The sequence below is a fragment of the Lathamus discolor genome, chromosome 14, assembly GCF_037157495.1.
Source record: "Lathamus discolor isolate bLatDis1 chromosome 14, bLatDis1.hap1, whole genome shotgun sequence".
Lineage (NCBI taxonomy): Eukaryota > Metazoa > Chordata > Aves > Psittaciformes > Psittacidae > Lathamus > Lathamus discolor.
Window position 1 is genome coordinate 11,938,422 of NC_088897.1, and position 60,005 is coordinate 11,998,426.

General features: G+C 46.4%; 1 protein-coding gene across 1 annotated transcript; it reads left to right on the forward strand.

Annotated features, from left to right (window-relative positions):
- Positions 1-6,186: 6,186 nt before the first annotated feature.
- On the forward strand, positions 6,187-58,802 carry KSR1 (kinase suppressor of ras 1). The gene is made up of 20 exons (XM_065694293.1): positions 6,187-6,609; positions 34,971-35,111; positions 44,347-44,494; positions 46,427-46,898; positions 47,872-47,876; positions 49,368-49,428; positions 49,618-49,701; positions 50,276-50,337; positions 50,447-50,553; positions 50,712-50,880; positions 52,106-52,147; positions 52,828-52,882; positions 53,441-53,486; positions 53,700-54,079; positions 54,748-54,844; positions 55,387-55,520; positions 55,926-56,057; positions 56,345-56,480; positions 56,808-56,941; positions 58,537-58,802. Exons 1-20 carry the CDS (start codon positions 6,352-6,354, stop codon positions 58,613-58,615), a joined length of 2,742 nt encoding a protein of 913 aa, XP_065550365.1. The 5' UTR covers positions 6,187-6,351; the 3' UTR covers positions 58,616-58,802.
- The last annotated feature ends 1,203 nt before the right edge of the window (positions 58,803-60,005 follow it).

Genomic DNA, 60,005 nt, shown 5'->3' on the forward strand with positions numbered 1-60,005 from the left:
TGAGCAGAGCCCCGCACACAGCTTGTGTTGCAGCCCTGTGTCTCTGCTGCATTCTGCAACACTGAATGGAAGGAAAGGGTTAAGGTTTTTAGCTAGTTCTGAAAAATAGGGTGTCACTGTAAGACAGAATTAAAATAAGAATGAATCCAGACTGCACTTCTTTAGGATACATACTATTTTCTATATATCTTCCCTTCAAAATCCCACTCTGTCTTTGACATATATTACAACTATGATACTGTTTTACAGAATCTAATTAATACTTAAATAATGTCATGAAATCTGCTAGAACAGAAAGTAAGATTCTTCTTTTCATTATGTTTCTCTACCGAACAACATAGCACTACAAAACTCATTGTGAACAAAGGAAAAATGCCAGACCCTAATCAGCACGCAGCAGGGATGGGTCACGAGCACATTTATCTTTCTTCTCACAAGCCTCCCCTGGATAAAGGAAATGCCCTAATACTCAAGGCATCTTGGACACCAGATGGCTGATTATTAGACATTTTATGAAGAGGAAGGAAGTCAAGAGAAACAGCCTGAATTTTCATGGTACTGTAGGGACAGAGGAAAGGAAGGCGGAAGAAGGACCTAATCCAAAATTTACTGACTGGGAAGACACTGATTTCAAAGGACTTAGAATCGGAAGGAACAAAAGATCTGTGTATGCTTTTCCTCCTGCAGATTAATTGTCAAGTCATCAAGAGCTAGAATGACTGACAGGTGAATAAAGTGCCCTTTCTACTACCATCATTGCAGTGAGCTACAGCTGAGCTGGGTTTTTGCAGAGGAGAGGTTTGAGTTTCTAAATATTAACAATAATGTTGCAAGTTTCCTTTAGACTACCTGCAGGCTTTCCATAGACCTGGTCTCAGTAGAGCAGGAGCAGGCTGCAAGCCAAGGAAGAATACCAGGACTCCCAGGCAGTTACTTGCAGAATTCCACCTCCTATGAACTCAACAGGTGATGCCAATCAGATGCATTTGGGTTGATGCTGCACTAATGCAATGGAGGGACACAGCTACATCAGATGTGCGAAGGAATCTTGGGAAGAATGCGGATATTGGATCTAGCGGAGTTCGTGGTCCTGCTCCTCCCATGGAAAGGGATGTGGATTATCCAGCAGGCCCTGCTGAGACCAGAACAGCCTTCCTGCTAAGTATGTGATGAGAGACATCATAAATTGCTTGATAAATGTACGCAGTCAGCCCACTTCTGAGGCACGACACATAAATATGTGGAAGAAGGGTTGCAGAACTGGAAACAAGGACTCCCACAGAACAATATGAGAACTAGTGGTAAAATCTCTTTCCACACAGAAGAGGCTGCATCAGAAGTTTGGGTCTTTTTCCTTTTTGCCAGAAGAACTGGCACTGAGTCAGGGTTTTGCTGACAGAAGTACGGCACACCGGGCTGTGAGGAGTATTTTCTCATTTTGCTACTCAACATAACTACATTACCAAAACCCCGAGCACAGGATGAGCCTTACACAGGGCGTGCACAGCAGAATCTGGACTCATGTCCTCTCCACAGGCCTGTCACATCAAAGAAATTCAGGAGCACAGGGTATAATGTGAACAGATGATTAACCTGTCCAACTCCTTTCCCTTTATTTAAAACAACAACAAGAAAGAGCTTAAGGAATGAAGCTAATAGCCATGTGCAGTAACAGCGCTGGAAAATGTAATGATGGACCTTGAGCCTTGTTCACAGAGATGAAAGAGGGCTGTTGTGATGCAGCTCAGCAGAGTGCTAATGACAGAGGTAGCGGCAACTCAAACCTTCAGCTGCATTTCAGTCTCAGGGCTGTAATCTCCTTATGCAATACACTTGACAAAGCTCTCTTGTGGAACATGAGCCTCCTTTTTCCACCACAGTGTATACCCCCTCCCTTGCCAGACTGAGGGCTCCAGGACTTTGTTTACTTACTTATTTATTCATTTATTTATTTATTATTTTTACCCTAATAACATTTAACCAAATGAACTGGTTGTCTTGCTGCAGATAAACCAAGCACAAGGAAGCTCTGCTTACAGGGAGGGGTGTGCCTGTCTGAGGGGATGAGCAAAACCCCACCTGTTGCAGTGTTTTCAGAGGTGAAACTGCCTAATTATTTTTTATTATCCCTGTGTTGTTTTATTAACCAAATATTTGTCTTTTTGCCTCACACACATCTAATGCCAGTATACAAATTGCACAAGGGGATTATGCCAGCATGAGTCAATCTTGGGTGTGTTTATCCTCAGAGAGACGTAAGCCTCTGTTTCTAGAGGAGGGTGTTTCTTATCCCTGTTAGACCTATGAATATCTTTCCCCAACAGAATTTGTCACTTTTCCCTGCTGGCATGTCTGCTGCTAGAACAAGCCCCACAGCCTGGCAGGCCTCCAAGTGGGGTGGGGGCTACATCCTCTGGGACGGCCATTATTTAGTATTTACATTAGAGCAGAGCCTAGAGGCCTCTAGCTGAGATCCAGGCGTTGCTGTGCAAGCAGAGAGTAAAAGAGACACTTCCTGCCCCAAACAGTTTACAGTCTAAACAGAGGAGACTGGTGACAAATAGCAGACAAAGAGGCAGCATTATTGCGACACAGCTAATGCTAAAGCAAGGCTGCAAAGCCCATGAGATTTTTCTAAAAATAAGTAAGTTTTTTGCTTGTTTTATAGACTATTAAAATGTGTTCAAGCTTTCTTAAAGGTAGAAAGTGTTCGGTTGCTGTAGCAGCTGCAATTCTTACTCACGTGACTCCAGGAGGTGAGGTCTTGTAAGATGAATGCATCGCTCCAGTGATCCTCCTTTCAGTCTCAGTTCAAAGGTCCTTTCTGTTCACCTGCCTACAGAAAACATTGAGTGTAGCTACACAGCTAATTTCTTGTGTCCTCCTTCTGTGGAGCAGGAATTGTTTCTCTTACATTGACCAAGCACAGTGGGTTTTCCCCACCCATGAAAACGACTTTTAAGGACAACCATGATGTTTAATTTGCACACCTCTCAGCATACAGTCCTGTTTCCCGTATCTATCCCTATCTCACTGGCACATTCTACTGTGAATTTGTTGTTCCATTCCTTAATTTTGACCTTGCATTTTAACTGGTAGAAGACTATTAAATCCCTGGGTTCTCTAATGACAGGTGATAGAGAAGAAGTCAAAAATACACAGAGGGAAAGGAGTGGGTGTTTCGTCTGCCCAAGGTAGCTTCTCCTGTAATTTGTGCATGAACTCAAATGTGCAGCTGAGCAGGAACAACTCTGTGGACCTAAACACAAAAAGTTCTGGAAGGTGCAGGCCAAATGTTAAACTGCTATGAACTGGTCTGTCTCAGCTGCAGGCAATGGAGCCATTTAAACTACAGAAAACAATGAGGATTTGCCCCATAACCATCATCTCACCATCTTCACTCTCTCCGTATATCCTAAAAAGATTATCCAGCAGCAGGTCTAAAAATAGGACTTAAGTTTCTCAACTTCACAGCAGACAAGCATGCCAGAACTACTGTATGTTATTGTGCTGCACTGCAATGAGAAGGAAAGGAAAGGAATACTCTTACTGCCTGTGTAGGAGGAAGCCTTTGAGGGGAGTCATCAGTAATAAAGGCCTCTTTTATCTGAACCACTGAACATTTCAGCTCTTCAAATCCCCAGTTCCTATTATGTGTTAGACACATCAAATAGAGTAATTCAGTCTCATCATCTAAATTCAGTGTTGTGATAGCTAAATGAAATTGGGGCAAGCTAGCTAAAAAGGTAATAGGAGCTTTTCTGAAAAGCAGCATGTGAAATGCATCAGTGCTTTTCTTTCTTTGGGGAAAAAAGGAAAAAGGTCTCTGTTTTTCCTCAGTGAGCTTGAAGAGCCTTGATACGGTCTGTAGGGCAGGATTTTGTAGAGGTGATTAGCAAGGGCAGGGCTTTATCGTGGCAGTCAGCAAGGGAAATTTCGTGTCCCAGAGAACTTGTGTGGGCAGGAGACACGTACCTCAGCATCACATCTGTCCAGTGGTCACCTTGGGTGACGCAGGCTGTAACTCTGTGGGACACCCAAGGTTGCAGCCCCATGTTAGCCCAGCTCTGGATCTACCTCAGCGTGAGGCAATGGTTCAGTGCTCACCTCTGCCCCTTCTTTCAGCTGTGCTACCTGAGTGCCATCCTCTCCCTAGCATGTGAGCAGCTCACCTGCATGGAATCTGCTTCCATAGAGGAGCACTCAAGGATTCTCCACTTCTCCTGTGAACACAACAGCTGCACGAACACAAAGTTCGTGTTCGTTCAGCAGCGCTGAGCAGGCCGGGAGCGCATGGCATGTGCAGAGTGTTTAGTCAGCACATTTTTTCATGCAGGCCTGCAGGGCAGTCTTGTAGCTGGAACTGGAATGCTGCCCACTTATGGTAGCCAGTTAATGAGGCCGGCACTCCCAATGCCGAGCAAACACTTGCAGAGAATGCCAAGTATCCTGTGATGCACAGCCCACAATTTTCCTAGTCTGCTTTCTTATGCAATACACTTGGTTTCTTGTCTGTTAGCAAATGGATGTTCTCAGGTGGGTATATAGAGAATGTCTACAAGAATAATACCCCTGTTACTACCATTTCTTGGCTCCATGGCCACCTGTACTTGAGGAATTTGAACTGTCAGAGTTCTACAAACTAAAATTTCCAGTGCTAAACTTCCAGTGCTGCTAAAAGAAGAGGGGGTTGGTAAAAGTCTTTTTCACAAGGTCAGAAACATGGAGGTAATAAGCAAAGTGAGTTACTTTCCCCAAACCACAGGACTCATCAGATGGCAAACTAATTAAACCCTAATCCAGCAAAGCCCTTAGTGCGTATGACATTTATAGCATGTGAATAATGACAATGAAATCAAATACTTAACCTGACCCACATTCTTGAGAAAATTACTAAACAGCATATGCCACACTACTTGATGCAAACACACACCACCTAATGTGGATACCAGTAACCATCTGACCATGAGAAAAATAGCTCAGTGTCAGACAATCTGCTCTGCTTCACTGCCTCATGTCCTAGATTCATAGTTTCCCTCTTCCCTTCATTATTTTTTATTTTAACATATAAAAATCTCCTTTGTGTTGCCACATGCAGCTCAGGTGTCATTTTAGCTTTTAAAACCTGGTGTCAATCTAGTTTCAACTAAGGAGGCTATCTTCTCCTGTCAGCAAAGAGCAAGGGAAGGGCCTTTCCGGATCCCTCACATCAGAGGAACAGTCCTAATTCTTCTAATAAGTGGGAGATGTGTGGTTCCTGCACCAGCACCTCAGTTCTGAGCCCATCAGGCAGGATACACAAGCAATGCATCAGTGAAGCAGTTACCTGCATCCTTTTCCCCATGTTTCCACTGTGAAAGCTGAAACCACAGTGGTTCACAAAGCCTTAATAAAGTTCCCTCCAACTCGTGATATCAATGAGCCCAGATGACTATTGCACTATTGCTTACAGTCACTAAAAGCTGTTTATAATAATGCCCACATCGTGTACTAGACCTGGACTTAGTCTTAGCTGAGTAAACGTTTATGTCAAACAAAACATGTACCTGATCGATTTATTCAGCAGTTGGGAAAGGCTATTTTAGGAAGACTCTCTATGGCCTTAGTAGGTGACTTGTTTCTAGCTGGCACTGGGTTTGTGTCATGGGGTCACCAGTGCCCATGAACTCAGTAACAGCTCATACAACACAGGCTGCAGCTCCACTGCTGCACCAGACCACCCCATCCAGGAAGGCACAAGGGCCATCTGTGGACACACACAACCCCATTTTGATGCTGTTTTTAACCTCTGGACCTCCAAATCCTCACAGCGTTTAGTGCCCGCTGGCTCACCTGAGGTGCGAGGAGCTCGGCTGGGCCCATCGCCCACAGCGAGGGGCTGCACACCCCGGGGCGGACAGGCCAGGCCCAGCACTGCCCCGGCCCTTCTTCCTTCAGCAGATCAGCGGCGAGGCTCTTCCAGGGCGAGTGCAAGCCCCAACATACCTGCTGGAAGGCTGAATGGGCGGAGGGAGGCTGAGGCGGGCGGAGGGAGGCGCTGAGCCGCCAGCGGAGATAGCGAGGCGGGCGCTGAGGAGAAGAGGCGGGCTTTTGAGGCGGGCACTGTGGGGCGGAGGGAGGCGCTGAGGCGGGCGCTGAGGCGGGCGCTGAGGCGGGCGCTGAGGCGGGCTGGGCGGAGCGGCCGCCGCCCGCGGTGCCTCGCCGTCGCGCATGTTAATGCTCGGTAATTGCCCGGAGAGGCGAGGTGGGGCGGAGCCACCCGCCGGCTGCCCGCCCTCCCTCGCTCCCTCCCCGCTGCTCTCCCCCCGCGCCGCCGCCGCCTCTCCTCCCCGGCCTCCCTGATGCCGAGGAATGGATAGAGCGGCTGCCCTGCGAGCCGCCGGCATGCTGGAGAGGAAGGAGCGGAGCGGTGGCGAGGCGGCGGCCGGCGGCGGCGCGGGGCCCCGGGCGGGCGCGGCAGCGCGGGGCTTGCCGGCCGTGCGGAGCACGCTGCAGCAGTGCGGGCTGCTGCAGGACCTCATCGACATCTCGCTGTCCAACCTGCGCGGGCTCCGCACCAAGTGCGCCGCGTCCAACGACCTCACCCAGCAGGAGATCCGCACCCTGGAGGTACGGGGCTCGGCGCCGCCGAGGGGAGACCCGCCACCGCCCCGGGGGAGCCCGTCCCTCACCGGGGCCGCCCGCCCTCGCGGCTGTCAGGGCCGTGAGGCAGCCCCCGCCCCTCCCCGGCTCCCCGCCGCCAGAGCCGCGTCCCTCGGGGCTGGTGCTGAAGGGGAGGCGAGGGCGGCCGGGAGGAGGAGGGTGAGGACAGGTGCCGGGCAGCGCTGGCCATCCCGGCGGCCGCGTCCCGGGCGGGCGCGGGGTGCCCGGGCTGTCGGAGGGGTCGCGGTTGGTGCGTGTGGCCGTGCTCCGCGGCCATGGGGCCTGTGGCTGTGCTCGGGTGTCGCTGTGAAGGTAGATGCGGTGAGGTGGGGACCAGAGGTGACCTGAGCTCCGGAGCAGAGGCGGGTCCCCACATCGCCTGTCCTGGGAGGCTGGATGCAGTCACGCTTCGCCTCAGGTCTCTGGTGTTCGCTTCTGGTGGTTCCCACCCTGTACTCCAAGCTTGTCTCTCTATCCCTGGCTCAGTTTCACTGATCTAATCTGATCCTCCTTTTCACTCCACTGGTGCAGCTGACAAACGGCATCATGGTCTGGGCTGGAGAGATGTTTGCTGTTTAGAAAGATTATATGAAACTCTTTAAACGTGAAACGTGCTGCTGTGATGCTTTCAAGGAAGTGCTGTCCGTACACGAGTCTGAACGAGTATTTGAAACAGAATGTAGATTTCTTTTTTGTGTAGTTTGTTTGGCCCTTAGATACTTTAATGACATTTCATTTTACCTGTGTGCAGGTAGTGTTGCTCTAAGCAGAGTAAATGACACCCTCCCTGGGATAGAAGCTTCATGTGAAGGCAAACGGTCCTTTTCTCCAGCCTGACACTGGAGGCTGTGGAGCTACAGCATCTGGCCTTTAGGGAGCAGGATCATTACAAGAGTGTAACCGTAACAAACACGTATACTGCAAAGTCCATCACATGAGAAATGAAGGTTGGAGAAAAAATCATGAAACAATAGGTGGTAGATGGCTTCTGGCACAACCTCTTGGAAATGTATTGTTCTTCCTTTTTTCTTCCTCTGCCTTTCTTGTGCCTTTTTTGTTTGGTTGGTTTGTTTTGTGGGGTGTTTTGTGTTTTCAAATTTGTAGTGCTTTTTCCTCCTGCCACCTCCAAATCATGTTCAAAAGGCTATTCTTTATAAAACAATATTTGTGCAGGCTTTTGGCAACCCTACTGACGGCCTTTTTAATGCTCAAACAATATCAATCAGCATCATTTCGGGAAACGATCATCAGTATTTTGCTGGGGACCTCTTCTGAAAGGAAACCTTTACTCACAAAGGGTAAAGGCCACTGTCATCTTCGGATTCTTCTGAAAGCAACAAAAGGTGTTTCTAGTGTCAGTTGTCAAGTGTGTGCATGCATTCCTCTTCAGCATTTATCTGTTTAAACAAATGGGTGCCATGATCATCATTGTATGATGCTCATACAATTTACTATCAGAAAAAAGCTTACCTGAAAGAATTATTTTGAAGGCACAGTCCAATATGTGATTTCTCTAGGAGTTCAACCAAGTACTGTGTCTCTGCCAACACGTGAAGCTGTGGGTATGGATATGGGCCTGCGGCCTTTGCTCTGTTAGTTGCCGGTACCAGAATATGCGTTGTCAAGTGCAGCTTGACTCTTGTGCTTAACTCTCTGTGTCAGTCTGCAGTGGGTCTCTCCACAGGGGCAGAGTGAAGAACCAGGCTGGAGACAGGTCTGTCTTTTCCCCTGGTGCACCAGAGGGTGGTAGGCTGCAGTATGGTCTCAGTACACAGTACAGACGGCTATGGCACTACAGGGTGTAATTACTGTGCCCTAGTTAACGTGGTCGGGGCATTTGCATGGGCAAATGGGTGCACTAATCTCGCAGAGAGCCAGTGTTACTGATGGGTTGACTGTGGCACAGCTCTGTGCAGACTGTAGGTAACGCCTCACGAGTCAGTAGTTCACCCAGAAGCTGGAGGCCTGGAGATACCCAAAGCCTGCTGTGGCTTTCCCGGAGTGGCCAAGACAAGTTGCTGAGGAGTCCAGTGGATTCTGAAGAATGGCTGCATTTGTACTTTGGATTTGAATCTAGGCATCTGCTATTCTTGGGCAGAAATTTTTAATGGGAAAAGAATGATGAAAATATAGCTGCATCAATATAACTGGTAAACTGTGTAGCAAAGCCTCAAGGAAATGATAAAGCATGAGAGAGATAAAAGCAGAAAACTGGAAGCAGGAAGTACTAGTTTTGGAAGGGAGGGGACTTCGGAAGTTGAAGAAGTAGCTCCTGAGGCCAAATGTAAGGCTGGATGTGTGTGATTTGAAGACAACCCAGTGTACTAAGTCAAAAATAAGTTTATTGATTTCAATTTCTATTGGGAGGGATAAAAAGGCAGGGAAGCTTCCATAATACAATCCATATCTAGCTCATACACCTCTGAAAGTTCTGCAATGTCTAGTTTTGGTGACAAACCCGTGAACTTAACAGGTGAAGGGCTATTTCCTTGACCACAATCCTCTCTGTTAGTGAACCCATGCACAGGGATGAATGCATTCGGGTGGATGTGGCTGTCTCAGCTCTATACCAGCTCAGGTCAGACAGCACTGTGTGCTTATTGCCATTTCTAATCCCACAGTTAGCACAGCCCTGAAGTTCTGAAAGTAGTTGTAATGTGAATGGGATTGATAGCCTAAACCACCAGTGCCATTCATCTAAGTGCTTGTGATATTTTAGTTTTTACACCAGACATACTAGTTTGGTCCTTTTGGCACGGCTTCTCTCTGTGCCTGTTCACAGTTTAGAGAGCTGTCATGTACACCACATGATTCATAATGTGTGCATGTTTCAAAGTCAAGCACATCAACCTAACTAAAGGTATCTGAGTGCATGCTTATGTCCCTCCCAATTTACTCAAATGCTTCAAGTCCTTTCTCATTGCTCTTGTGTATAAGCTCTTCTCGAAATAAAGCACATGGTAGATAAGGATTTCAAAACGGGACCTTGACAGGTAAAGATAAGCACTCATGATAGCTCAGATGAGTGCAGGGAGGACTTTCTGTAATACAGAAAGAAAGGGCTATGGGAATTGCTTGCAAATGATGTGTTGAGTGTACATGTGTTACATGAGCTGGCTGTTTCACTTGTAGGAAGGCCATTTCTTAGAAGGGCAGGGAGTTTCCCTGTAGTGGAAAGTAGACTGTGTTAGTTTGGTTATTAGCAGACAGGTTCTCCGATGCCACAAGGTCCTGTGTATCTTAAAAAGTTTTATATGTTCTGCCAAGTAAGTGCTTGAGTGTTTTTGCCTGATGCTTTGGTATAGGGTTTGCTTTCAGTTCTGTCCCAGCAGGTTTACTCACTTCTCAAGTTGACTACAGAACTGAAATGGAAAATAATGGTAATTTTAACCCATACATACAAGAGAAAAATGTCTTGCTACACAGTGAGCATCCAGTGTTGCTCCAAGCAACCTTGGAAAGAAACAACTTGGTCTTTACTCTGTCCCTGTGCTAATGCCTTGCATGACTTACATTGGTAAGGGTGGGGTGGTGGCACATATTGCTAAGATCTGCCTGCTGTTTAAGAAAACCTATTCTCATTGCTCTTTGACTGGATTATATTTGTGATAGAGACACTCTTGACCTGTATGCAAAGATCCCTTTGACCTCTTCCTCAGGAATGTCTTCTGGTCAGCACCTCCAGAAAATATCACACCAGATCAGAAAGCCGAACTCCAGCTATGCTTTGTCACAAATAAGTATGTTACTACTCCACAAATCTGCCTTTCATATCGGCTGATTGATAACTGTGGGTTAAATATGTTTGAACTTGCTCTGGCATTATCTCAATTCATTTGGCAAGTTGGCTAGAAAAGGCTTATCTCTTACCAAGGAGTCCCTAAGCAGAAACAAATGCTCGGAAAATGGGGAGAGGCAAGAGAGGAGAGGAAGAGGAATTGTAATCATCCAAACTTGCAGACTGGAAGTTGGGCATGTGTTATGCCTAAGGAAAGGAAGACTGTGTGTTTGTAAATTGGAAGTAGTGGGAGTAGTGAATTTTTCAGGCCAAACTGCAACCTGTAGCCACATGTTTGAGTCCTGTTCAGCGGAAAAGACTTCCTTTTCCAGCAGACCTTACGTAAGAGAAGAAGAGAGCCTCTTACTTCATCTTACCTTTTGCATATATGCAGGATATTTGGTTTTCTTAAAGGTGTCTTCTTTTTATTTTTTTTTTTTTTTAGGACTTTTTTCTTAGGCTTGTGCTTGTTTGTATAAGATAAGGTTCAGCAGAGATTCTGTTTGAGGGAGAACCATCTATTGTCATGAAGCCTGTAGACATCACCTTTTCTTTGTGATAGTGTATCTCAGTATATGATCAGAATTTGCATGTCATAAAGGAATTTATCTCGTCTCCTACCATTGATTTTTGTATTAATGTTGACACAAAAAGTCAGCAGCAGTGTTGTAACTTACCTGGGGTTTCCGGACAAGCTCTGATGAGTAGGTTGTCATCAAGATGAAGATATGACAAGATGCTCTCTTCACTTTTCTGTGAAGGTCTCTATGTACTTCTTGCCTTGGGTTGGATTCTAAGATGCACTGATTGGGAAGCAAGAAAGAAAGCATCAGAGTAAGGCTTTGTTCTGCCTTTGTCTTTCTAAGGCTGCTTGTGTGCTCACTGTATTATGTTAAAATAGAATTACTCCTGCTCATCTTCATGAAGAGTCAGCTCAGAGACCCTTTTCAGCAACTGAACTCCGATAAAGAGTTTTGGCAGAGCCTGGAGTTGAGACCTCTGTACGTACGTGCCTACACACACTGACAGGAACCCCGATCTGTCATGCCAGGCAAACCTCAGGCTCCACGTACCATTTCTGGTGTTTATTGCGTGGTCAGAATTGATCTAATCAGTGAAGTTGTCTGACTTGAACCTCAGCTCTATCTTGCTAAACTCATGCTTGCACAGATACCACCTGAGCGGAGTCTGCTACTCAAGTTCAAATGCGAGCTGTTCATGCATCTTACACCAGGAAAGCCCCGGTTAGTGTTACAGCTGTGCACTAGTGACACATTTACTGCTCTTAGTCAGCATGGTGGCACACAGATATATCACCTGGTTCTGTTCATAAATAGGAACACTTAACGAAAGGAATCATGTGACACACCAAATTGTTTAGCGAGTAGTTATGCTTAAAATGATATTTCCAGCATAGAGCATGTAATCTTTCCAATGCTTGAGGAAAACCCCTCACCTTTCCTTTAAGGCTAAGGCTTCTTATCCTTGTTTTCAGCCCATAGGGAATATTCTTCTCAAAGGAAAATGTAATGAAAGCAGACCTGGCTATCTCTCACCCTTTTGGGGGTTGAGTATGTATTGGCTAGATTACTGCTGTGGTGAAAGGCACAGAATGAAATATAGATGACACCACCCAGAGATACTGACTCAGACATCTCTTAGAGACTTCCCTCCCTCCTCATTTCTAGCTCCCATGGAGTAATCCCACACAGTCGACGCTACCAGCAGCACAGTGTTGCCACAGCTAGCAAATGGGGGGAACAGAGACTCTTTGAATCTGGGAACACACCTCTTCCAAAAGAAGTGGGTAGTTCTTCCAAGACATAACTTGTGAGCAATTGTGCAGAGAAGTGTCCTGGGCACTCCTGCTTCTTGGTAGGAATCTGAACCTAGTAAAAAACTAGCTCAACATGCTTAAGAAACAGTTTGGCAATCTGGCTTGGCTTTGACTGCAGCTATTCCTTACTGGCATAGCCCCCAGAATCTAGGACAAGATCAGTCCCAAGTTAAACTAGAGAAACTCTGTGTTGCTGCTACAGTGGGAGGACAACTGAGAACCATCAAAGTATAGAGGTGATATAGGTGGTCAGATACTGTCTTTTGCCTCAAGCCAGAGCAGCACAGAGCTGTGCCACCTACAGATCCCGGAGGCATGTCGCAGCCCAGCTGTACTGCTGTACTCACTCCAAGGAACATGAAGTAATCATTGGTGGTGCTGTAGTGCTCGCTGGGACCTGTGCTACTTGACAGTCACTGTGGTTCTGTGGCTAAGCTCACTGTCTGTGTTCTGAATGTGCTTTTGCACGAGCTGTTCAACTGTTTAACTGGAGCATTCCTGAAGTGAAAACTCAAACCTTAGCTTAGGCCCTGATCTCTCTGGGCATGTGACTATCACAGCCCAGTCTGACAGTAGAGTCTTTTGTTCATCTTTCTCCAAGTGCAGCACATGTATCTTAAGTCTGAGCTGTTGGGGCTGTAGGAAGATGGAAGGTGCAAATAGCATTGGATTTGTGCACCTCAGCTCCAGACTGTTCAACCAGCAACACAACCTGTATGGTGATGCTTTAAATTGCTGCTGAAATCAAGGTGGTTATGCAGGTGCAGAAGAGATGAGGATCTGGTTAGTGGCTTTGCTTCCAAAGCAAATGACAGCAGGAAGACATTAGTGTGGAAAGGACTAAAACAGAACTCAAAGCCAGAACATTTACTTGCTTTGGCTCTATTTGAGCCTTTTCAGGTGTTACTCAGGATATTGTTCAAAATACCTAAAATTACTTGCTTCCTACGAAATAAAGCCACAATGGCAGGTAAAAGCAGCACTTTTGCAATAGAACTCTCTCCACCTAAATACAGGCTGTGAATTTTGTAGCTTGACTGGCAACACTTCTGGTCAGGCAAATGTGATGTGGGGAAGGGGTGTCACAGGTGGTGCTTGCAGAATGTGTACTTAGGTATCTGTGACTCAAATACACTTTCCATGCTTTAATGAATGAGAGGAAAAAAAGAGACAGCTTCCTGTTGTGGGGTTTTCTAGCAGTGATTTTCCTAAAAGGAGAAAACAAGGAGTTTCATGGGTTTCTTTTGGCTATCCTTGGGGGGACAGTAGTAAGGGCCGGGACTGAACCCCACTGCAGGCCCATGGTATCCTCTGTGTAAGAATAAGATCAGTGACTCCTTGTCATTGCCTTGAACGTGACTGTATCATCATCATCTTCTGAACCCTCCCTGCAGAGACAAAGCTGTCCTGGCCAATCACGGTGCAAAACAAGCTACTCTCCAGCATGTCCTACTTTTAAATTTCAGTAGGGAGAATCTATCTTGATGCTCTATGTTTTAAAGGACTAATTCCAAGTCTGCAGACTTGCCACTGGGGCAAGGCAGTGTTGCTTGTGTCTACAGGGAAACGCTAGCGTGCCTCAAGGTAGGGCAGTGACTGTCCAGGAGGTAGCTGAAGAGTAGTTATTCTTTTAATGTCAGTATAAATGGAATTACAAATAGCCTCTGCAGAACCTGCCTGGATATTTGCTGGTCTAACTCAGAGAAGAGTTGCAGTGAAGCTGCTTCGTGCCCATTAGCCATTCCCTGTCTGCTTTCAGGGTCTGCAGGCAGAATTGGATCCACTGCCGCCAGCTGGCTTTTGGTACTTTCAAATTTGGCTTTAAAGTTAAAGCATAGCTGTCTTTTTTCTCAGGAATGTATTCCAAAGTGAACAGGGGCCAGGTCTCTCTCGTTGCCTTTCTGCCTAGAGAGAAAATCTAATTTGTACTGTGTGCACCTTAGAGAAGCAAAGAGGAATCACAGGACACTTAATCAGTAGCATAAGGAATCATGCTTTGATCAGGGGCTATGGACTGCCTCTTATGATTATTAGTTATCCCAAATGGAAGACCTCTAATAGCAGAAGCTGCATGATCCACTTTAGAGCAGTCATTAACATGACACTGAAGACTCTTGCTGGGATGCAGCAGATCCAGGATCTGATCTGACACTGCCAAGACAGGTAATTGAGCACAGTGTTCAGAATGCAGCAGGAGCCTCTGGGTCCCTGAAAACCTTCAGAAGCCTTTTGCAAGTGAGTTTCACAGGGCAGACAAGCATTTTCCTGCCCAGTTGTGCTCTCCTGATGTGCTTCTAAAACATGGTTTGTTGATTTCTCAAAGAACTTTCACTTCTGTTTGAAGCAATCTAAATTTAGAAAGGAAGTCTTAAGCTTCTCACTGCTGCTGTGTGTGGGCTATTGTTAAGGCTTGGAGATTCCAGTGTGAGGTTTTATTTTTAGTTATTAATGATGCTGAATAAAGTGGAAAGAAGCAATAATTATTCTGGTTTACAGAGTGTGAACTTTAGCTAAGCATTACTGCTAAAAGATACAGGGAAGGGGAGGTACATGGACCTGCCAGTACAGTACTGGAAGCTGTGTGTCAGTGCCTCTCAGGCTGCTATAGCAGAACCTTTCTACCTGTTTCCCTGCCCAGGCTTAAAGCATGGAGAATATTCTAGCAATTTTTCTAGTTTTCATCTTCCAGAGCAGTGTTTTCTTTTTTTTACCTTTACAGTAAGCTAGCGGACCATGTTCTGCTTTAGGGTAGCTCCACTGAAATAAGCAGAAGTAGTAAGATTTTGTTATTAAAGCTTCCTGACTTTTTTAGATGTCTCCCTCTTATAAACTGCTCTTCATCTGCCAAGCAAAACATTTCAGTTTATGGGCCTTTTGTCTTGCTGACCAAACCTGAAACTTTCCACAGAGTAAGACATTTCTTATGAAGGTTTCTGACTTTAGCTCTCCCACAGTTTCTAGAGACTGTTCACGTGCCTCAGGCCAGCACCAGCTAGTAGTATCAAACTCTCCTACTGCAGAGCAAAGACAGTACTTCCCCCCCCCCACCCCCCCCCGCCTCATTTTAGTCAATTCTGGAAGCTATGCCCTTTTCCCCCTTGTTTTAAGGAAACCACTGACTAAAATACACAGGTATTGTTATCAGGAGATTGATCTGGCTGGAGAGATTTGCATAGGTTTCATCCTGCTCCCTTTGGAAAAAGAAAGGTTTCTTCTCCCCCCTTCTTTCTCCTTTGAAGCACAGGGTGTCTGGAAGCTCTCTGGAAGAGGAAGGAGGTCATAGTGTTGAAGTAAACCAAGGTGAGCACAAGCACCAAAGTCTCTTAGCACTTGCTCACACAACTAAGCTGGGAGAAAGCTCAGAGTAGCTATCAACAGCCTCATTTGTGTTAAATCAGGATATTATGTGTGTTAAAACTGGTTTGGTCTTGCTTTGTGGGTCAAGTGTAATATTTGAAGAACCGCTGGCTGATGGCTACAGGCCCCATGTAAGCACTGTTGTATTGGTGGCATTTTGTATGGCTATAACGAGGCAGAGTTTCTGTGGGACACCTCTCTGTGCACTCTAAATTCCTGGGCCATTTGCAGTCATGGCCAGTGACTTGAGTCTGGAAACTGAGGTTTGGCAGAAGGAAGGAGAGCTGCTGTAAGTCCAGGTCTTCGGCTGCTGCACTGAAGCACTGGCTGGACTTGTGCTGAGACCATATCTGTAGGAAATACAATCCTACTTTAGGGGAAGATGTTTTTTCTAATGATGCTGAAGGCACCATTGTAGCAGTAATTACCCATTTGCATCTAACTAAATGGGCCTTATCAGTTACCATCTGCTAATCTCTAACTGGAGGCATAGCTAGCAGCAAGGGCTAGCTGAGTATATCTACTAGGGTGACACTAATATTTAGCTTTTTATTCTTATGGAAACTGAATCTACAACACTATTCTGCTGCCAAGGCATGCTCCAGTTCCACTGATGTGTTCTTTCCCTCATTTTTTCTACTGTGTTACTCAAATTGCCCCAGTTGCCAAGAATAACTAGTTTGTGGTCTGAGGCAAAGAGCTTTGAAGTTAATGGACACCTCCAACACTGGCTTTCAAATTGAAGGTGGTGGCGTCTGTCCCTTCACTGAGTGAGAAATGAGTAGCTTGGTAGCAGCAGTGCAGTGGTGATGCAGCTCTTAGCTGAAGCCCGTGGTAGTGCTAGTGCTCCTTACAGCTCCCCCCTGGGGTCCACTCAAACTGCCTTTACCTTCCTTAATGAAGGGGCAGATCCTGCCTGTAGCATTTTACTAATAGATTTTTCAGTGTCCTTTTGAACTGTTGTGCCAAGACGGGTGAGTTGGGAGAGGTTTAACGGCTGGCTTCGAGGTACCCAGTTTTTTTGTGGCAGCACTGGGAGAAGATGCAGAGCTGACAACCACAAGATATTCCGTCTTAAAGCTATGTACAGAAATCTTGTTGCTGTGGTAGTCAACTTTGATGCAGTGGAGCAACTAGGAGCTACTTGGAATGGGGGGTGAGGAAGACTGAGGAGAGGAAGCATCAACCCATGCTGGTGTTTGTGACAGCATGCCTGGTCCTGTAGGAACTGGACAGTAAGAGCTGGAAAACATGCTGACCCTGCAGGGTTGTGGGCGCTCTTGCCCAGAGCGTTCAGGGTTAACACACTGCTGATGTGCAGATCTTTGGGAAGAGCAGGCTGCTTGGGAGCTCAGAGAACCATCCGTGCTTGTTTCTGTCTACCTTCATTGCACTAACTTAGCCAGGACTAGCTAAATCCTTCTACTAGGCTTAACCTGCAACCTCTTTCCAGTTCTGTTAATGCAAAATGTTTCCGGTTCTTAATCTTTCCTAGGCAGAGCTCCACTATGTACCTTCAGCCCAATGAATCCTGCTTGTGCCTGCAGTGGGTGCCCCATACAGCTCGAGTGTCTCTACCCAGCAGTGCCTTCCCAGCCAACTCAGCTTGTTCCTCTGGCCGAAGCCTTGTGGACAGACTGCCTGAGGCCCCACAGCCATAGCCTGACTCAGCAATTTTCCACAGTTCTGGCTTGATCTTTCCTGCAGCTGTAAAACCAAGGTGCAGGGGGGAAGGGGAAACACACAAGGAAATGCGTGGTCTGATCCCTGCCTCTCCCTTTCACTCCTCATAGATCTTATATGTAAATAGGCTGGCTCAGCCTTTTCCATCTTCCTGTATTCCTGACAAGAGGAGCCTGGTGTGAGGTCTCTTCAATCCAGGCATGGCGCCTTTATGCTGCACAGGATAAAGTCTCCACACTCGAACAGTGTTTTGCAGGGGGTTTAGCAGCATGGTCTGTGTCAGCTTTCCTGACAAAGCCTCAAGGCTGTGGGAACAGTACCAGCAGGCACTGCAAGCCTCCACATTGCTGGAATTCTTTAGAGTTCTAAATGCTGAGCCTTCAGCCCCTAATACAAGTAGCTGTGGCTCTGAGATTGGTCTGGCCTCAAGTTTTGGGGCAGAGAACATGGGGAAAATCTGGAAGCCATGCTGAATGGATGAGGGATTCTGAATTTATCAGTAAGAAAGGTTCATTTCTCTGAGAAAAAATATTTTGAGATCTTTTCCTCTAAGAAGCCTGCTACCACCTCTTGCAGCACTTACAGTGCTGGCTACCAAGTCCTGTACTCCTTCATGGCTTCACCTGCTACCTCCTCTATAAAGAGAGTGCCTGTTCTGTGCCTCTTGCAGTTCCCAACTTGACCTGCTGTCTGCTGCGCATCACCAACACATGTAGTAAGCACTTTCTAACCTGGTTGCCTAAGAGATTAGGTACTTTACAGGTACTCAAATGCCACTCATGAGGACAGCCAGTACTCTTGCTGTCACTTCAGATGCCCAAAGGCAGAAAGAAGGAATGACCTCCAGGACAGCCAGTATCAGACAGGTGGGGATCACCACAGCTCAGTACAGATAAAGGTACCTTCTGCTAAATTATTCTGTCATGTTCTGATGAGCTTCTGCTTGCCATCTGCCTCTTACACAGTCGTCATATCAGGATCTGTTCTTTCAGGGACAATTTAATTAGATCTGCTTTCAGTAGGTTTTAATCAACTATTATGGGGTTGCTGGTAAATTATTTACAGCCGTATCACTTGATGGAACACTTGGTCTGCTAAAGGGATCACATCAGTGACATATCTGTAGCAAAGCGTTCAGCTGGCTTTAACTTAGGACCCTGTTTGTGTTCCTTGGGGTTATGTGAGCCCACTTTCCTTTACAATAGCAGAAACTGAGTGTGACTGTGCTGAAAACAAAGTTGTTGAAGCAGTTCAAAACTAGGGTAAGAGCTGAATTTAGCTCTAGTCTCTGCTGGCTCAGTTCTTTTATAAGTGCCTTTCAAGGTTGAATACCTTAAACAGTGTGGCCTTGACCCTCACTTGAAGCTCCAGCTATTTAAACAGAAGTGCTGTTGTGCTGTCTTCAGGCTTGGTCTGATGTAAAGTAAGTGGTTTTTGAATGGGCAAGGTAGTAAAAAACAACACTCAAATAGCAGTGGATAATAAAGTGAGAAAGTGGATATTTTTAGAATACAGAAGGAGTCTTTCTCTGCCTCATTTCACCTGTCCCTTAAGTGGTGATAATTTTACAGCTGTAGGATATCTCGTCTCCTTCCATGCTGTTGGATGTTTGTTTCAGCAATATTACTTTTCCCCAGTTCAGCTCCCACTCTTTGTGAGAGCTCCAGCACGGGAGGATCCCAGCCTGGGTTCACAGCAATGACCATCTGCTATTCCTGCTTACATATAGCCTCTGAAGTGAGGTGCAGTTTGAAGATATATAATCAGTCTTACAGATCTGTCACCTATGGAAACCTCATTCCAGGTATTTGTTATGCTTGTTTGTTATTTACAATGAGCATGAGCTTGGGTGTGTTTTTAACACTTAGTGTGCAGTCTGTGGGTGCAGCTCAGGTTCCATTCATTACTGGAAAATTACTAAGTCCTTTTGAAGAAGAGTTTGTCTCTCTTGTTTCTGTCAAATTCCTTCCAGTGTAGTATTTAAAAGAATAGTTTTGCAGGTTCTTGGTGGTGTCTTGCTTCGCTTGATGGGTTCATAGTGCTGAGATACAGAAATACAGCTCAGCTGAAGCTTTGTGATCTGAACTAGACAGGGGACAGTAATACTCATTTTGAAGCACAAATCTCAACTGGGTGTTTGGAGAAAGGCTATTTAATACACTATGAAGGCCATATCTGACATCAGCCCAATGACTTCACTGTAATTTTATTTCTGCCATATTCATGTTAAGGCAGTAAATCCTGGCTTGGCTTACCCTCTACATCTGATGTATAAAAGTTGATGCAGAAATTGTGCAGACTTTGTAGTTGCACAGCCAAGTACAAAATCTGATGTAGTGATCTTGCACAGAATTTAAAACTGGGCTTAAAGGGGAATACAGTGATTGTCAGAATCCTGTTTCCAGCTATTCTGTCACTGCAGGGCTCCATCCTATAAAAACCTGAATCATTCACACAGAAAGTGTCCTGCCCTCAAAAGAAGGATGCTTCGAGACCAAAAGTTGCAACTTGCTACCTGTCCACACCACTGCATAAGGACCAAGAACTGTTACCAAGATTACAAGACTATGTGACAAGGGCTACTAACTTACATACAGGACCAATACCACAGTAAATTGACATAACACCTTGACAATGACAGTATGCTATCAGAGCTGTTTTACCTGTCAAAGCCTGTGTCTTGCTCTTGACCGTCCTTTATTGCCTTCTTCCTAGTTCCTATCTCTGTGTATCAGCTTTGCTGCTCCAGCTCATTCAGCCCCTTCACAGCATCCAGAACCAGCTCATATTTGTGTCCCTCCCTTTCAAGACATAAAGTGGCAAGAAATCTCTTACATGATGCTCTCATCCATGCCCCCATGACATGCAACTACTGCTACCCATGACCTAAATAACATTCATTGTTTGTATAAAGATTTCCTTTGTTCATACCTGGCTTTAAAATCTCTGCCACTGAAATGATGACAGGAATGCTTTAAAGTCCAATTCCTCTTAAGGTCTTTCTCTGCATTTTTAAGAGCTTGACCCTTTCCCTGAGGCTGATAATGAACTATCAGTATAGTTAGGAATCAAGAATATCATGTAGGAAAGTGACTCTCCCATGACACAAGCCATGTATCCTTTCAGTGGATAAGTGCAGATGTTTGAATTTAGGAAGTGATGTTCAGAGAGGTCCCATAAGGGACCAAGGGACAATTTAGCAAGCCATTGTGTCTTGTCATTATCATTTGTCATAAGCTTCTTGTGAAGGAAAAGACTAATTTACACTCTTATTGTGTAGGCACAGTGGATGCATGTTTTGAAAGACTCCTCAGAATGAACAATTGGGGTGAGAAGTTGTGTACTCTACCATTCCCCCCCTGCAATAAGAGGGAGGACTGGTTACACTTAGCTTGTGCTCTTTTATCCTTCCTCATTCTCCAGAATGACCAACAAGAAGGGAAGTTTTGGTGTTTGTAAGTGAAAGCTGAGCACACCGTAGTCTCAGCTGAAGGGAACTGAAAGCAGCCGGCCTGTTTGTGAGAGCATTTCAGTTAGCCACAGGTTTTCTAACCTCTCTTGGCAAGTAGCTGGGCAGGTGCCTTTCAGAGAGTGGCTGGTACTCAGTTATTTAGTATTTGAGGGACAAGACAATGTGGAAGTTGGGATAAAAGGGGACTTAACTGCACTTGTATTGCACTGTAATTCTAACATTGGAATGGCTGTTACGGATGGCACGGTTATGAGACAAATGGAGCCTTAGAGTTGCTTATCTGGGTTGAATATCTGGAGCACACTCCTGCCAGGTTATCTGCTAGTCTCAAGGTTCAAGCTAAAGTGAAACTATAGAGTGTTTGCCTTATAGTCTCATCCCTTTCAGCTGCTGTGTAACCCAAAAGGTTTTTCCTCTCCTTTTCTCCCACTGCTGTGCTTGCTGGTTTCACGTATGTCATCACTGGTCTGAAGCACTCTGCAGCTGCTAGAAGAAGGCTGCAGAAGGCAGGTTGCTCCCTGTCACTGAGTGTTCCCTGCCCCCAGACTTGGCTATTATTTATGCAACAAGATCTAGCACAGAGTGGCTGGAAACCAATGGTCCAGAGTTCATTTCCAGTTATTATTGTAGTACAGAGTCAGTCTGGTTAGAGGTGCTCATTTCTAGCACAGCACATATATCATTTGAAAGCATAAACAAACTCTAGGTCAGTTTTTCTTAGCTTCATACACAAGTGTTACAGCTAAACAGGAATAGCAAGATGGAGTTGAAGCACTTCAGACGTCCATGCTAAACTAAGTGAAGTCCCTTCCAGTAGAAAAGATGTACATGGAGGACTAAGCTCTAAAACACCAGTGGAAGTTTACCTTTTTAGTCTCTAGAGGTGTATTGAGGACAGTTCTTAGTTTTGTCTCAGTACATGTTTGAACTGGGCTATGGCTGAATAGAACACATCAGGATTACTTGGCTGGGTTGGGAGCAGATGTCAGTGGCCCCAGCAGATGTGGCTATTGGAGACTAATGGCGTGAGCAATTACACCTGCAGTCACACCCCTGTAGTGGTATGTGTGTGGGTGTTGCTGCTCTGGAGTTCAGGCATCCTACCTACACTAACCAGGCTAGTCATCTTAACTGCAATGCTCTTTTGTTTGCTTATTATCTAGGACACTACTAGGAATCCTTCACAGACAAGATCACCCAAGGCCCTAGCTTTGAAGGCAGGCGTGTTCAGAAGTTGTTGGTGTGCTCTCCTAGACTAGGGATTAAAGAGGCTGAACTAGGTGAATCATTACCCTCAGAATATGAACTTCTAGCATTCGGGTACAATCTTGGGTGTCTGTACAGTCTCAGCATCAGTGATCTGACTGTAACTACAGCCAGCACAGGAGCACTGAGTTAGTAAAGATGCTTGGCTACTAGCAGTAAAGCCTTCTTCAGCTGTACTTTGCTACATGCTAATACAGATTTGAGGCAGAAACGATGCTCAGTATCTGTACCTGGAGATGAGGCTACCTTAGGGTAATTCAGTGTCATTGCCTTGTCCCAGCTAGTAATCTGTGTGCTGCCCTGGGAAACAGAGGTCAGGCAGCTCATGGGAACAAACCAGTGTCATAGGCTGTTAAATTCAAAGGCAAAGTTTAATAGGGCAGTGCAGCCACAGTGGGCTGGACAAACAGGTCCCACTGGTTTCCAGACACTCTGTCCCAGCTGAGCAGAGCACCAAGACTGCAGGAGCTGGATGCTCTCAGATAGGAGCAGCACCAGTACTTGGTAAGATCAAAGTTTAGCAAAGTCAAGGCTCCATCAGGTACCACTAGAGTGTTTGAGCTTTGTTTAGCAAGAGTCCATAGGAACAGTCACTAATTTAAGTTCTGTGCAGTTAATACTTGAGTTCCTCCTACAAAGCACCATTGATGTCATTAAATTAACAGTTTCTAACCCAAGATTAACAGCTTCACTTTGCTATAGTCTTTCCTTTAGGGAGACACCAGCTTGGATGTCATGTTCCCTATTTAGGGAACAGAGGTCATATCCTGCTTTGTCTCTGTAGAGGCGACTCCTGCTCTTCCTGTTGCCTCGCTCTTTCTGTCCGTGTCCCTGCAGAATAGCAGGGGGAGTAGAAAGGAAGGAGAACGGGTCCAGTACAAAACCTCATTCAACTCAGTCAAAGAAACCCAGCAACTAAACAGCAGTTTTATAACAGAGCAAACCAGTAGAGCTTATGGACACAGCTCACCCCAGAAAGTGCCAAACCAAATCAAGAAAAGGACAATCAATACATCCATCCTGCAACACCACTCTTCTGCTTCAGAGCATTTCCCTCCATCTCACATTAAACCCAAACTTCTTCAACGAGTCCTTCATTCTCATTACAATAACACTGACTGCTTCAGGGGAAGGTACTGGAACTTCAGAGAGGGCTTTTCTACCTGTAGAGAAGTCCCTCCTGTCCCCACTGTGTTTTGGGGTGCTTGGCTGTCCAGAATTCTGTTCTGTCTTGTTCCTGACTGCATGAAAGTAAATTTCTCAAAGTGTATTATATCTCATGAATCATTAGCCTTCTGCAGCCAGCACAGTGAAGGGAATACACTTCCACACTAGGAAACCATGAGTGCTTTGGAGAAGTGATTCTTCAGCTGAGGCTACCTCAGGCATCATTGGAATTTGTGTTCATTGTGCTGTAACCTAACTGGCAGATGTGCTTACTCACTGTGTTGCGTGAGAGGAGGCCTGGGGATGCTTGACTGATGGGAGGCATGTCCTAAGGCTTGGTGCTCCTTCCCTTATGTTGTCTTCAACTACACCTCACAGAAGATCTCCTGAGACTCTGATGATCCTGATCTTGAGAGAACAGGGAGGCAAACCTGAGGACACAGAAAGAGGGAATCAGAATGATAAGTTGTGTGGGTTTACGTGTTTGTTTTCAGAGAGCGAGCTGACTAGGGAAGCAAACTCAGTATGAATCTCACAGGCCAGACCTAGAGGGAAGATAAAGAAAACTCATATAATCCAGTGACTCCATTTTATTTTTCATTGCTTTAGGAGCCTTCTCCAGAGCTGAGCTGTGGGGGAGCTGCTTTCTGCTTGGCAGCTGAATCCCGGATATGCTTGCACAGATTTTTCATTCCTGTATTTTTTGCCTCAGCACATTGTCCATAGCGCTCTGGAAGTGTTCTGCAGAACTGATGAGCAAACTGAAACTCTCTGACCCCTGCTCCATGGCAGAACATACCAAAGATTTTCCCTTTTCCTCTTAAAAGCTGCAATAAGGAAGTTTGCTTTGTAGGTTCCAAGCATTTTGAACAGAGCAGGGTAGGTCCGTTTTGTTCTTTCTGACAATCAGAAAGTGCAGTCTCATTGCAGCTTGTAAAAATAAAGCTGCTTTGCTGTTTTAAGGCACTTTCAGGGATCGTGGCAAGTTGCCTCATTCCAGTTAAGCAATTTCCTACAGTTGACATATTTAAAAACACCCCACGTGGTTTTCTCAGCCATCTCCCTCCTCTATTTGACTGTGAGGAGGAAAACAACAACAAAAACACACCCACCAAAAACAACCACAACACAGAACCCCCATCCCTGTATTTACACACGTGAGGTGAGTATTCTCTGCAGGCCTTCTTCTATTTCTGGCCTTGTTACACTGGAGGAGTGTTGTAAGATTTACTCCCAGCTGGGTTTTGTATCCCACCTAGCAGGAGGTGCAGTAGGGTACCAATGGTGTTTAAAGTCTTCCACTGTACAGGTGTGGTGTTTCAGTTTTCAAAGCATCCTAAGGAAGTTAGCATTTTTAGTAATGCCTAACTTATTCATGTCCCTTTTGGAAAGATCAAGATTAAACACTGTAAAAGAAAGGAGTCTAAAAATCCCACGAGTGATCTTTGTGTAACGACCAAGAGCTGGTTTGCTGCAGTGAAAAGTCTCAAAGCTTCAGGAATGAATTTGTATCCAGCAGTCAGAACTGTCAGTTCACAGTCAGAAAAATACAACATAGAATCCCTTTGTCTTTCCCCTGCTCCTGAGGAGGGGAGGATTTCCAGTACAGAATAGCACACAGGCTTCTTACAATGGCTTTTTATTTTCCCCTAAGCAGTCATGTTTTTTTCTCATGTCTGGTTGCTGTCCCTCAGCAGCCCCTCCTCGGATGGAGCAGAAATCCTGAAGCCCAGAGGCTGCTGGATTTACTCACAAGGTGACGATACTTTAAGACAAAAAGGACCTAACTAAGCACATGGAATGCAAAAGGGGTGATGAAGTATTTTGAAGAGTGTTTCCTAAGGAGACTGTACAGCACGAAAAGTGAAAGATGTAAAACACTGCAAAGCTCCGCAGAGAAAGGGGATGAAGGTGAACAAGTGTATAGATCACTTTAGAAACGATTTTACAGGCTGATGCTCTGGGGTTGTTTTCTGACTGTTGGAGTGATCTGGGTGGAAGGGGTGGCAAATGAACTTCCCTGCTCCAAAGATTCCTTCCCAATCCCCAACTGAGGAGAAAACTCAGGCTCAGGTTTCACACACACACATACACAAAATGCTTCAATTCTGATCCTGCACTGGCACATTTCCTTTTATTATACATTTAATGCAGATTTCTATTGAAAAAATACAATTTGAGAGCTTTGATCTGTTTCCATAGAACCCCTTGAAAATGAGCAACCTACCTAACCCACTTGGTTAGGAAGGCTTGGTTTTCACTGAGGGACTGTTACAATACACTTCTCTTAAACAAAACCAAAGAAAAACCATCCCAAACCCCAGCTCCTGCTCTGACGAGGCTCAGGGACATATGTGCTGTGTGGAGCTTCTGTGGAAAGTCCCAGAAGTAATGGATATTGTATCTGGCTTGAGGATCCTCAGCTTGGAGCTTGTCTTTGTGCATGTGTGTGATCATTTTTCAAGTGTTGATTAAAATCTGTCCTGGCTGCTCTATGATGCCAAATAGTTACTGCAAGGCTGTCTGTTGTATGGCCAATTGTTGCTTATCAGTCTCCTGTGTATTCTTCCCCATACAACTGTTACCAGGTCAGCAGCTGTATTTTCCTTCACTTTCTAAATGGGCACAACAATGTCTGGATGAAAGTCTCAGAGTCACAAACTGAAACTGTCCTTTTCTGGGTGGGCATCTGAGTTCAGGTGTCTCCATTCTAAATACCATTTCTGTGCTTGAACTAATGACTGAAACCCCATGTGGCTGCTCTGGGCAAATGGTAACCAGCAAGACAGATTTTTGGAAGGACAGAATGTGAGCAGTGAGCCATGGCAGCTTTCTCAGGCAGTGTCTGTGAAAGGAGAAATGTGACCCCAGCCCTCGCCAAAATAGCTCCATTCTTTCTAGTGGAAAGCTAATAATTTGGAGCATTTCAGAGAATAAGGTTTCTTAGCTGAGATTTCCCAGGGTGCAGAGACATAACGTCTTCAGCTCTGAGACCTGCAACCTGCTCCTGCACAGGCTTAAACTTTTCTGCCTAAAATTCTCTTTCTGTCTGACTTTCTCTTCCCCAAAGCAGCAGGTTGGGGAAGCGTGCGTCGGCGTGAGGAGGGGAAGCTGGAACTCTTGAAGTGCGCCGGTAATCGAGTCAAAGAAGCAGAGGATTGGATTTTGTTGTGTTTTGTTTCTTTCCCTTGGTCTAATAATAAGTCCAAGTCCTGTCAAGAACAAGCTGCTAATCCACCTCATTCCCCAGCCAGTACCTGAGGGAATGGAAATGTGTTTTATTGAGGCTACACAAATAGAAATGTGGAAGACTGAAGGGAGATGGTTGGGAGGGTAGGGGAAAAGAAAAACCCTTTTGGGATTAGGGACAGCATCCTGGGGAGTAAACTGCTTCATTAAAGGAGCTCAGTTCCTTCAGAGTACTGCTACACATGCGATGTCCTGCCCCATGGTCCCTTGCTGTCTCTGCCGGTACTCAGTACCTTGCAGGATGAAGCTTGCAATGGGGAGGAAAGGGAAGTGCAAGAATGTGCTGGGGACCCAGAATTAGTCATTCCCTTCCTGACCTTGCTGAAGGAAATGTCTGGCTTTACATTTTTTGCTGTAAACTCTTGATTCTGTATTTGTGCTGTAAGTTCACACATGCACAGGCTGTTGGGTTCTTTGCCTCCCCCTCCAGACAACCAAATGTACTTGAGAGTTGTTTTACAGATGTGTGAGATCAGTGAACTCATAAAAATGATGGAGGATATGCTTTCTAAAGGCACTTTAAGTTTTAAATCTTACAGAGATATCTGTGCGTTGTAACACAGACCTGATGCCCAAAACATGACCTGCTGCTTCCTCCCCAGATTATGAACCTTTCATAATCTTTCTCCCTATCACTTGCTGCTTTCTGGCTGCAGTCACTGTAAATGGGAACGGAATGTGGGGTAGTTTTCTTTATGTGAGGAGAGATAAAATGAATTTGCCAAGACACTAAATAACTATAGTTCTAGAGAGAAGCATAGTATTAGTGTTATCTCTGGGCTGCATTCAACTCCCTACAGCTTTATGCGCTAACACAGCTAAATTGGACAAGTACTTGTTCACCTGCCATCCTTTGAGAAGCCTGGGCTGCATTAGCATCAGAGCACCTTCTAAACTCCTCCCTCTTCCCCAGCTGGGTGAAGCAGGGTTAGAGCACTGTGTATGCTCTAATGAACCAGCAACTGAGCCTTGAAGACTGTAAGATGTGGAACCATCAAAGCATGTAAGCTCCTAACTCGCTATTGAAGTCTGTAGGGGCTCTGCAGTGGTTTGCTTGGGAGTGTGCAAGGCACGGGAAGGAGAGGAAGGATCTGAGCTGAGGTTTCCCCAACTGTCCAGGAGGATTTACACAGGGCTGATCTTTGCTTGCTGCATGGAGATAGCAGGCTTTGCGCTCCTGAGCCTCTCCGGATTTTTTCAGTGCTGTTACAATGCGGGTCAGTGTCTCAGCCAACACAGAATCCCTGGAAGGGATCTCAGGAGATCCTTTTTGCTGTCTTGCCAAAGGCATGAGCCGCTCTGCCTAGTGCATTTCTGACAGATGCTTGTTAACTTATTGTTAAAGACCTTGGTTGAGGGCCAAGACTGTGTTGAACTAGGCTTTGTGAAGCCTCAGCTGCTGAGGACCAGGTTCCGGACTGATGGTGATTCTCTTCCAGATGGTCACTGGGTTTGTCTGAGCTGTTTTTGATCTGGCTGCATGTGAACAGATACAGGATCTGGGGACCCTGTGGAAGGGATTGAATAATGAGAACAGGAGGTGTGCTGTGCCCGGTCAGAAGTATTCTTCATAGCAGAGTAAACCCGTAAGTCTGTTAAATGGCACAGGCACTAATGTAGTGAGTGGATGGGAAACCTTAACAGGTCTGTAGACCAGTCTGGAGTGATGATATCCTTCAGTATACACGCTTTGTGCAAGGGGAAGAATTAGTCTTCCTGTGCTCCATATGGAAATGCAGTTAAGCCTAATGAAGCATGGCTGAGCTAAGGAAGCTAGATGGGTGCTGGAAAGAAGTCTGAGCTGAGAGGAGGTTGAGCTGCAGATCTGATGTGGCAGCAGCAGGGTTGTGCTCAGCAAATGGTAAGTTCTCAGTCCTGCAGGGCCTCTCAGTCATTCCGTTGCACTTGCATGTCCTGAGGTTAAAAAGGAAGGGGGAGGGCTTTCCTTTTTAGTGTTCAGTGGGTGTGAAATCTTTGATATTTAAGCAAAGGACTGTTCCTCTAGCTGCATTAGGCTTGGGTGCCTCTCTAGGATGAAATCCTTGAAGAGAATCGTTTTCAGGCACAGGGAACCACTTGCTTGTGCAGTTTCATCCTCCCACTCATGCTCTTCACTGGGGAGGCCTCAGCTGAGTGTTTACAGCTCTCAGTTGCTGGGATTGTGCAAAGGAAAGAAGGGGAAAGAAAAGCAGTGGTATGTGGCCTCCAAGTGACCCAGAAATGATGTCGTCTGCATCATCTGACAAAGCAGAAATAACATACTGTAGTGTTTGGGCAGTGGCTATTGTGTCAGCCTTAGGCATGACTGAAGGTTCAAAGGAAAATCCATCCATCTGGTATTCCAGCTCTCCCTATCCCTCTACCTCTCTGTGCTTTTATAAACTAATTTCTCTTAAGGCTTTTCCCACCTCCTTCTGCAGACCTTCTCTGTGTGCTTTTCTGCTTGTGCTGAGCACTGTTTTGCAGCGTTTGTTTAGCAATGCATTGAGAAACTATTTCCTTTTCTTCTATAAGCAAAACCAAAAGTCCTCAGGCCAGCCCAGGCATGCGGGTTCTGCACAAGCGCTCGGCCATTCCTGTGCAGAAGCTGCTGCAAGTGAGACTGGTGGCACTGGAACTCCCTGAGCCAGCCTCTTGGTGATGTGAGTGACCCGGTGATGTGATGCTCCCTGCCCTGGCAGCCTGCAGATGGGACCAGGGAGTTCTGGTGCCACTCGGAGTGCCTGTTCCCAGCCTGTCATTGTGCTGATTTCCTCTGTGCTTCAGCAGCTCTGGTGCATGATCTGCCATGATCTGGTGGTTAGATCAGAGCACTGAGAGTTCACTCTTTTGTGACCTGTTTTTAGAGCTGCTCCTTCACTTTGTGCAAATTATTTTCAATCCTTCTTCCTCTTTCTTACTTTTAATAAGGTGCTGCCACATGGGGTCTTGTGAGTATGTTAATGGTCATAGGTTGCTTTGGGCATTCAAAGCAGTGGCTCAGCTCTACAAACTGTCTGCTTCTAAGGGAGCTGTGCCAGTGGTCCAGCATAGCGGTAACCTACATACCTGGTGCCTTTGATTGACCTGTATCTTCAGTGGGGACAGGAAACAGAGCCAAGGAAGCGAGTGCTCTGGCCGCTGTTTCAGCAGAGCAGAGCTGGAAGCCAAGCTTCACACTCTGGAGTCCTGCTGAAGGAATCAGCTGGGTCCAAGGAAGAGAACGTGAATTCCACACACTGCAAGTCAGTGTCTGACAATGTGAGCTCCTCTTCTCGGGTATCATCTCAAATAAACAAGTGAATCTGCTACCTGATAGTTCTTTGTAATGTTTTATCTGCTGGCATGGCCTTACTCATATGGGGCTGATGAAGATGTGTTAAAGTACAATCCTTTAGTGGATTCAGTTCTCCTGGTTTTGAGGGCAAAGCCACGTGGATGAGCCATTGAGTGGCCTCATTCTTTTAGGCTACAAATAATTCCTTGAAATGTCCTTTTTTTTATTCTGAGTTGTGCATTTTCCTCCTGTACAGCTTTTGTGCTTGCCTTGAACAGAGCTGTTTGAATTCCATACTGAATTCAACGTAGCTTTAAAGTTTGTGGGATTATAAGGCTCTCCAGCTGAATCCTGCATCATCTGAGTGTTCCCAATGAAAGCACAGATGGGAATGATGGGTTTCTGTGTTGAACGAAATGTTCTGTGAACAGGTTTGGATGTGTTTGCACTGCTAAACAAGCATATGCCATGTTAAAAGGGTACAGACCCACTCTCCCTGTCTCACCATGCAGATTTGGTTTTAAACCACTCAAAATCAGGCATTAGTTTAGTTCGCCCTATACTGGAAAGGGAACAGTCCATGCTGTTATAAGGTATTTTTATACCTACACACAGAGCAACTTAGCTCTCTGAACAAAGAGGAGAAATGACACTTTCTGAGTCTTGGGTTGCCGCTTGGTGATGCTGTGATCAGATGATGATAACAGCTCGGATAGCCAGGGGGCATTCACATGAATCAGCTGCTGGAAGCTTAAGTTCACAAAAGGAGCAGTTCAGTGTTGGGTTGTGTGGTGCAGGAGCTGCAGAGATGTTTGATTCTGGACACACCTGGTATCACTGCGCTTCAGCCCTAAATGCAGAGAGTCCTGACCAGCACTTCTGCTGCTTTGGTGTTTGCTACTTTCCATAGATTAAGTATTCCCACCCTGTTGCTGTGGTATCCAGGTGACTTATTAGCTCTGTTATGATCATCTTTTCCAAACCCAAGGAAGAAGGTCTGAAATGAAACACTGGTTCTTCCCTTCACATGGATCAATTCAGCTGTACCTTTCTGCCTTTTTAACTCCGCTGACTTTGACAAAGGTGTCTTGAAGCACACCCGCACCGCTGCTGGGCTCCTGGTGCTGCTGAGATCTTTATCATGTTCTCACATGGTTGCTGAGCATGACTAGAGACAAATTTGGCAAGTCAGATTCTGACCTTTTTATGTTCTCTTCAGTGCTCAGGTTACTCAAGGCTTTTTTCTTGCCTGGCTTAGGGTTTCTCTATATAACGACAGTGGGGAAAAATAGATAAGAGTCAGCTAAAGGTGTGAAGTGAATCCACTTTCACTGGATGCCTTACAGTGACTCATCTTCCTTTCCCCAGTGTCCCATGCAGACACGCTCTGAGTTCAGAAGTTTTGTCTCTGGTTCAGGATGCAGAAGGGCAGAACCTCCCAATGCAGGTAGTGCCATGTCCTGCACCCACAGCAGCTTTGGGGATTGCACCCTTGCCCTCTGGGCCTGCTCCTGGCAGGAGGTTAATAGAGGAGTTCCTTCCTGATTAATTCCTGTCCAGAGGAAGATAGATGATTTGCGTTTCTCTTGGCCACATGTAAGAGCTGGGTCATGCATTGATCTGATCCTTTTAAAGCTTCAGCTGCCAGCTTGTTAAATTGCAGGGCAGTGAGTGGCTGTAGGCTGGGGAGCACTGGTGTGAGCTCATATTTATTGTCTTTTCAAGTGCGTTCAGACTCCATGAGATTTCATCTCCTGGGACAGGAGAAATATGATCTGCTTTTGAACAAGTGCTTGATTTGTTGATTAAATGACAATTGTTTGGTTTAGGTATTGTGAAACCCCCTCTTCTAAACATTGCATATGTTTCAAGTCATGGAGAAAAGCTGTAGGCATCAGTGAGCAGAGCCTTTTGTGAAAGTGTGAAAACATGGCATTTGGTGGTGAAATGTGTGACTGAAACAAAGTTGGGCTCAAACTCTTGATGTTCCGAAGAAATCTGGGCTTGCACGTTGATAAGGGAGAAACCCTCTGGCTGCCCACAAGATGCCTAATGTATAATTCCCATTCTGTGCCTCGGTTTCCTTTTTTTGTGAACTGAAAAGAATTCTTCTTTCTGCATTTATAGGGTATTCCAAGATATGTGGATTGAAAGCATGTGAAAAGCTAGGCAAGACTTCAGAAAAATGCACTCTTCTATCCTCCGTTTCTTCCTCCCAGGTTATTTGGATGAGTTGCATTGATTCAGACCGATTGGGTTTGGGCCAAGTGCAAAAGCTGCAGCAGGTTTAATGTGCTTCCCCTTCAATGCCTGCTGGAATAAGATGCCACTTTTCTAAACGTGAATAAACCACAATTGACAAGAAGCTTGTGTTGACCCCCGAACGTGTGAAACAATTTCTCTGGTTAGGGACCACCACTGTTAACATTCTCTGACAGAGTCAGGATGTGATTTTGATCAATGAACCAGAGGTCAGTAATTTTTGGGCTCCAGCTGGAGTACTGAATTCTTCCAACTTGTATCTCCTTGCTTGGCAAGGGCTCCTGAATTCTGCACCCTAGTGCCAGTGGTTTCACAGATGCCATTGCTTTCTTGTGCCCGTGCCTGCAGAAGTGAACTGAAGAACTTGGGTGTGTTTGGCTTTTGTTCATCACCATTTAAACTCCCAGCCATTGGCTTAAGGTCCTGGAAATGGGCAAACTTTTCTCTCAAGAGATCTGCTGTTTAGTTTGTATAAATAAATAAAAAAGTACAAGCTTGGCAGCTTTTTCCTAAACATCTTGGGCCTGATTCTCACACAGGCTGTGAAGGGACATTCATTTTAGGAGTGCAGTAGGAGGAGATCAGCATGCTCCCAGGAGCAGACCTCGCAGCATGTGCAGTTCTTGGAGCAAACAAGAACGGGGTGTCCTGGCCATCAGCTACAGCAGAGTGAGAGGAGGAGGGCTCTGCTGGAGCACACCCTGCGAGCAGCCACGTACTCCAGCTGCTCCATATCCTGTCGCTGCTCTTGTTCTTTCCCATCTCTGTGGGTTTGAGGCAGTTGGAGTATCGCTGCTTCTGTTGTGGGGTTTGCCATTTGTGATGAGTAGGATGTGCCGTTTGGCAGGCAGGCAGTGAGTAGCTTACTATTGGCTTTATCGCGCTGTCTAGGTTGTGGTTGGAGACCTGCATGTTGTTTGTGGCTTTTTATGTGCGTCACTGAACCCAGAATTTTTATTATATTCTCAGAAAAGGGTTTTGCAAGAGCTCAGCCATTAAAGTTGAACCCTGTAGTTTAGTTAAAGTCTGGGCAGGAAATAACAAAATTAAACTCATCCTAGGGGAGAAGCGTGGTGCGAGGAGGGTGGGAGAGAATTCACATACACTATTTATAGACAACAAATTTGGACTTGAAGAGTAAATGTGAAGGAGTTACCATGGGAAAACGGGACTTGGAGATCCGAGATCCTCAGGCTTGTGCTGTCAGCCTGCCTTCCCCTTCTGTTATGTCCCAACGACGATGAGAAGTTTGACACTGAAATCTGTGCTGCACAGAGAGCCTTCCAGCAGTATCCTTCTAGGAGATTATGCTACGGATAGGACTTGTCAAGTGAAAATACTTGAACCCATGTTTTCTTGAGCAGTACAGAAGGAGTTGAGGATGACACGTGCTCCAGGGAGCTGGTGCAGTAGGAGCCTGAGAGCCACGGGCAGAGTGGGGAGGAGGAGGCACGCTAGTTACTGTGCTTATGGTTAGCCAGCAGGTCATTGACAGATCTGGGAGTGGAGTCCAGCTCCCTGCAGCCCAGGCCCATTCTCTTACCCATTAAATGTGATGCTCTGGGGTTACATTTGAATAGGTGAGGAGAACTTCAGTGAGGAATGCAAGAATAGTGGCTGTATCTCAGGAATATCCTTCCTCAAAGCAGCGTGCTGTCCTTATGATACTGCATATGTGTATATGGGGCATACAGTTTTGTATGATCTCTTTTACTTAATTTGTGATTTTCCACTTATAAATAGATGCTAAGTGCTTCTTGCTTTCAGCTGTGGGTTTTGGAACAGATTCCCACACCTCTTCTTGCCACAGTCAGTGCTTTCAGTTCCCTGCTTTGTACTGGGTCATGTGCTACTTTTAAGGCATTTGCATAAAATTAGAGTTACATATAACTAAGCATGGAGCTCTAGCATTAGAGAGTATCCTGATATCTCCTCCTTCTTTCAGGAATATGGATCTTGCCTGATGGGAGGTCCTACACTAAAGTAACAGATCACAATCAGACTGAGGAGCCGAGACGTGACTTTTACACACAGACCTGTCAGGCCCTTTACTGGCTGTACCAGTTTCAGAACCACTCTGCAATCTTGCTTCTTTCCCAAAGTGCTTAGCAGCCCTGAGGTATGCCCAGGAATGGGGATGAGGTGACCTGGGGAAAGAGGCAGTAACATACCACAGTGCCCTGGGAATCCTACATACCGCGGCTGACAAACGTGCAGCTGACTTGTTTGCCTTTGGCTGGATTCTGTGGTTGCAGTTTGTATATCAAAGTGCATATCATCACTGAATGGCCTCCAGAAAAAGAGGAGGCTTAGGTGATTTCTGTCTTCCTTCTTTCCATGACATATCTATTGCACAGCTGGGAAGCTGACTTCTGGCATACTGGGGGCTATTGACTAGTCCTCAAACTTCCTGCAACCTCTTCCTTCTGCCTCTTGAGAGGGGACCTTCCGCCTCTATTTATACCAGTTCTTCATTGCTCCTATTGCTTCTGTTCCCAATCTGTATTCCTGGTTAACCTCACTTCCAGCCCGGGGGTTGCCAAGATCCCCTGTTCTTTAGGAGGAAGAGAAATGCGCTCCCCTCACTTCTCCTGCCAGGGCAGAGAAAGGAAGTGCTGTCATCCCCTTTTTACAAAAACAGGTACTAGGACTGAGAACCATCAAGTGGGGTTTCCAAGGTAGTTTCTTTTAGGTCTTAAGCTCCAAAGCCATGTTAGGAAGTTACAGTTAAAAGGTTCCTCTGGGTGGTCAGAGTGTAAGTGCAAAAGGATAGCTGAGCCTTCTAGGATATGGCACTTGCATTTCTGTATTCACGACATGAAGAGTTTGAATCACTTTTGTATGAACCCATTTGTTAATAAATCTGAAACTACAAACTACAAATAGGCACTGCTGTCTGAATTCACAAGTGGGCAGAAACAAACTCCCAAACCGGCATCCCCTCCTGCTAGGTACCATACACACAACACATTCTAACTGCATCCTCTCTGCATCCCAACAGGTGAAGCTGATTGACTACATCCACAGACAGCGGCAGTGTAAGCTGAGTGTGCCCCTCAATGACAGGACAGCAGAGCTCAACAGCTACCCCAGATTCCACGACTGGTTAGACATTGTCAACGTGAGGAAAGAAGTTGTTCAGGTAAGGGGAAAACAACCCTCTGCACAAACCCTTCCTGCCCTTTCAAGACATTCCAGCTGCATGCTGGGTTTATGGTAGTTTCCTGAACTTACTTCCAGGCAAGGTGGGAATGTGGGGGAAAGGAAGCTTCCTCTCTCATGGAAGCAGTGGTCACCCAACGGGAATGCTGTAACATTCCCTTCCCTTTGCCCTCCTCCCAGAGTTAGGAGGGATCTTCTCATATCACTGAAGCAACACCTCAGCTGTATTGCTCAGTATGAGCCTAAGGTCCTCACCAGGACCTTTCCTCCTGTCGCCTGCTGGTCTGAGGATGATGCCATAACTTCATCACTTGCTGCTTCTTAAATAATAATAATCTTGTACCATACTATACTCTGCATTCAGTATTAGCCAAAAAAGGACCAAGACTTAGAGGTTTGTGCACTGACATGTCCGACAAATGGGCAAAAATGATGAGTTGTTACAGCCTATTTATTTCTAAAAGTATACATGCCATGATTATAAATTAGAAAGATCCCAAAATAAACCTCTAAACACAGACCAGCAAAGGGCACTAGAGTTTACAAGTTTGTTGCAGAATGATGGTTTTAAACTGTATAGCCTCACACAGCACTCAGACTGCAACATTACTGCAACCTAGTAATGGTCAGGGGAATTTTGATCTGGGTTTTGGCTGGGTGGGAGTCTGTGCTCAGAAACAAATGAGGCCTTTTCATTTTATACACACATGCAAGTAAAGTCTCTACCAAAGAGCATTGCATCAGTGTAAAAGAATGGAATGAATAACCCTCCCGTGGTGGCCAGCATCAGCTGTTCATGCTCACAGACCATGGCTCCTTCTGATCTTTACAATTCAATTCTTAACATGCAAATCACTGAAAGCCTCTTTACGGCACAGAATAATCTGACACTTGTGCTGGAATTGGGAATGATGAGATCAGCCCAAGGCCCAGCTCCTGTCTCTGACACTTCTGGGTTTTTTGGAAGGGAGCCTGCTATCCTGTGGTGTTTAGAGGGTTACGGGGAACTCCAGGACTGCAGGGCTCTGACATCAGATTGATCCCTTGGACCTGGACTGGGCATGGCTGCCCTGGGGACACATCACTTCAGTGTAACATTTATGGCAATGTAAGTAGAGCTCAGCCCACTGATGGCTAAACCAAGCAGAAGAGGCTTTTTCCATTCTTTCCCCATTTTTGAATCTGCAGGCCAGACCAGAGTGTTCCCACTCCCTTTCCTTTGATCCTTACACAAGCAAAAATTTTCTTTGACTTCAGCAGGGATCTGCCTGAGTGAAAAATTCCATAGCTTTTCATGGAAGTTTTTCCAGCTTGGACCTGGTGTAACTAAGCCGACTCTGGTGTAACTAAGCTGACTCTGATGAAACAGGATGAGTTCAGGACCGAGCTGCTCCTTTTAGTACTGTTCATTTTGCATGTGCTGCTGTATGTTACCCTCCAGCCCAGCCAGGTTTTGGGTAGCACGAAAGATGCAGCTCTGGCAGTGAGGGAACAGCACATCTGCTTGTTGCTGTGGCCAAGCTGCCAGGCTCCCAACTATTGTGGGTTTCTAAGGTTACTGCAATTGCCTGAGCCTAAAAGAATGTCTTTGTAGCTCTTTTTTAAATCCTTTGTGATGCTGCAGAACACAGGGGGGAAGGGAAGAGGTGAAGAGAAAGGGGGGAGGGAGGAGGGGGAGAGGTGGACAGTTCAAATCTGCCACATCCTGTTAATTCAGGGAGCAAAGAGGGTTGAGGCTGCCCTTCCCAGTGTGTGACATTAAAAAGGGTGACAAATTGACTTTTGATCTGTGCAGGAAGAGAATATTTTCCAGCTGTTTATTATTTTATTCATGCTCACTTGCTACCCCCTCCCAGGCAATGACCAGTGTAATGAGTGGTATTCCTTCTGCTCTCTGGGACAGAAACATCAGAGGTGTAACAAAGCAGTTAAATTAATCTGTTACTCCAAATGTATGGTTCTGCACCTATTTCATGTAGCTGCAGAGAGCTCCTGTAGCCTGTTTATGAGGTAGACAGGAGACCTGCAACACCCATGGGTCATTCCATGGTTTTTGAGTAGACATGCTGGAACGGGCTGTAACTGGGGAAATAGCTGGGCTATAAACTAATGGCTTTATTCTTACAGTGATTGTTTTATCCTGTTAATTCACTGCTTAGGAAACAGTGCAGCCAGTGTTGGTGTTTGTGGCAGGGACAGCACAGTGCAGGGGAGAGGTTCGCCTGGGAGGAGTTGGCTTTCAGAACTGTTACAGGTATCGTGGGATCATTCCTGCTGTTGCTCAGATTTCACACAGTGTGAACTGCACCTCAGCTGAATGCTTTCGATGGAAACCACTGACAGAAGGAGCTTTAATAGGTTAGTTATTAAGAAACATATAATGGTTTCCCTTAGCTTTATGCACACTGCCTGTGACATGACTGGGGAGAGAGGGGGATAGGGAGCCCTTAAAGAGATGACTGAGCAGGTCAGACAATAAAAAACAGGGACACCCACGTTCCATACCTGGTTCTATGGCTGGTGAACAGGATACACTGGGGAACGACTTTTCATCTCTAAGGTATAGTTGTGCCTAATAGGAAAATATTAGGCATACAGCCCTCTCTTTTTGAGACTTTTGGGCTCTGAAACTAGTTGGAGAAGTTGCCTGGTACCTGTTGGGTCTCAGAGCATGGCTGCAGCAGAGCCCTTGCCTGGCCACCTCTGAGATCTGAACAGAAAAGCAGGTAGGATGCAGGAGGTGCTCTCCTGGGCCCACTGCCTGTCAGGGACAGCGGGGAGAAAGGCCTGAGTTCATGGGGTTTTGCCTTTTTAAATGGCTCTGAATCCCTTTGCTTTTCTAGTGTTGCTGGGGAGAGTATTTCAAGATTGTGCTAATCTGTGACATAACACCTTTGAAAACCAGCCTAATTGCAAGCAGTCTTTTAGCTCACTTAGAGAAACAATGCTCTTTTTCTCTCTTTCTCCCCCTCCCCTCTCTGCCCCCAGTCCTCTCCCAAATAAAGCTGCCACGCAGGGAAGCACAGAAGCTCCCAGGCTCTCCTGTCAGAAATAGAGCACCGGCTCTAATTTAGAATATCTGCTGACTCCTCTAGTCCAGAGTGGGGACTATTTTTGCTCAGTGATTCGCTCTAGACATTGTGAAGCTTGAAAGCTCTTGCTGTTATAATTGCTGTCGTCTTGTCGGGCTCCTTTCTTTCTCTGAAAACCTATATTTAAAACAAGAATAATGACTGCTTGTAAAATCCTTTAGTTCTGCGAGAGATTAGAGTAATAACAATGCACTGTTTGTGGCGTTGGGCAACAGCTAAAGCTCCGGTGAAGGTGGATAACAGTGAGCCAGTCATGCTGCGCAGGGTGAAAGGGCTGCTCTGTGTGGACCTAGCAGACTTGGAGGTAGGTGGTGAATACAAGCTTCAATCTAACCTCTTAAAGCTCCTTCAGGTGATGCTGTTTGCTCTCTGGGAACACACAGCTCTGAGGGGTGTGGAAACGTTGAACCCCCACCCCAACCTGTGCTATTTCTGTTTCTTTGTTATTGTTCCTCTCATCAGTTGCCAGACAGATTTTTATCATAGAAATGGTGGCTGGTGTGAAGCAGGCTCTGCTGTGGAGCTTGGCTAAGGCTGTTCTGGAGCTGCCTTCCTAAGTATTTTTCTAGGAAATGCTCTTGGTTTTGGCTGTGAGTCCTAGACATTGATTAGTGCTGTGTGCATGTGCTTTACTACTGAGAATGATGCATAAATGATTAAATACAGTGGACTGAAACTGGGAAAAGAGATACTTGAACTAAGAACTAGAAAAGACAGGGCAAGGAACCGACAAACCATAGACAGAAGATACATTTAAGCTATGTAGTTGTCTCCAGTGAGTAAAAGTTGCTCTGAAAAGGGACCTAGAATAATATACTTGTCTGGATTGTCCTGCTCCCATTAAGAGCTAGAGTCAAGAATTGAGATGGGGAGGGAGGGAAGGAGGATGTGAACAGAGTGCTGCCCCTACTCTTAGGCTGCTGGAAGAAGCCTCTTGCAGAGGTACTCTGTTCTGGGCTTGGAGCATGGCTACCAAAACAGAGAGATTAAACATCTCTGTTGGCTTATTTTGTTCAGCACAGAAAAAGTCCTCTCTGCCTTTACTGTTGTTCTTCCCAGAAACTTAACTATTCTATTTGTTCCCACATACAACTTGTCACCATCTTAAAACATGGCATGAGAACATAGTCATCTCCTTATCATCTTCTGAAACATGCCTGAACCAGCCCTGCTCCCCATGTAGCAGGGGTTCCAGTCAATCAAGTTTGGAAAGCTGTTTTTAGAGTAGATAACTGGCATGCACAGGGAGGGGCAGATCCTGCCTCAGGGCTTGCTGGCTCTAAGCAGAACTGTGCCACCAGGGAGACTGCTGGGGCAGATGGAACAGTGCTGGGTTATGGCTTTTCCACTCGGGGAATATGTTTGACTCCTAATGTATATGTTTATTTGTAATACCTCCTGTTTGCTTGGGAGACTTGTCTTGTTCCCCATTTAGTGTTTATGCCAAAGACACAGGCATGGGTTGACACTGAGAGACCATGGCAGATGGCTGTACTTGCACGGACTATGATCTAGTTGATAATTGATGGAGGAAAAGCATGGGCTTTATGTGTGTGCATCCTGACTTTGGTTGGGGGAATAGGAGAGGCAGATCTGCCTGAGCCTATCAGGTTTCCACAGCTGTATCCTCTCATCTTTCTCTGTCAGCATATCTGCATGAACAGACCATGAGGACTTTGGCTGTTTGGGGGGATTTCCATGGGCATGGCAGCAGAGGCTCTGGCTGGACTGCCAGATAGCAGGGACCCTGAATGTGCTAATTGTGTATATGCAAAGTAACTGTGTCCTGCAGGCTTCCTGGATCCAAAACTCCATCACTATGTTCCAGCTGAAGGCCCCTCCCCAGCATAAACAGCTCTTGGAAAATATTCTCTCCCACTGCCAGGGTTCCCTTTCCTTGCCAAGGGGTCCAACTGCCCCTCACAGCCTTGTCACTGTGAATCACTCATGGCTTGAGGTCAGTCTGAGGCTCATGGTACCCCTCAGGATCTGCAGTGAAATACTGCAACCTCTACATCTGCCTTCCTACAGAGCAGTAGTGACAGCAGCTCTCCTGGCCACAAAGAACAAACCAGACAGGAATGCCCTGTGACTGTCACCTCCTCTCCACCACCCATGGGGTGAGAGGTGGAACAGTCAGAAGGGAGAGACTGCATGAAACCATAGCCTGTGGATGCTCACAGCTTAATGCAAGCAAGAAATTCCATGAGAGACTTTCCAGAATGCCCACTAGATCTCCAGAAATAGCACAACGACGTTTCAGTACTTTCTCCACTGGCCACTAGAAAACTAGAGCAAAATAACAACTAGCAGGCACAAGATGTTCTAAGAGCATCCTTACATGCTTTGCTTAGAGCTATCAGTGGGAATTTAAGCACTTTATGTAATGGGCTTTCTCTTCTAGCATCTGCTGCCGTATGGGGAATGACTGGGAGGGAATGTATTGATTTAAGAGGAGGCATTTGGGGCCTTGACAACTACCCAGCTTCAGAGGAAGAGCTGTGTCTGCCAGGCTGAGGAGCAGGTCCGGTTGATGCTGCAGGCTGTGAGCAGCAGTATTAGATCTGGGGGCTTATCTGCAGGCTGGAATCTTTACCAAAAATAACCCATCCACTGAGGTAGATACCAGCATTTTTGCTGTGTTTCAGGGATTTAAGTTGGACACCAGACAAGATTAAAGACTCATGTGAACTCCTCACCCTGACTAATTGAGGCTAACCTTTGGATGGCTTCTTGCATACCCTGTGATTTACTTTTGTCTCTTTCAAACACATGTAGCATGACGTGCACTGTCTGTATGTCTGATAAGCAGGAGGGCTTTGTAGAAAAGTCCTCTTACCTGTTAGAGAGAGGAGTAATTTCCTGGCTTGGGCTTTCTAGCATCACCTCTGCTGAGCAATGTGTGGTGAGTAAGCCTTTAGCTTTTGCTGGCAGTTTCAAGGTGCTGAAGGACTGAAAGCAGGTTCTGTCTCTCCTGCTTTTTCTTTGTTCCTTTTTTAATCTGACCTAATTATTAGAGTAGTATCTGAGTATCTTTTAGCTTCCCCTGTCACTCTGCAGTCAAGGCGAAGGGTGCCTAGGGAGGTGGTGCTTGGCTTGGCCCTAATGCAAGCCTTTAAGCTGCATTTTTTTAAAGCCACAGCACCCATGAGGAAGCAGGTAGAAAGGGATCTGTTGGACCCACATTTCTCACCCTCAGTGCTGAAGATGGGGAGTAGCCTCCCTTTGCAAGTGCCCAGAATTCAATTTGCACTGGGGGCTTGGAGCCCACCACATGCTCCTCCGAGATGGACCCTGTTGTGGTGCTCTGAAGGGGACATTCATCCCCTCAACAGCTGAGCTGGAGCATCAGCATCAGCAGAACCTGTTTGAGGAGCTGCCTTGAGCTAGTGACCGTCACATTATCCCATTGGCCGAGGGGCTAACACAGAGCTAAAGCATATCAGGCCAATCTTGCAGGGATCAGGTTGACCAGTTTTATATTAAGCCACCACATATGTGCAGCACATGAGTGGCTGTTTAAAGAAAGCCTCTTACTTCCCCTCCCTCCCCCCTCTTCAAAGGCTTATTTCTTTTGTCGCGTGTCATGGGGGTTGGCAGCAGGTTCACAAAGTCTGAGTTTGCCCAGCTCAAGGTCACTGGGATTGTTTAAATATAATCTCCTTTTCTGTACTTATACTTTCCTACAACTTGCTGTTCTGTCTTGCTAAAATTAAACTGTTGAGCAATAGACCTGCCTGTGGTGGGAAAGCTTTGCTTTCCCCAGGAAAGCTTCGCCTCCTCCACTTCACTGAATGACTTACTAATAGTTCTAATAAGTTACTGGTTACACGTGTGTCATGCGAGGGATGAGGACGGGAGGTGATGCAGGGTAACGTGACTGGGTAGCTTGCACTGGGATCTGCAATGATGGTTTGAACACAGTGCCTACATCATCTGGGCTGTTTCCTTAGCGGGGGTGAGGAAATGTTTCAGGATAATTCAAGGACATTGCTGTAATCCCACTTACTCCAGGACCATGTAAAAGCATGAAATGGGATAAATGTTTTTGTAAGAAACATTGGCTTTCCCTCGTGCTTCCTAGGGAAACATTTACTCCCCTGCTCCAGAGCACAGGGCACTCATGGTCCTGTACAAAACTTTCTCACTGTATTACACTAAATCTCGCTTCGTGTTTCCCCCCCGTCACTGTCCCTTTTACAGCTGCTGGGGACGTCCTGCATCGAACCACCCTTGTGATACCACAGAACAAAGATGCCTCTGTCAACTGGGGAGAGGAATTCAGGGGGAGCTGGGGAAGTAGCTAACTGCAAGGCTTGCATTAACTCTGCTGTTATCAGCCCAGCTTGGTTGGAGCTCTGTGTGAGCAAACCGGTACTGGCTTGGTGCTGGAATATTTGAGTCATGGAAACCCATTCCAATTTCAAGTCAGATGATCTGAACCCCTGGGGGTTTTTGTCCTTTGGAGTGTAATATCAGGTTAGGGATCCCAGGAGGGCAGATTTTGCGCTGTGTTTTCACTGGAGTCTCTGTGCTTCCTGCATTTTATCCAAGTGGAAGTCATTCAGGAAGAAGCTTTTTGGGGACAGTTTTACTGCTGCTTCTTGGTGGTGAGGGTGTACAGAGAAATGAAATAATGATATCCAGCATCAGCTGGGGTATCTGTGCTTTTATTCTGCTAATACTAATTATAGAACAAGCAAATGTACCCAAACTTCACTGAACTCCAGCCCTGCTGTGGCCGTGCTTTGTGCTTACGGCTCATTTAAATTCCTGGCCTCTCCTCACGTCAGCTGTGTTGTGTTTCATCCGGTTCAGGCATGTGACAGAAGATGCAGGATGAGTTTCTCAGACTTCTGCCCTTTCTTAAGTTATTCTTTTTTCTTTGCTCCACGCAACAGTTACTAAAAATGGAAACTGTGTGATTCCTCTTTGTGTTACCACCTACAAAGCTCCCAAGGTTGGGGCTGTTCTAGCCCTGTCACAGTTAAAGTCAAAAGTCATGCGTCAGACCTCAAAGGCATGAGCCTGGATTAAGAAAGATGCAATTGTTAAAGGACATTCAACAACATTCAGACTTGATTTGCTGTCGGAAGTGGGGTTTGAGAATCTGGAGGATTTCAAGCCTTTTGTTTCTCCAGACAGCGAGACACACTTTTGAGCTTCCTCTTCAAATAAACGTTAAAACCCATTTAAATAGGGTTTGATTCCAGGAGTTGAAACTTTAGGAAAGAGGCCAGATCTTGTGAAATTTGTGATCTCACTGGGAGCAGGGAGGTTTGTTTAGGCAAAACTTTCAGGGAAATTCCTGGGTATCTGGGTTAAATATCCTGGTTTTGTTTATTAACCACAATTGCTGCAGCCTTACACTGGAAACCTTTGAATGGGGGAGGAGGGAGGTGACACAGCTCGGTTCTGTGTCAGGAAATACCACATCATTTCATGCTTTCCAGTCTCTTGTGTCTTTTGTGTCTGCCTGATCTACACCTTATCATTGTGGGGGCTTTGGTGTATTAAGATGTACAAGGAGTTCTGCACAAATATCTTTCCAAGCAAGATATGGGTAAGGCTGGTTCTCTAATGAAGGAAAAATTGCTTGAGGAGGAGGTCACTATCTCTTTGTCAAAACATTTCATTTTGTTAAACAAAATAAGTCATTTTCCTCACTGCTTTTACTTGTCACTTCCCCACTGAAAAGCCAAACATCTTTATCTGACATTTTTCATGTTTTAGGCCTGTTTTGTTTCTAACTGCTACTTTCAGTTAAAAAGTTATGCTTTCAAAAATACTGAGGGAAGACTTTCCACAAGGGGAGAAGAATATTTCCATCGCCCCCAATCCTAACTGAAACACCAGAGAATGACCACAATGCCCTAGTGATACAGAGCAGGCTTCAGCAAATGCCTGGTCTCTCGTGATGCAGAGGGGAGAGGGAGCTGAGCACTGCTGAGATCTCACTGACCTGGTGATCCTCAAGAGATACACTACCAAAATGAGTAAACCATGAGTCAGATCAGGCAGTGAGACAGTGGCACTATTTAAAGGATATCAGAACAACATGTGACAGCCTTATATATGTGTATTAAATATATATATATAAATGCATCATCTTATTTTCTGCAGAGGATACCAGAGGAGCTGACCTTAGATGCCTTACTAGAAATGAATGAGTCAAAGGTGAAAGAAACAATGAAGAGATGTGGTGCCAGAGATGAGGAATGCTCCCGGCTCAATGGGGCACTGAGCTGCTTACGGAAGGCAACTGAATCAGGTACAGCCTGGCTTGTTGTGCTGTGGCATTAGCTTTTCAGCAACCCAGCACCCTCCTGCTTCCTTTGGTATGAGACAATCTGCAAAGTCCTCTAGACAATGTCTCTGGGCATATTCTGTAACCAGGCTCTTGGATGTACATGAAGTTGCAGTGATCAAACTCCTCTAGAGCTGTAGATTTGATTTGGTTTTGACAGCATGTCAAATAAATAACGAAATGAAAATAACTATGTAGAAATATCCTTTCCTACTCAATAGACTATATCCTTATCCCCTCTCTGTTCAGAGTTGTGTCTAATGCTCCAGTTAACCCCCCATCATTCATATCCTTGACCTAACGAATACAACCAGTTTTCTTGTAGGTAATTCTCTCCCCAGATATTGCCAGCTCAGAGGGAAGGTGTAATTCTGTTTGATATTACTTTGCTCAGAAGCCTGATTACTGTTCAGCTCAATGCTTTGGAAGAGAAAAACATTGCTCCGACAACCCTTTGTGACTGTGTAGTGTACAGTGTGCAAGTTGATTCACTTCTCTTTAAATCCCCTTGCCTCCTGCTATTGTTCTTTGACTGCTAGAATTGATAGAATTGTTAGCCAAATTCCAATTGCAGATTCAAGAGCTAGAGAGAATCCTGATTTACCTTGAAATTATGGGAAGCAGGGTACTGTGTAATCAGAAATGCATGTGTTCAGCAGGCAAGTGGATCTGACAAAGTTATTTAAGATCAGGCTCAAGATTCCCAAGGTGCTGCATCACCATCTTCCCTGTCACCTTCCCCAGGCTATGTTCAAAGGCATTGTAAAATCTGTTTGTACAGAGAGTTTCTCACAGCTCACTGGTACTAATGTACATCAGGTCTTTCTCCATAGCAGTTACCAGTCTGTCACTGCAAGCTGGTGTTTCCTGTTGGTATTATGACAGTTCGTCCCATTTGCAAATCAGAAAGATTAGTTAATGGAAAAGTCAGCAAACAGACCAGTTTCAGATTTCCTTTTTTCTAATCTTTTCTGTCCTGGGTTGTTAAATCTTTCCCATCCATACTGTGGCAAAACCAGCCGTGCTCAGAGGTCGTGGCATTCACTCCTCATAAAGAAGAGGTAGTTTTTCAGTTCCAGGTATCTGATCTCTTTACAGCCACTGACTGGTCAACAGGACATCAGGCCCTGAAGCTTTGACTTTTCACCTTGGTTTAAGTCATTAGGGACAGAGAGTTATCCTGATGAATTAAGCCTCTGAAATTATCCCAATAGTCTGTGCATTCCCACTTTGCTGCCTCCGAGCCTTTTTTTTCCCCATTTATACCCAAAACTGGTCGACAGGTTGTGCTGAGCTATTCAGAACTGCAGTGCTAGGCAGTGCAGGAGGCAGTATGGGCCATGGCAAAGGGAGAGAGAAGTGGCCCAATGAGTATGAGGAGTTCCTGCATGCTCCTTATTTCCAGTCTAATGGTCTTTCTCAGTTTAAGTGGTATTTAGCACTTCTGTTGGCTAATAGAAAATAGTCTCCTCTCTTTACCAAAGACCAGTCTAAAAGCAGAGGGGGTACTCAATTGTCTACACAGATTAGTACCAAATCCACACAGGTTTGCAGTGGGATGTGGGTGCCTGTTTTATGAAGGTATGTATATCCCAAATGCTTCAATAGGCCCAGTCTGTTAAAACTCACCCCATCTTAGAACACAGAACCTGATTTTAGCCTTTGAGATACACAACTACAGACTGGAAAGAAGGGTAGTGGCTGCCATTCCTGTTTTAAAGGCTGCTGGAGCTGATGGGTATCAGGAAAGGAGAAATTAAGCTGGCACCTTGGCTGGGTACAACACAGCGGAGAAAAAAGAACACCTTATAGCCCAAAGCAGCAAGATATGGTATGTGTATATAGGTTGGCTTTTCTTTCTAACCAGTCACTAACACTGCTGTGGTTGGTGAGCAGGCGGGGAGCTCAGGGATGATGTGCTGATGAACCTCTCTGAGGCGCGCCGAGAGAACAGCACCACCAGCACCACCGAGTCCCCCGGCCCCGCTGCGCCCACATGGAGCCCCTCTGCACTGCACCCTCCCAAGGGCAACAGCCAGCAGCCACGCTCTGTGTCAGTCTCTACAATCCCAGCTTCAGACTCTCTTGCCTCCAGTCACGGACCTTCTATCTATGCAGAAAACCTCCTGGACCCTTTTGCATTCCCTGCACACAGTGGAAGGTTAACGCCAAGGACTCCTCACAGCATCACCATCACCCCTCCAACCACTCCTCAAACCAAGCGGCGGCACAAGTTGAAGCCCCCACGGACTCCTCCTCCCCCTTGCAGGAAGGTTTTTCAGCTGCTACCTAACTTCCCAACCCTCACAAGGAGCAAGTCCCACGAATCCCAGTTGGGGAACAGGATAGATGAAGTTCCTCCAATAAAGTAAGCATGACACTTCCTCCTTCCCCACAGGCACTGGTGGGTGTGTTACACCAAAGGGCATTCAGTGCTCCAGTTCTGACTCTCTGAAAGAGTTGCCTTGTCATGGTTTCACTGTAGTCTGAGAACCTGTATCAGTGGGATATTCTAAGATAACCACAAAACCTGCTTGTTAATGGTGTTCTTTACTTTACTTGAATTCATTTGAAATTGCACCTGCTGGGGAGGTTGGGGTGGCTGCTGCTATTTAAGGGCCCCAACCAGTTTTCCTGAAGTATCTAATAGCCAATTCCAGGTATTAGAATTCTCTTCTGTCTTAAAAAGTTCCTCACAGTTCAGGTATCAGTGGTTGGTATCCTTTTATGTTTTTATATTAAGGTTTATCTTAGCTGCTAGTGTGAGCTTTCAAACACATTTATGACATTGTTATAGCTCCATAACAAGGCAAATGGTCTTAGGCAGCACCATCTTATGGACTGTGCCAGGCTTTGAGATACACTTTTTTTGTGTAAGTAGGATGGAGTGTATTAATCCAACATGTAACAACTGGTTGAAGCAGGGAAAGCAACGTACCTTCCAGAGACTCTGCCCACCCCAAAACATCAGAGACTTAGGTCAGCATCCGAATTCTGCAGCAGGCACTGGGGCATTACAACTTACACTAGCACTTTGACCACCTGAAAGAATTCACAGAGCCTGTTCCACTCAGGACCCTTTCGCCCAAATTACATTCTCATCTGCATGACACAATTCAGGTGTGCTCTTTACACTGCCCTCACAGGCTGGAGCTCTGCCCAGCAAAGACAGCCCCTTGTAGGCAGGAAAACACTGGCTATGCGGCAACTTCAGGAGCCAAAATCAGAGATCTTTGTAAACCTAACATTAAAAGCTGCAGGAAAGAGTTTCTGCTCTAGCAAAGTGTGTATCCTGTCACATCACTGTCAACGTCTAATAAATCTGTATTTTTTCTCTCTAGGTTCGGTAAGAGATTTTTACAGGGCTGTCTTCATTTCATTGTGAGAGAGAAGACCCTGTCCTGTCAGCTCTCTGGGATCATCCCTGTGCAGCCGCTGGAGGTCCTCAACAGGGCCTTCTGTCTCAGGGCTGCTGTTAACTCTAGCAGGAGCTTGGCCTACTGGAGATCTGCGGGATATTCACATGGTCTTTTCTGTACCTGGTATCTCTTCAGATTACGAGAACAAAGAAAAGGAATACTGATGTTTAAAGGGCTAAAGCAAGGGGTTTGGGTGTAGATGCCTGTCTGTGACTTCAGACAGCTGTTATCGATGCCTCTTGGTACTAGAAATAACTTCAGACCAAACTGTTTGGTATCTCTGTATATTCATTGCCAAGTATCTCTGTAATGAAATTAGACAGTTATGCCTTTTGAGAAACACTTCAGCATGTGCTTAAATGTGGGATGCTCCCCTGATGCTGAGTCTGTTCATGTGTTTAATAGTTTAGTGGTTTTGTGTTTTTATCCAGTGACATATTAATGCCATTCAGTACTGTAGCTAACCTGATTTGACCATGTGTGTCCGTCTCAGACACAACCTGTAACCTTGGAAGCTAATGTAGAGATATGCGCCTCTTGGATTTAGCCATCTTAACTGGTGTATTATAATTAATTCAGATGATTCTGCAGTTGGATGGCCACACTAGATACTCCTTAGAAAAGCAACTTCCAGCCTATTCTAAGATGCTGAAGGCCACAGATGCCTTTAAAAGTTTACTGGAATAACGATAAGAAAGAATCTGGTGCCATCTAGGGTCAAATAAAGAGACTGGCTTTTTGTAAGCACTAACAGTGTCCAGCCTTGAAGCTGTGTTGATGCTTACAGAGTTGAGTTTCCTCCAGATTTGCAACATGGCTGTAGATTTAATTCAGGAAAGATGCCAGAATCTAAATATTGGGGGGGGGGGGGGGGGGGGGTTAGGAAGTGATGTGGTGTAACCACTGCAGTGCTGAGCTGGCGTTCTGAGGTCTGCACTTCCAGCTGCTGGAGTGATCTCACAGAAATCTGTTTATTCTTCTGGGTCACACTGGCCCTGTCTATAAAATGGAGTGTGTAAAAGAATACTGTGAAGTGTACTGACACTGCATGAGAGCTGGGTGATGGTATCTGTGGTAAACCAGTGGGGAATAAAACCTGACTTTCCACTTTAAGAATGGGCTAGACCTAATCAGATGGACTCTGTAATCCCTACATGTAAAACACAATGATTGAACTAAAAAAGAAAGGAAGAATTATGATCCCACAACCAAATCTGATCTTACATTGCCTCCATGTGAGAACAAATACCAGAGCAGGATCTGGTAGTTGCTTTGCAGCAGAAGGCAAAGCGATCTCAGCTGTGCTATGTTGTGGCTACGGGTCCTTATCTATGACAGCGATCGCTTTGTTTCTGTCTAGACTGGTAAGCACACTTGTGAGTGATGCTTCCCTAAACCATCCTTTTGTTCTCCACCAGAACTCTCCCAAGGATCCCCTCAAACGGTACGAAGAGACTTTGGCTTAGCTGTAACACACAGGTAAGCAACAGGCTGTGGGAGAGAGAGAAGTTTGAAGTTGGGTCAGTTGCCTCATTTGTCAACTTCAGCCTTAAGTATGCATTTCAGCTTCATTTCTAAATCAGTCCAGCCTGTCTGTCACTAGCTACAAAGCTTAATTTTCTTTTAAGCATGAGTTAATACAATTTTTCCCCTCTTGTCTCTATTTAGGTTCTCTACAAAGTCTTGGTTATCTCAGATTTGCCAAGTCTGTCAGAAGAGCATGATGTTCGGGGTGAAGTGTAAGTACTGCAGGTGAGCACACAGCAATCATCTTCAGAAGAACTTTGCATGTGATTCATTAAAATTTGCCAGTAGCACATGTCCCTTGATGTGCTGCGCCCTTAGCAGTGGCATTGTTTTTTCAGTGAGCTTCTTAACTGGCAAAGGGAGGCTCTGGCACAACTTACACTTTGGGCTGGAAGCCTGACACATGGATGAACTAAATTCAGCTCCCTGCCACAGGCTTCCTACCTGATCATGGGCAAATCTTGCACTGGGAGCTGGATACCTAAATAACAGTGAGGATTTTAGTCTTCTGTCTGGGTTGTTAGTCCAGAGCACTGAGATTTAGTGCTTGACTGTAGCTGGATGACTGTCAGTGAAGGTAACTGCATTAAAAATAAATCAGATGCTAAGATATGTATATGGCTTTCATTACCCTAATGACACACATTATAGGATTCCTCGTATAAATGCATGCTCCTCTGCGGCCTGGAGCATTCCAGAACTCCCTCTGAGATTAGCATAAGAATTACAAATTAAGGGTAGGCTTCCTCTTCTGGGGAAAGAACAAGTTGCTACTTAACATGTAATGTATCTCTTTCAGATTAAAATGTCACAACAAATGTACTAAAGAGGCACCTGCTTGCAGAATCTCCTTCCTTCCCAGTAAGTAATTTTCTGCAAGTTCTTAGCATTTCAATGTAATTGATGGTATCACAAGAATTAAAAAGTCTGATTAAAGCTTTTTTCCTTCCTTCTCCCACCTGTTTTTCAGTAGCAAAAATAAGAAGAACAGAGTCTGTCCCTTCTGATATCAATAATCCAGTAGACAGACCAACAGAACCACAATTTGGAACTCTTCCCAAAGCACTAACTAAGAAGGTACATGGTGACTACAGTGTGTCTGGTGTCTGTAATAAAACTGCTGTGCCTGAGGCTGGGACAGCTTTCCTTTCCCTGATGTTCAGTAGACATTGAGGGCAATTCTGTCTTTCTTTGTTTTTATTGTCTCCTCATGAGTGACTTCCTTTACTTTACAGGAGCATCCACCAGCAATAAACCATCTGGACTCCAGCAGTAATCCTTCTTCTACAACCTCATCCACACCCTCTTCTCCGGCCCCATTCCAGTCTTCCAACCCTCCCAGCGCAACACCTCCCCCAAACCCCTCTCCTATGGGCCACAGGGATGGACGCTTTAACTTCCCAGGTAAACATACCTTTTCAGGAGACCCCTACCAAGATTAGAAAGGCCTCTATATAAGCAGAGATTGCTAAGATTTCATAGGCAGTGGCGGGTTTCTGAATGCATGGTTGTGTCTTAAGCAAGGTTTGAAGTTGTATTTTGTTACCTGATAAAAGAAAATGTCTATTTTTACAAGTTTATAAGTGGTACCAACAAGATAACTTTGCAGGAGACAGGTTATTGAGGAATGTTTGCAGCTTTCTTAAACGGTTTGATTTCCTCCTTTTTTGAAAAGGACTAAAAAAACCCATTATATTCTTTCTCCTCCCTTCTCTCACTGTGCTGTGAAATGCATGCTGCCTGCTGTGCTGGTCACCAGAGGCTTTAAATCCTAAATTGATTGCTAGAGCAAAACATACAGATGCGAACCTGAGTGAATTACTTTACCAGTCCCTTCCAAAAGATAACCAGCAACAAGCACTCAATTTTAAACCACTGACATACACATATGGTGGAGAAGAATTGACCCTACCTGCTTCACAAATGAGGAACCCAATGTGCAGTCTTTAACAGTCGATAGAGGCCAGATCTCTTGACAAGGGCAAAGATTTACATCATGAGAATAAATTTAATCCCTTTGATCTGGAAACTGAGCAGCATGTGACTTTGTAACTGCTCTGTCTAGCCTTCAACACTGCTGTATCTTGCGTCAAGCTTTTGATCTGTGAGTGGAAGTTGCTATTTTAGCTTAGAAGGAGCAGAAGTGGAGCCAGTTTAGTACAAAGATTCTACTGCAACTACTTTATATTGGGACATTCTGCTCTAATTCGCTGAAATGCAGAGAACTGTTTGCAGATGGCTCAAGAGCTTCAGCTGCTCAGGGTGCACCTCTGAAAAGCTGAAGACAGGAGAGGGCATCAAAGCACCAGCCTTTAGCATCCCTGGGTCCCTCAACTTGCCTCTGCCACTTAAGTCTGAATGTGTTGTTTCCCCACCAGACTGCTTATTAGCTCTCATTTGACAAGTGTCATCTGTTGTAGTCTTCCCAAAATGCATGTGCTGGAATTCACCCCCTCAAGCAGGCTGATAATCTACTAATCTGTTTCCCAGCCCTGAGCTGGGACTAATTCATGGAATGCATTTGGAGCACTCTCTGATGATCCTCTAACTTGTTTGTGTTGTTTTTTTCTCCTGGTATTTTTTATTTGCTGTTCTTATTTGTTTTTTTTTTTAACAATTAATCCAAAAGCTGCCTACTACATTCAGCACAGACAACAATTCATCTTCCCAGGTGAGTTGATGGGGTTAATTCTACTAACTAGCTCCTACTGCCAAAAAGTAACTTGGTTGTAAACTTTGCATGCAGCCTGAGAACAATAATTCTGCTTTTAAAAAGAGTATCTAAACCGGTTCAGACTTTTTCTTATCTCAGGATGGAATTCAGGGCCCTCTCTCCTAACAGGAGGTACTGATGTGATTTACGTACTCAGGTGAAACTCTGAGTTGGAAAACAGCTTTCTGCTGAGGGGTTCTATACACAGCAGTGTTCTTTCTTTCAAAAGGCTCACTTTTAGGGGTTTGTATCTAATATAAAAGGACCCTGGGCAGACTGGGTGCATTTGGAATACAGGACCTGCAGTACAGATGCATTCATGCAGCCTAGTTCTGTGAGGACTTATGTATTTCTGATTGAAGGCCTTTGAGCAGTTCACAGACAAGGACTCGAAAGGCATTACAGATCAGTAGGTGAATGGGAGGAAGACTGGGCTTGATCAATATACAGGCACAGAGGTACTAGGAAAGGTGAGCACAGTTTTAACTGAATAAAAGGATGAAATCATATCATCTGTGTCTGAGTTTACTTTCTGAGTCCTGAATAAGCAGCAAGTAATCACAACTGCAATGTTAAAACTTCAATCTATAGGAGATTAAAGTGTAAAATATATATCATACATGTTTCTACTTCCCCAGAAATTCCCAGTCCTGCCCAGACAGCACAGCCTTCAGAAACAGCCACAGACACTAAGTAAGTACAGCCCTAAATTCTTCTCTTTGCACAGCAGTTGCCTGATGATCTCCAGATGTGTCTGACAGCTCTGTGTTATGTCCAAAACTGAACTTATCGGAGAACTCCCAGGGTATTTAACTAAAAGAGATGGCACACTTGGCTGCCAGCAAACATCTTTTCAAGGATCTGAATTCTATGGCATACAAAAGATTTTAGCCTGCATTGCCAGTGCTCACAATCACTTCTCTGATCTATGCCTCAGTAGCATGAATGGGAATATCCATTACCAGAACACATTGTAGTAATGTAGCCATGCCCTTGCCAGATCAATTCCTACCACTTAATAACTGAAAATCCCGTCAAAGTCTTTGTCCCTCATTTGCTAAAGTAACCTTACAAAGTCCTTATCTGTTAAATGGAGCAGTAATTGTGTTTTTCTCTGAGCTCTGATGCTGTCAAGATCTGTTCTCCATTTGCTCCCTTCACTCCACTAACAGCACATGTAGCAGCCCACTCTTCTGACTCGGGTGGATATGCAAACGTTGTTTTCACTGTAATCCTCTCTTCTCTTGTCAGTGCTGATCAACAGCCAGGCACACATGGAGTTGAATGTGAAGCAGAGGTAGGTTTTTTTCTGGTTTGTCCCTCACTTTTCTACAAATTCATCTCCATGTGGGATGAAGCCTTTCTTGTCTGCACCTGCACACAGACATACAGATGTCGGGTGCCTACATCCAGCCCCTGAGGTTCTCTCAGAGCAGCCTGTGCTGCTGGTCTGCTACTGCCCCTCAGAGGGGGCTCTCAGCATGTGTTTCCTTTCTGTGTTTGTGAGCAGGTGGAGGAACCAGAGGCTAATAAATCAGACCCTGAAGATGACGAGGATGAGGTGGAGGATCTGCCAAACAGACGGCCCCGCTTGCAAGGGATGATTTACCGCAAGCCCAGCCAGACCAGCGTGTACCTGCAGGAGTGGGACATCCCCTTTGAACAGATTGAACTGGGGGATCCCATTGGCCAAGGGCGGTGGGGGAAGGTCTACAAGGGGAAGTGGCACGGGGAAGTGGCCATCCGGCTGCTGGAGATAGATGGGAACAACCAGGATCATCTCAAGCTCTTTAAGAAGGAGGTGATGAACTACAGACAGACCCGGCATGAGAACGTGGTGCTTTTCATGGGAGCATGCATGAACCCCCCTCATCTAGCAATCATTACCAGGTAAGGATAGAGCAGCATAGTAGTATTTTAATATATATGTATTATATAAGCTAATATTTATTCTTTATATATAAAAAGAACCCTCTCACTGTCAGGAGGTGGCAGACACACAGGCTGCGTTGCTCAGTTTTGGATACGAGCGTTGTCTCCTTTTAGGGAACACACAATATTTTTTGCCAATTTTCGTTTTCTTTTTGAATTCTTAAATAATAAAATCCAAAATGTAGGAGGAAAAAAATTTGGAACAGGCTGTTCCTCTGCCATCTCCTTCCAAATGGTTCCAGTGCAGCAAAGTGACAACAAAGCAGTGTGTGAGGCTGGTAATGCACCAGTTACCTTTTCTGTTCCTCTGAGGGACACTTGGCAGCAATGGTGCTGGTTTTGTCCCCTCCTTTATTTCCAGTATTTAGTTGAGATGAGGATCATTTAGCTCCTAAATGCTTTTTGGAGTGTTCCTGTGAATTTATGTAAGGCCAAGGGCATTATGTAATTTATGTGAGGCCAAAGGCACGCCACTCTCCTAGTCCAAAAGGTGATTCTGAGCAGTGGAAGAGCACTGCGATTCTGTCACCATGATAAGAAACCCAACTGAACATCAGTATTACCCTTTTATTTCCCTCCAGCATCTTAAAGACCTTTTTCAGGATTGTTGTTCCTCTTTCCTGTAGCTTCTGCAAAGGAAGGACACTTCACTCGTTTGTGAGGGACCCCAAGATATCCCTGGACATTAACAAAACCCGGCAGATAGCACAGGAGATCATTAAGGTAAGAGATGTGATGCTTTGGTGCAGAGCAGAGGGGAGCAGTGAAGGAAGGTGTGTGGGGCAGGGTTCCTCCTGGTCCCCCTCCTCTGTCGGTAGCTGCAGCTGAGCTGATGCGTTCAGGAGCAGATGGCGTTTCCTGCCAGAGCTGCACAGTCTGTTCTGGGCTTTCAATATTGCTCAACTGAAGAAGCGTTTCTAAAGCTGCCGGTTTCTTTTCTGGCAGAAACATGGTGTGAATTCAGAGAGCAAACTCTGTCATCTGACACACGCAGACTTCGGAGCTGTGAGGTCCACAGCCCCTTAATGCTCCAACTAAGGGTACCCCTCCCGCAGCCTTGCTACACAGAGGATGCAAAGCAACTCCGAGCACTACAGAGATCTGCTCCCTTGCACCTTTGCTGCTGTGTCCCCACTTACAATTCATCATTTATGCTGGAGCAGGGAGGGTCAGTGTGTGCTACAAAGCAAAGCATGGGCAGAGTTAGCAGCCTGTAAATAGCAATAGTACAATTAAAAGTTTCTGTCTCTGCATGCGTTTGCCAGGGCATGGGCTATCTTCACGCAAAAGGCATTGTGCACAAGGATCTGAAATCCAAGAATGTTTTCTATGACAATGGGAAAGTTGTGATCACTGACTTTGGATTATTTGGAATTTCGGGTGTGGTTCAGGAAGGAAGGTAAGTGGGGGTTTCAGTGCTGGGTCTGCTTCTGGAATGATAAATAATGGTCAAATAGGGAAACAGTTACAAGTGAGGAATGTCAGTTGCTTTGGGACATACACAGTTCTGGAATACCCTTTGTTTTCTTTTTCTAAGCAGAGTTCTTGCTACAGTTCAGTAGAGCTCAGGACTGGGGAGTTCTGTGTGGATTAGGACTCAGAACGCAGACAAACAAACCTAACCTTAAGCCCCAGAATGAGCTGGGGAGCCAGGCTGACACATGCATGGGTTTTAATATGGCATTAAAATGGGAAATGAAATGTCAGCAAACACATTTGAGTGACTGAAGCCCAGACATTAGGTGAGGCACAGATCTGGGCTGTGCAGCAGTGTTTCAGTGCCACTTCTTTCTTTGGAACTCAGGAGGGAGAATGAACTGAAGCTGCCTCATGACTGGTTATGTTACCTGGCCCCCGAGATTGTTCGTGAGATGGCGCCTGGGAAAGATGAGGACAAGCTGCCTTTCTCCAAAGCAGCAGATATCTACGCCTTTGGGTAAGAAAGGGACACCTGGGAATGCCATGGGAGCTTCCCCAGCGAGATCCGTTCCAGGCTGAGCCCGCTGGGTCAGCCGTGCTTTGCTCACGCTCGGGATTCCAGTGAGGATGCATTTTCCTCACCTACTACAAAAGCCACAAGCAGGAGGTGCGTGGGGGGGGGTGGGATTTGCTGCTCAGCCTCAGACACCTTCCAGAGCCTGGCTGAAGGAACGGGAGCAGTGGCAGGGTTTGCATCTTTCCCTGACGAGCAGGCAAAGGCTTGATCTGCTGCTGGTGTTGCAGGACCGTGTGGTATGAGCTGCAAGCAAGAGAGTGGCCTTTCAAGACCCAGCCTGCCGAGGCGCTCATCTGGCAGATTGGGAGTGGCGAAGGGGTGAAGCAAGTCCTTGCAACTGTCAGCTTGGGGAAAGAGGTCAATGTAAGTACCTTGGTTGCAGGAATCCTGCCACAGAGCTATTGATCGGGAAAGAGGGGGCTGCTTAAAGAGACTTACTCAGAAGTCTAATGATAAAAGGCAGGGGAGATACAGATTAGAATGGACACCAGGTTAGGTACAAGCCTCTGCCCCTGACTGCCACACAGAAGTGGGCATCCACCGCGATACTGCTGGATTGTAAGAACGCCCCAGCCCTCTATTAAACAGTATCTGTGGCTGGGCTGGTGCCAGCCAGCGCTGTCAGCTGCTTGCTCGGCAGAGCTGGCCTTGACCCGACTGGAGATCATGAGGCACAAATACCCTTTGCAGGAGATCCTCTCGGCGTGCTGGTCCTTTGACCCCTGCGAGAGGCCGAGCTTCACTGTCCTCATGGATATGCTTGAAAAACTGCCAAAACTGAACCGTCGGCTCTCCCACCCGGGGCACTTCTGGAAGTCTGCTGAGTGAGTATTGGCTGCTGTGAGCACATCCCTGCTGCTCGGTTTGCTAACTGCTATTTCTGGGCTTTCCTTTGCCTTCCTGGGGGCTGGCAAGCCTCTGACGGGCCGGTAGCAGTGTGCTGTTCTGCTTTTGAGGTGCCAGGAAGCTAGGACACTGAGCTGGCATGCTTCAGGCAGTTCATTTCCTACTTTAACGTATTCACCTCCCTCCTCCAGTAGATTATTTACCCTGCTTTATGTTTGGTTTTGGAGAGGATCTACCAAGAGCATTGCAAAGGGCCCACACTGCCCCCAGGGTCGTTAGAATTTCCCCTGTGCTGTGGTGCTGAGGAAGGGAAGGACCAGAGGACGTGCCACTATTTCCCTTTGAAGTTATTTCTGCCTGGGTGACAAACTGAGCCCCCCCCCAGGCGGTTCATGGCAATTCACACACATTCCTGCTCCTTCTCTGCTCAAAGCCCTTAACACAGAGAAGCACTTGAGGTGTCAGTATCAGTTATCAGCATTAGTTACTGCCCAGTGAAATGAGAGTGCAGCAGCTCCGCTGCTGTTCAGCTGCCTTACATTGGGGTCACACCTGGGAGGAGGCTCAGGTTCCAGACCCACAGAAGATGCGTTCACCTCCCCTCTGACAAACATGGCACTAACCCCGCGCTGAGCTCCACCGTAACCTTTACAATAGCTCTCAAGGACTTGCTTTAAATAACTGGAAACTAACTCTCATGGTGTCTTTTTCCCTTCCCTCCCATATTTCTCTGTAGGTTGTAGCTACTGGTGCAATAACGGGCTCCAACTTGCATGTTTCCATGTGTTGTATCCTAACCGGCAACTCGGACAATCACCTTCCATTGCAAAACCAACCCACGAAATTAACCCGGACATAACCCACACTGATCTGAGCTCCTCCTTTTCTGCCTTTCCCGCTGGGTGTGGGCTGCTCGCTTCAATAACAGCTCCTGTCTGCAAGAGGCCACTGCCTAACACCGCGGCACCGCTCCAGCGGGCGGCCACTGGCCCTGGGCAGGGGCTCGCGAGCGCGTGGGCCTGACCCGGTGCTGCGTGTCCTGCCCAGCGGGGGGGGTCCTGAGCCTGGGGTCACTTGTGCAAGTCTCATGGGGCAGAGGGGCACTGGTGGCGTGCATGGGTCAGCAGGGCTCAGCTGCGCCGCTGTGTGAAAGAGGAGGAAAGCGAGAGCACCCTTCAGGTCCTCCTCCTCCCCTTGCTCTGGATCTTAGGTTTGCTTCTGTTCACATCCCTCCGCAGCAAACCCCTGCCCTAACGCCTGGGGCTGTGCAGAGGCGCAGGTAACGCAGCAGCCTCTAGAAAAGCTCTGCTTCCCTTCGGTACCAATTCATGATTCGAAAACCACCGTGTCCTGGAGGGGAGAGGATGGGGCTGAGGAGAGCGTGCCGGGAACCAGAGAGGACAAACAAGGGCAAGGGTTTGCTGCTTAATTACTTAAGCCTCTTTTGTGGCCAGTCTGGAGTTGTACAGGATCAGAACCTAACCCCTCGTAGTTCCTGTTATAGGGCCGTAGCTTGGTGAGAAAACCAAAGTAAGTGACTTTCCCTCCCTTCTCCCCTCCCCGCTCTCTCCAGCATTAACAGTAGCAAAGTTGTCCTGCGCTTTGAGAGGTTTGGGTTGGGAATCCTGGAACCCAGTCACCAGAAGCTGTAGCGGTCGCTGGCCCCGCTGCTCCCGCCCGTGTCCGCACTCGGCCCCGGCGGCCCGGCCCTGCCCGAGCACCAGCGGTTGTGGAAGGAATGTTTACATGGATCTTTGTGTGAACTCTATTTTTTTAAGCACAATAAAGCAGTGAATCCGGTTGAACCGCGGCCGCGCTCCAGCAGCGCCCAAACCAGAACCGCTTCGAGTTCCTTGGGGGGTCCGCGGTGAACGGCAGCGACCTTCTGCCTTCAGAGCCCTTGGTGTCCCCAGGAGCAGGGAACGGGCTCACTGCAGCACCAGGGCCGGAGGCCAGGCCTGCACTTCCCTTTCGTTACGGTAAAACTGGAGCTCTTGCAGTGGGGCTTGCCCAGGCGGAGCCCCAGTGAAACTGCACAGGACCCCTGCGGGCAGGAAGGGTCACGCCTGGCTCTGAGGGCCTGACCCGACCCAGCCCAGCTCAGAGTGCGTCAGGGTGATTTGAAGACCCCCCCATGCCCTCTCCAGGGCACGAGGTGGAGGTTACGAGCGAGGACGGGTCATGAGGGGTCCCTGGAAGTCCGCAGGTTCCATTTCTCCAGCAGCACTGGCACATTGCACCCCCCCCCACACACCTTTCGCCATGGGGGCTGCACGGGGGCAGCTCTAACCCCATGGTGCAGGGAAGGCGGCAGGCACTCGGTGGCAGGCGGGTGCCTTGTAGGAAATTCAATGGCAAGGAAAGCCCTGGGCTGTGCTGGGCAGAGCTGCCCTGCCTTGGGCAAGCCAGGAGCGCTCCCACGAGTGCTCTGGCAGTGATTTTGTTCCATGTCCCATACAAAACACGGGTTTGGTGGTAGCAGGCGCTGCTTCTGCCCTCCCTCCTCTCCCCATTGTTACAAACTCCGCCCTGCACCCCCGTGTGTTCAGCCTTCAGCACCTTGTTCTCCAGCCTTGCTCCTGTTTGTCCTCTCAGTAGTGCTGTGTCAGCAGTTTTAAGCTGTTGTTTGCCCAGTGGGGCCCTGCTTAAATCCCAGCAGCACCCCCAAACCTAAGCCAGGAACCCTCCTGGGCTTCCCCCTGCTCCTGCCGCGGGTGCTGGGCCTGCAGCCACAGCTCTGAGCACGTCCCGGGGGGCAGCAGCCCCCGTGTGCTCCTCACCGCTGCCCTGGGGAGCCGGCACTGCCCGGCAGGAAACAGTCAACAACGGGCACGTGGACGCTGGAGCTCGGCCCTCCTCGGCTGCTGCACCCACGGGCAGGAGCCTCGCTGGGGGAGCAACGGAGCCTTGGTTTGCTCCCGAGGCTGTGCCTGGTGGGGAGCAGGACGGGCAGCGCTGCTCCGGAGCCCCATTAAAGCAGGGTAATTAAAGCCCAGCCAAGCCCCATCACTGTTTGCCCTTCCGGGCCTGCCCTCGGGGGTA

Coding starts and splice junctions, on each gene's coding strand:
- KSR1 (XM_065694293.1), top strand. CDS start 6,352: ATGGATAGAGCGGCTGCCCTGCGAGCCGCCGGCATGCTGGAGAGGAAG. Junction 49,429..49,617: donor GGCTTAGCTGTAACACACAG/GTAAGCAACAGG, acceptor GTCTCTATTTAG/GTTCTCTACAAAGTCTTGGT. Junction 50,554..50,711: donor CCAAAGCACTAACTAAGAAG/GTACATGGTGAC, acceptor TTTACTTTACAG/GAGCATCCACCAGCAATAAA.